General features: G+C 48.1%; 1 protein-coding gene across 1 annotated transcript; it reads left to right on the top strand.

Annotated features, from left to right (window-relative positions):
• Positions 1–22356: 22356 nt before the first annotated feature.
• On the top strand, positions 22357–67583 carry MAPKAPK2 (MAPK activated protein kinase 2). Its single transcript, XM_082664421.1, has 10 exons — positions 22357–22803; positions 62107–62246; positions 62433–62497; positions 62791–62870; positions 63381–63507; positions 64121–64196; positions 64563–64687; positions 65023–65108; positions 65208–65288; positions 65866–67583. The coding sequence occupies exons 1-10, from the start codon at positions 22483–22485 to the stop codon at positions 66007–66009; spliced, it is 1245 nt and encodes a 414-aa protein (XP_082520547.1). The 5' UTR covers positions 22357–22482; the 3' UTR covers positions 66010–67583.
• The last annotated feature ends 3312 nt before the right edge of the window (positions 67584–70895 follow it).

Raw genomic sequence — 70895 nt, 5'->3', positions numbered from 1 at the left:
CCTGCCCCGAGGGGGTTCATCTGCCCTCACCTGGCTCCTGTCTCGGTGGCTGTAGGCAGCCCACACTGAGAGCCTTGTGACAGTCAGGCGCGGTGCTGGAGTTTATTTCTGGAGCTCTTTAAGAGCGGGGGAAACAGCCAGCTGTCTGGGACCAGATGATCCCTGCAGTGCCTTCCTTATCTAAGAGTGAGGTTTGATAAGTAAATGCAGGCAGCTCTGGGGCAAGGGAGAGCTAAAATGACCCTTAGAGCCTTAGGGGGTCTCACCCTTAGCATGTACCTTCTCAGCACTGCAGAGACCATAGATGTGGAGCAACTGCCCCCTCTGGTGGTGAATACGGGGATAAAGTTACACTGCCCCCTCTGGTGGTGAGTGAAGGGATAAAGCCACTTCACCCTCTACCTTGGTACGCAGCAGGTTCTTCTAAGCTCAAAAAAAAAAAAAAAAAAAAAAGGATAACTGGAGAGTCCCTCTAGCTCCCTCTCTATTTCCTGATTGCAGTTATGGCCCCTAGCCAGGATCTTCTTCCAATTTTACAGATTGACATATTTAGTGGAAAAAACACTGGAGCTATGCTGTGAATAGCAGCCTGGTTCCAATGAGAACATAGAGTCACTTTTCCTTTTTGCTCCACGGAGGAAAAGAACTACCTGTTTGTAACTTTAGTCAAGCCTAGCACTTTCCATATTTGTAACGTGGAGGTGATGGAGACACTGCCTGCCCACCCTCCAGAGGGGCCACTGCCTCTCCTAGGGTTGCAGGTAGAAAGTGGGGAGTCATTGTATGTATGGGGAAGGGGGGCACTTCCTGATCCTGGGACCCAGTTAGTCCCATTGCTAGGGTGGTCTTCCCTGTTGGAAGCTGGCTGTCACTCCAGCCTGGACCAAGACACCCCACATGGCTCAGACCCTCGTGGCTGCCAGGCTCCTTGCATCCTGGTTAGGAAGTCACTTTTTCCAGCTGCCCAGGGCTGCCTGCCAGGGAAGGTCAGAGTGACCTGGTGATTGTGGTGCTCAGGCTGGAAAGACAAAGTCCTGGGTCTATTTTGTTGTTACTGTTGTCACTTAGTTTGTATGATTTACAATTATTTTTAGGAACCTTACTGGACATTTTAAAAATGTGCACTGTGACTCTATCTATCAGACACTGGATGCTACTGGTGGGAAACAAGCCAGAAGAATAAATTCTATGCTTCAACTATGGTTGTGACTCTTTCCATGTGTAAATTAATTGAGGTTTTGCTACTGTTTCTCCCCTTCCTTCCTCCCTCCCTCCCTCCCTTCCTTCCTTTTTGTACTGATAGCTCAAAACTAAAATGAATTGAGTGCATGAATGCTCTGAATGGTTAATTCTTTGGATAGGTGTATATTTAGGAGCAATGTTGCACAGTGTGTTTCAAGATTATTTTCAAGACCTTATTTTGCTAAGTGCACTTTAAATTTTTTTATTGTGATAAGATGTATATATCATGAAATTTACAATGTTAACCTTTTTTTTTTTTTTTGCGGTATGCGGGCCTCTCACTGCTGTGGCCTCTCCCGTTGCGGAGCACAGGCTCCGGATGCACAGGCTCCGGATGCGCAGGCTCAGCGGCCATGGCTCACGGGCCCAGCCACTCCGCAGCATGTGGGATCTTCCCGGACCGGGGCACGAACCCGCGTCCCCTGCATCGGCAGGCGGACTCTCAACCACTGCGCCACCAGGGAAGCCCTAACCATTTTTAAAGTGTACAATTCTGTGGCATTAAAGGACATTTATAATGTTGTGCAACTACCGCCACTATCCATAGCCACAACTTTTTCATGATCCCCAAAAGAAACTCTATACCGGGCCTCTTTTTAACACTGGACCCTGGAAGAGACTGCTAGAGTCCAGTTTGACCACTGAACTTCTTGGTGACTCTCCCTTCTACTGTTCTTCCTAGCCTGGGCAGAAAAGTAGTGTCCACCATGTTCTGGCCCCTTCCCCAGTGGCAATTCGTCAGATACGGACAACAGCAGAGAAAGAAGCTATGGCTGCCTTGGTTTCCTACAGTTGCAGAATTCTGTAGCCAGAAGAGACCCCTAGAGGTCTTTTGAACACCCCTCCCCAAAGCAGAACCACAGCTAATCTACAGCCTAGCTCTGTGTCTGACATATAATGGGCTCAAATAAAGATTTGTTTAATGAATGAATGAGCCTGTACAGATGGATCACTATCCCTGGAAAGGAGACTTCATGGCTGTTCATGGTCATAGGGAGATGACAAAGCATGTGCTTTAGGGTCAGAAAGATCTGGGTTCAAGTGCTGGCTCTGTCCCTTACAAAATATGCAGCTAGGTTTTTCTTTGTTAGGTCACAAATGGGAACAATTCTTACCTTATGGTGTGAGGCCTGAATGAGGCAATGTATATGACGTATTTTACCTTAGAGTAGGTAGAAGTTCAATTACGCTAATTCTCTTTCCCTTCCACCTACGAGAGGATCTCACAGATGCATTTCCAGAAACGACTTTCTCCTTTTTGATTCCATTTCTTATTGGCTCCTTTTTTGTCAGGTCCTCTGACAAAGAAGAAAGAGCATCTTCCCCATCTTCCCCATTGTCTGAGCTCTGACCTCAGCCTTTTAAAGTTGGAATTTTAATAATGAGAAACCATGAAAGGGGAATGTTGCTTTCCCCTTATCTGACATTGAGCCTCCCGATTTCTATTTTATTGGATATGGTGGTTGTGATTTATTTGTTCATGTTACGTGTTTTTTCTCTCCTTCCACCCACTCCCCATACACAATTACCCACACAGGCCACTCCTCTCATCCTTTAAACTAAACTTTCATATCTTTTACTATTTCCAAATCCAAAACCTTGGTTCCACTCCTCTGGGACAGAGGACATAGGGCTTATTATGGGCCCCAGGTTTTAATAGTAACAAGATCCTATCAATCATTCATTGGAGGCAATGCAGTTATATGGCTTCTGCAGTGAGTTTGCTGGGGAAGGGAAGAGGAGAAAAGGGGCAGGTGTCAGGGAGAGGCAGGCCTGAGGGCCAAGGATACTTAAATGTGTTACAGGATCAGGAGAAAGAGTCAGTTGAGTGGGAGTGGGGCAAATACTGTCAGCTACCTACTCAAAACCCATACCCCTTTTTCTTCCCTTGGGGAGCGCTCCTCCCTCCAGGCAGGGGAGGAGTTGGAGAAATTCCACTTCCTCTGTCCAGTGATTGGTTGAGGATGAGCATGTGACCCACTTCTGGCCAATGAGATATAAGGAGGAATCTGTGGAGGTTCTCTGGAAATATGTTTTCCCATGATAAATAAGACAGTCACCGGAGGAAAAAAAAAAGCATTTAAAATTTATTTGTATTCTCTTTTTCACTCCTGCCTCTTTCCTTGCTCAGTTGAACCATGTCCTCTGAGGATGAGAAACTTGGAGTTGCTGCAGCCTCCTTGGAAGAGTGAAGGGATGAGCTAGCTGGAGGGTGACATCCAGTCCGCTGAGGATAGCAATACAGGAGGATGGTAGGCCATGGATCCTTGATGGTACTTGACGAATTTGTTGAGCTGCTGAGAAACCTGAGATCACCTCTGTTAGGTCTTATTAAGAAACTCCTACCTGCTTTATGGGTTAAACCACTGCTGGTTACCTTTCCAGCTGAGTTCATCCTTACTGATATGGGGAGGTTGTTATATTCTGGGCCCAAGGTAATTTAGGTTGGTCTTAAAATGGGATCAGGGTACCAGTAAAACTTTTAAAGATGTCAAAGTAAAGCATCTCTGATTGGGACTTCCTCCCTAAAGTAGCAGTCAAGACCATCACTCTTTAAAACAATCCTGAGTTGCCGATTACTTTGTGATGGGTGGTGAAGATTATGGAAGTCAGATCTCTTTGCCTTTCTGCTTGAAGCCAGGCTAAACAAGCCCCTACAGCTACAGTTCTAAGCAAGGAATGTCAGTTAGCCCTCTCCATGCCTTCTAGTCCTTATCGGTCGTTCTTGATCCACTGGGAGGCAGATTTTCCTAACCCTTCCAATTGGCCACACTTTGATCCTGTAATAGGAGACAGAACTTTGGACGCCATGCTTTCCTCTGGAGTTTAGACAGAAGAGCAGTGCTCTCTTGATTGAGAGTTCAATAGGCTGGGTTCCAGTCCAGAACATGGGCCTGAAGGAAGAGGAGAGATGTGCAAAGGAGGCATTGCAGAAGTAGCCAGGAGGTACAGGCTGCTTTTCTCAGGGCTGCTGAGGAATGTATAGGTGACTGGGAGTAGAGTACCCACCCTGGAGAAATGTACAACCTAGGGGAGAGAAAGTTCTCAAAAGTAACTAATAAAAGCTTAAGCGTTTCTGTTTCATTTCTTTCTGCTCTGATCTTTATGATTTCTTTTCTTCTACTGACATTGGATTTTCTTTGTTCTTCTTTCTCTAGTTGTTTTAAGTGTAGGGTTAGATTGTTTATTTGAGATTTTTCTTGTTTCTTGAGGTGAGATTGTATTGCTATAAACTTCCCTCTTACAACTGCTTTTGCTGCATCCCATAGGTTTTGGGTCGTCATGTTTTCATAGCAAAGATTAATAAAACTAAAAGCTGGTTCTTTGAGAAGATAAAAAAAATTGATAAACCCTTAGCCAGACTCATCAAGAAAAAAAGGGAGAGGACGCAAATCAATAAAATTAGAAATGAAAAAGGAGAAATCGCAACTGACACTGCAGAAATACAAAGGATCAGAAGAGACTACTACAAACAACTATATGCCAATAAACTGGACAACCATGAAGAAATGGACAAATTCTTGGAAAGGTACAACTTTCCAAGACTGAACCAGGAAGAATTAGAAAATATAAACAGACCTATCACAAGTAATGGAATTGAAACCATAATTTAAAATCTTCCAACAAACAAAAGTCCAGGATCAGATGGCTTCACAGGAGAATTCTATCAAACATTTAGAGAAGAGCTAACTCCAATCCTTCTCAAACTCTTCCAAAAAATTGCAGAGGGAGAAACACCCCCAAATTCATTCTACGAAGCCACCATCACCCTGATACCAAAACCAGAAAAAGATAACACACACAAAAAGATTGTAGACCAATATCACTGATGAACATAGATGGAAAAATCCTGCACAGAATACTAACAAACAGAATCCAAAAGCACATTAAAAGGATCATACACCATGATCAAGTGGGATTTATCCCAGGGATGCAAGGATTCTTCAATATATGCAAATCAATCAATGTGATACACCACATTAGCAAATTAAGAAATAAAAACCACATGATCATCTCAATAGATGCAGAAAAAGCTTTTGACAAAATTCAACACCGATTCATGGTAAAAACTCTCCAGAAAATGGGCATAGAGAGAACCTACCTCAACATAATAAAGGCCGTATATGACAAACCCACAGTAAGAATCATACTCAGTGGTGAAAAACTGAAAGCATTTCCACTAAGATCAGGAACAAGACAAGGATGTCCACTCTCGCCACATTTATTCAACATAGTTTTAGAAGTCTGAGCCACAGCAATCAGAGAAGAAAAAGAAATACAAATTGGAAAAGAAAAGTAAAACTGTCACTGTTTGCTGATGACACGACATTATACGTAGAAAATCCTAAAGATGCCACCAGAAAACTACTAGAACTAATCAATGAATTTGGTAAGGTTGCAGGATACAAAATTAATGCACAAAAAACTCTGGCATTCCTATACACCAACAACGAAAAATCAGAAAGAGAAATTAAGGAAACACTCCCATTTACCATTGCAACAAAAAGAATAAAATACCTAGGAATGAACCTGCCTAAGGAGGTGAAAGACTTGTACTCAGAAAACTATAAAACACTGATGAAAGAAATTAAAGATGACCTAAACAGTTGGAGAAATATACCATGTTCTCGGATTGGAAGAATCAATATTGTGAAAATGACTCTACTACCCAAAGCAATATACAGATTCAATGCAATCCCTATCAAACTACCAATGGCATTCTTCACAGAATTAGAACAAAAAATTTTACAATTCATATGGAAACACAAAAGACCCTGAATAGCCAAAGCAATCTTGAGAAAGAAAAACGGAGTTGGAGGAATCAGGCTCCCCAACTTCAAACTATACCACAAAGCTACAGTAGGCAAGACAGTATGGTACTGGCACAAAAACAGAAATATAGATCAGTGATACAAGATAGAATGCCCAGAGATAAACTCACGTACATATGGGCACCTAACTTATGACAAAGGAGGCAAGAACATACAATGGAGAAAAGACAGCCTCTTCAATAAGTGGTGCTGGAAAAACTGGACAGCTACATGTAAAAGAATGAAATTAGAACACTCCCTAACACCGTACACAAAAATAAACTCCAAATGGATTAAAGACTTAAATGTAAGACCAGACACTATAAAACTCTTAGAGGAAAACGTAGGAAAAACACTCTTGGACATAAACCATAGAGAGATCTTTTTCCACCCACCTCCTAGAGTAAAACAAAAACAAATGGGACTTAATTAAAATTAAAAGCTTTTGTACAGCAAAGGAAACCATAAATAAGACAAAAAGACAACCCTCAGAATGGGAGAAAATATTTGCAAATGAAACATCAGACAAAGCATTAATCTCCAAAATACACAAAGAGCTCATGGAGCTCAATATCAAAAAAACAAACAATGCAGTTAAAAAATGGGCAGAGGACCTAAATAGACATTTCACCAAGGAAGACGTACAGGTGGCCAAGAGGCACATGAAAAGATGCTCAACATCACTAATTATTAGAGAAATGCAAATCAAAACTACTATGAGGTATCACCTCACACTGGTCAGAATGGCCATTATCAAAAAATCTACGAACAATAAATGCTGGAGAGGGTGTGGTGAAAAGGGAACCCTCCTGCACTGTTGGTGGGAATGTAAATTGATACAGCCACTATGGAGAACAGTATGGAGGTTCCTTAAAAAACTAAAAATAGAACTACCATATGACCCCACAATCCCACTACTGGGCATATACCCTGAGAAAACCATAATTCAAAAAGAGACATGTACCACAATGTTCAATGCAGCACTATTTACAATAGCCAGGACATGGAAGCAACCTAAGTGCCCATCGACAGATGAATGGATAAAGAAGATGTGGCACATATATACAATGGAATATTACTCAGCCATAAAAAGAGAAAGTTATTTGTAGAGGGGTGGATGGACTTAGAGTCTGTCATACAGAGTGAAGTAAGTCAGAAAAAGAGAAGCAAATACCATATGCTAACACATATATATGGAATCTAAAAAAGAAGAAAAAAAATGGTACTGATGAACCTAGTTGCAGGGCAGGAATAAAGAGATAGACATTGAAAATGGACTTGAGGACATGGGGTGAGAGGGCGAAGCTGGGGCGAAGTGAGAGTAGCATCAACATATATACACTGCCAAATGTAAAATAGTTGGGTGGTGGGAAGCAGCAGCATAGCACAGGGAGATCAGCTCAGCGCTTTGCGATGACCTAGAGGGGTGGGATAGGGAGGGTGGGAGGGAGGCTCAAGAGAGAGGGGATATGGGGACATGTGTATGCGTATGGCTGATTCACTTTGTTGTGCAACATCAACTAACACAGTACTGTGAAGCAATTATACTCCAATAAATATCTATTAAAAACAAAACAAAAAGCCTAAGCATAACAAGCAGAGAGAAAGATGGATTGGAAACAATGGGGACTGAAAGCAAGGAATCTAGTTAGCCAGTTACTGGAATATTCTAGGTGAAAGAAAACTAGGGCAGTGGCAGGGGAGATGGAAAGGAGAGGAGGATACAGGAGGCCTTGCTGAGACAGAAGCAGCAAGAACTGCCAACCAGTTGAATGTGGCATGTGAGGAAAAGGAAGAATAAAAGGACGGATCTCCTAATACAGCATTGGGAGAGACCTTAAAAATCAGCTAGATCAAGTCTGAAAACCAAACTTGGAATACCTTCTTCAGCAAAGCCGTACACACATGCCCAGTGTATGTGGGATACAATGTGTTTTTCTCTCTCCCTTTCCGTTTTCAGGAGTACGGCACACACCAGGGTCGGATAACAGAAGATTCCACAACTGTTCTGTGCAGGGATTCAGGGGTATTGCTGCAGGGCCAGCTTTATGGGTGTGTGACCCATGTGGTCCCACAGGGACCTGTGCCTAGGAGGCCCCATGTTTGGCTTAATGCTCTTCTGTTGCTCCCTTGGAATTCTTCCTAATTTCTGAACAAGGAGCCCTGCATTTTCATTTTGCACTGGGTCCTGCAGACTATGTGGCTGGTCCTGGGCCTGTGGCAGCTGCTGCTGGGAAGAGAGGCAGAGGTGAGGGTTCGATAACCCAGTCCGTCTACAGGCTCTGAAATGCGAGGGCAGCCAGGGTTGAGATGAGCGTGGATGAGAAGGGTGCGGATCATAAGAGTCGCAGCCTATCTCGCAGGCTTGCTGTGAATGTTAAATGAGCAGATATATGTAGAGGGCTCGGAACAGCGTCTGCACGTAGTGATTGCTATGTGCATGTCTAGTGTTAGTACAATTCCCTCCCTGCATGGATTCCTCCCTTGACAGCCCCAGGTTGATTATTCACAGGGTCACAGTTAACTTCTCATCTTTACGTTGTGAGCCTGGCATTCACCATCCAGCCCTAGGCTTATGACTGTCTTTTGGGGAAAAAAAATCCAACAATAATAAATATCACAATAAATAAACATGTGATCTCACATCCTCTCATCCTTAGTGTAGCTAAATAGTGCTTCAGGCTTCGTCTGTCCGTGTGAGATGTGTGTCTGTGTGTGTCTTTGTGTCTGAGAGGAAGCTTTTTTTTAAAAAAATCTTAACTCAATTAATTAGGGGTTCTCTCTGGTGGTTTAATTTTTTTCTTTACCTGTGTTTTTTGTTCATATAGAAAAGACCCTTGAACCACCTGCTTCCTCCCTCCCTCCACTTGTCCTCAAATCCCCAAGGGGAGGGCAGGATCTAAAGGAAGGACTATGTCACTATTGTCATCATGATAATGGCCCCCTCCCCCACTTCCCTCCACTCCCATCTGAGTCCCCAGAGCCTGTAAAGTGCTCAACCTTTGTCCTTAAAGTACAGCTCCTTTTACTGGCGGTAAAAAATTAAAATACTGGCCCGACACCTCTATTCTGTGAACAGTTGTCCTGATCAAAGTCTGGAAGCTCTTCCCCCTGCCCTCTCCTAATCTTAGATGGTCCCAACCCATTCCCAGGAAGACGGAGCTCTCTCTTAACTATCCTGGGTTTCAAGTCTATGGAGGACTGCATATTTTTTCCTTAGCAGAAATAGTTGTGGTTTTTCCTAACAGCTTTGCAAGTTCCCCATAGAGCTGGAAATTCCCTTCCTAGTTACAGCTTATAATGGATGCACAAGAAGCCTGGTCTGGTCCTATCTCTCCTGCTGTGTGACTCTAGGAAGTCAGCTTAAAGTCTCTGGGCCTCAGATTACAGGGATTTCCTAGATTAGGATGGATTGAAGGCTGAAAAGGAAAGGATTTATTTTTGGAGGGCCCTGGGAAAAGGGATTTACAAACATCTCTGTGGTGAGAATAGCCAGTTGGGGAAATACCAACACACTTAGATTCCTCTTCTTGAAAAAAAAATGAGTTTAATAATTTCCACTGCTAATTCCTATCCCTTACCCTCATCTCCATGCCTGCCTCCACCCTCAGCTGTTGACTGATAGAGTAGATAAGCTGTACTCTCCCCCCTCCCACTTATACACACGCTTCTGGGAGGCCTTAGATAAATAGGAGGCAGAGGCAAGCCTGAGGAACTATTATTATCATTATGATGATGATTATGCTTTCAGCATGAGAAACAGGAAGTGAAACTGACTAAAATGCCCAATGATAAATGTCTAGCCCCATCTTCTCAGCCAGACCTAAAGGCAAAGAAGCCGGCCGAAGAAAACTGGGGTCCCACCACAGGCTCTATCAACCTCCTGTGTGTGTGTGTGTGTGTGTGTGTGTGTGTGTGTGTGTGTGTGTGTGTGTGTGTGTGTGTGTGTGTGTGTGTGTGTGTGTGTGTGTGTTACAAGGAGTGTCTTTAAATAACTAGTTTCCAGGACCTGTGATCTTTCTACCTTATTCTAATGCCCATGCTTCCTCTTTCATGTGATACCCTCAGGGTCCTTCCTTACTACTTCCTTCCCCATTTCCTAGAGAGAGCTTCCAAAGTCTGTCAGATGTTAAAGGACACGTCCAGTGATTAATTGGCTCCTCTACACACACCTTATCTGCTGGGGCCAGGTCTGAGCCTGTTTTGTCCCCACCGCAGACACTCCCTGAGCCAGAGGCCTTTCTTCTCTCTCCCTTCAGGGGAGCTATGTTTTCTCTTCTGTCCTGGCCGCCCGACACTCTCCATCTGCCCGGCTGATTATCCACATCCTTTGTCTTTCTCAGGAATCGATTATGGATAAACGGTAGTCGGAAAACGGCATGGGGCCATGTAATTACCCCACGTTGACATTTCCATTTGCAGCACCAGGGCCCCTGGAAACGCTGAAAAACAGTAGAAATGACCTGATTTTCAGACTGCCTTGTTAGCTCAACTTCCCAGGGAGAAAAGAGCAGACAGCTGTGTGGGAAGTAAATGGAGCAAGCTGGTGTTTTGGAAATACCCCCGCATTTGGACAATGTTCTGAAAAATGCAGAGGGAACAGAAGAGAAAAGGCTTCAGGACAAGGAGCAGGGAGAGGAAGAGAGAGTAGGATGCTCAGCTCTTGTTCTCCTCCCAACACCTTTAGTGGCTTTTGGACCAAGATCTTGATCCAGAGGAACAGATGATTGGAATTTTGGTTTGGGAAAAAATAACCATCTTAGTTGCATTGCCATTTTTTCCAAGCCTAGAACAGGGTCCAGTGGAGCCCATCCAGGGTTGGCATGGGGGTGAGGTCACAGCAGGGTAACTGATGGGAGAAGAAACTCTAGGATAGAGCCTTATGCCCCAGGCTGTCTATCTTTGGTGGCCTCTGCTCCCTGCTCAGGAAAGCATGGTGCCTAAGAAGACAGGGTTGGGTCCCAGCTTCCTGCCTTCAAATCCCCACTCCAGTCCTTACTTTAAGTCACTTAAACACACTGGGCCTCAATTTCCTCATCTGGGTCCCTGAAAGGATATTAGTAACACCTGCCTTGTAGGGTTGTTCTGGGGATTGAGTAACACATGGTGAGCATTTAGACCCATGTCAGGAACATAGGAAGTGCTTGATCCATTGGTGTGATTATTATGACTTTTGTCTTTCCCTGAGTGCCAGCCACCATCTTCCATTCCATCTGCCCAGCAAAAATAAGCGTCCTATTCTGTGGCAGGCGCTGGACAGTCACTAGGGATGGATAAGAAGTTTGCAGGAGGCTTCACTGCCTGCCAGTTCACTGTTCTTTCTTAACACAGTGCGGAGCGCACAACAGGTAGTGTCATCTTGACTCCAGTCTTCCTGGTTCCTTGCCCCTGGTCCTTGACGGTTCACCTTCATTTGCTTCTTCTGCTGCCCTGCTCTTTCTTTTCCCAGCTCTGTAGAAGATGGTCCCAGGTGTCCCAGCCCAGGCCATGCTGGAGTCCCGCCAGGCCCTTCCCTGACTCATCCTGGTGAGGAAGCCCGCTAATTTTCCCACTCAGCACGTCTCCCTTTCCAGGCCCTGGGTTCCACACACTCCCTGAGGAAGCTGGAGGAGGGCCGCTTGGCTCTGTAATCACCACACTTCTTGGTGGTAAACAAGAACCAGATTCCTGGGGAGTGACGCAGGCAGGAGCTCAGTGGCCGGGGCAGCTGCGATCACACCGAGAGTTGAAGAAACACCTCTGCTTGGGCCCTGACCCAGGGGAAGGCTGCCCACACACCCCTCTTTGCTACCCTTCCTATTGACAGGGGCTTTTGCACCAGATGGCTCTGCAGACACAAGGGGGGCAGCCAGTGGGCCCAGATTCAGAGGCCTCCCCCAGAGAACTGGGGAGCATAGCCCCATCTCTCCTCTTCCAGCACTGGTCTCACCCTCTTCCCTGATCTATACCCAGCTACCACCCCAGGCCATTGTCGCTCACTTCCTATCCCTCCCCTCATCGATGCTGGGAGAAGCCTCAGACTCCGGAGGATGCCCTGATCCCAGGAAGCACAGAGTAAAGGCTACACTGCAGGCTGGCATGGCCATGAGCTATCCAAGCCTTTTGACTTTGGGTAACATGGATGATCTAGGGCTTCCCTCTTGACAGTGTGACTTTGGAGTTTAGGATCTGGTGTCCTGGGATTTAGGCCAAACACAGTCCATGCTAGTTCTTAAGCAAAAAGCTGGACTGGCTCAAATACCTCTGGAAGGATGCACGAGAAAATCGGGCAGAAAACTGGGTGGCTGGGAGAGAGCTGTTTACTATATGTCCTTTGGGGCTTTTGCATTGTGTACCATGTTCACGTACTAAAGCAGGGGTCCCCAACCCCCAGACCACGGACTGATACTGTTCCGTGGCCTGTTAGGAACCGGCTTGCACAGCAGGAAGTGAGCGGTGGCAAGCAAGCAAAGCTTCATCTGTATTTAGAGCTGCCCCCATCGCTCACGTTACTGCCTGAGCTCCACCTCCTGTCAGCATTATGGTGTGTTGTATAATTATTTCATTATATATTACAATGTAATAACAATAGAAATAAAGTGCACAATAAATGTAATGAGCTTGAATCCCCCGAAACCATCCCCCCTCCCACCGGTCTGTGGAAAAATTGGCTTCCACGAAACCGGTTCCTGGTACCAAAAAGTTTGGGGACTGCTGTATTAAAGGTTCAGAGAGAGAGAGAGAGAGAGAGAGAGATATGGAATATTCTGTAATTTTGTAAATCTTCTACCTGTTGAATATAGGGAAGAGTCCTTTGTCTCGCTCCTCCAAGGCAGAAGGGACAGTGAGGCAGCTGCATTGGGGAGGCCTCATCTGGGTCCAACTTCAGGCTTAGAAGGGGCTGTCAGAGGCAGGTGGCTGCTTGGGGAGATTTTCCAAGTGTCTGAATGAATTGGAATCTTGCACTAAAAGGTGACACGTTGCTGAGTGCAGTGATCCAGGAGGAAGGAGGGGGGACCTGTGACCCTCTAGGCCTGGAAGGCCACTCTCCCATCTCATGGACAGTTAAGCCCCTCCGTACCAGAGAGGTCGACATGGGCGGGTCGTTCGGCCACCTTTGCACTGGGACCCAACACCAGGGGGCTGCCCTGAACCAGCACCCCGGGGGCCCAGTGTCCTTTCTGGTAGATGCCAGAAACTGCCTCCAATTTCCAGGTAATGTGTATTAGTCTTAGTACATTTGTTTCTTTATTTTATTTTTAAAAATATTTATTTATTTATTTTTGGCTGTGTTGGGTCTTTGCTGCTGCGCGCAGGCTTTCTCTAGTTGTGGCGCGCAGGTTTTCTCTAGTTGCGGTGAGTGGGGGCTCTTCTTCGTTGCGGTGCACGGGCTTCTCATTGCAGTGGCTTCTCTTGTTGCGGAGCACGGGTTATAGGCGCTTGGGCTTCTGTAGTTGCAGCACGCAGGCTCAGTAGTTGTGGCGCACGGGCTTAGTTGCTCTGCAGCATGTGAGATCTTCCCGGACCAGGGCTCAAACCCATGTCCCCTGCATATTGGCAGGCGGATTCTTAACCACAGGGGAGTCCCCATTTTTTTCTTTAAAAACATTTCTTTCTTTTTTGTTCTAAGTTCTTGCATTTATATCATGTGTTGAAGTTTGCACAGCACTTTCACATAGTATTACCAATGGCTCCCTGTTGCCCAAAGTCCAAAGCCTTAGTGGAATGTCTAGCCCTTAAATCTGCTTTTCGCCCCACATCTTGACACTCTCCCCTGCACACCCTGCATTCCAGCCTGTGCTGACCACCTGCTGCTCCTAAACAGGCTGTGCAATTTCTCGTCTCCCTTTGCTCCATTGTTTAGTGTTACCCCTTTCTCCTCCTCTGCCTGGAGAATTCTTTTCTTTTCTTTTTTTTTTGCGGTACGCGGGCCTCTCACTGTTGTGGCCTCTCCCGTTGCGGAGCACAGCCTCCGGATGTGCGGGCTCAGCGGCCATGGCTCATGGGCCCAGCCTCTCCGCGGCATGTGGGATCTTCCCGGACCGGGGCACGAACCCATGTCCCCTGCATCGGCAGGCGGACTCTCAACCACTGCGCCACCAGGGAAGCCCTGCCTGGAGAATTCTTGCCCATTTAGATCCCTAGGTCAAATGTCATTTCTTTGGTGAGAACTTTCTAGATGACTCTCTCCTGTTTGTGAGCCCTGAAGACCCAAACTTAAACCCTCTCAAGGCCACACCCATTAGGACGGCTATTACCAAAAACAAACCCCAAAAAACCTAGAAAATAACAAGTGTTAGCTAAGTGGAGAAATTGGAACTCTTATGCATTGCTGATGGGAATGTAAAATGATGCAGCTGCTATGGAAATTAACATGGCAGTTCTTAAAGAATTTCACATAAAATTAGCATAGGATGCAGCAATTCAACTTCTGGGTATATACCTAAAAGAATTGTAAGCAGGGACTCAAACAGATATTTGTACATCCATGTTCATAGCATCATTATTCACAATAGCCAAAGGGTGAAAGCAAACCAAGTGTCCATCAAGAGGGATGAGTGAATAAATAAAAGGTGGTATATACATATATATATATATATATATATATATATACACACACACACAATGGTACAGCCTTAAAAAAAAGAAGGAAATTCTGACGCATGCTACAACGTGAATGAACCTTAAATACACTATGCTAAGTATAACAAGCCAGTCATAAAAAGACAAATACTGTATGATTTCACTTATATGAGTTTCCTAGAGTAGTCAAATCCATAGAGACAGGAAGTGGAATGGTGGTTGCCAGGGGCTGGGAGAAGGATGGGAGTGGGGAGTCATTATTTAATGAGTTCAGAGAACTAATTTAGGAAGATGAAAAGTTCTGGATACGGATGGTGGTGATGGCTGCACAACGTGAGTGTACTTAATGCCTCTGAACTAGTTAATAGTTAAAATGATACATTTTATGTTATGTATATACATAACTGTCACCATTTACATATATATGTAAATATATATATATGTAACTTCTCAAGGCACTCAAGGTCCATCAGGGTCCTCTGAGCATTCCTATGCCCAGTACAATACTTGACCTGAACTGGTGCTCAGTAAATGTTTGTGGATATGAAAGGGGGTGCAAAGTTGATGGTGGGGGTCAGGTGCAGGTACCAGGCTGGCCCACATGCCAACTTCTCTCTTCCAGCACATCCAATTTTCCCCTGCACCTACTGCTCCAGTGAAGGGAGGGTTCTAGACATCTATCCAAAGCTGTGGGGAGACCCCTGGCCAGCATCAATGAGCGAGCTTCCAGGAATGAGAGGGACTTGCCCGCAACATGTACTATATAGGTCACACAAAAGGAAGAACTTCCTTTCATGATATAGTGAGACACCGGAAGTTCTGAGAGCCTAAAGCTTTGAAGGTCACACACCTACTTGTCTACATGTAGGTGTGGTCTTTTGAGAAAGTTGACAGATCAGGTGGTCTTCATAGGTCCTTTTCATCTCTACAATATTACAGTTTTCATAACCTGAAGAGAAACATGGGGGAAAAAGTTAGCTCCTACCTCTGTCATTTAATGAGCAAAACCAAAACAAAATGTGGGTTATGCCACATGTACCTCATATATTTAAGTCATTTCTCAAAAGCTTATACATCCTAGGATCCTAAATTCATTACTGCTTAAATGGCTTTATTCATTGCCTTTAACTCTCTGTCTTGGAGGAAGAGTCTTTGGAATTTGAGTAAGATGCAGGTTGCAGACTGTTTCCTTCTCCTGAGCCAAATGCAACTTACAGGAGCATTTAGGAACATGGACTTTGACATGAGCGGAAACAGCATGAGTTTTGAATTCCAGCTCTTCTGCTCTAGTGTGATGACTTTGGCCGGGTATTTAACCTTTCTGAGCCACAGTGCTTTCAATGATTGGAATAGCAGAAATAATACTAAGTACAGCCTGTCGAAAGGATTGAAAGAGATGACTGGTATGAATGTACCTGCTGCATAATAACTGCTCCACAGAGGCCAATCAGTATGTGTCAGTAACAGCTCAAAACTTGGCACGGGAATATTAATCTAGGGAATATTATCTCCCCCTTCATTATACAAAAAGAATGCAGAGGTGCAGTTATTATAGTAGTAAGTGGTAGAGGTGGGATTTGAACCCAGGACTTGATTCCGCCATGTTCCGCTGCCTCAAAATTATGGTCTCACGGGAAGCTGTTTATTCTTATACACTTAGGAAATCGCTACCCAGTCCCCCCCCCCCCATCTCTTCCTACCTTTCCTACCTTCCCACTCCCATTTACTCATCTTAAGTGAGGGATGGAAAAAAATTCCAGGGGTCAGCAGGTTACCAGACAAAGACCAATGACCCTTTGGGTTGACACACCCTGGTTGTGTTCCTGGATGGCAAATCCCCTTTACCTTTCTCCCTTCCCCATTTCACTATCCAGGCTGAATGCTCATCTGAATTGCAATGGACATGCCAGATACAGGCTAGACTGGAGGGGCAAAGCTTTTAATATGGGACAACAGTCTTGGGCTATCTTGACTATGATGGAATATTTACCCCTTTCCTCTCCATTTCCCAGACTAAGGCACAGAATTTACAGTTAGGCAACCTGTAGTCTTAATTAGTCCCGTTTTCCGTCCCTTTGGACCAGGTCATGTCTGTCGATGTGCTGAGGCTAAGTTTCTGTTCCCCCTTAGGTACTTCCTTCTTTCTCTTTCCCTCTGCTCCGGCTGCTCCCTGCTGTGGCATTAAACAGTCAAAGGATGGGGTGCAGATAAGGGCATTGGGGTGGAGGAGCAGAGCATTTCTTCCCCTCTGAGATGTCCTCACATAGGGCATTGCCCACAATATTTACTTTGGGTAAAATTTCTTTCTGTGGATCAGTCCCTAGCACTTTCAGAGATTTCAGAAATTTTGTGATGAATAATTCTTATATATCTGTCATTTTTGCTTTGGAGAATTTCTCAATCTCTCAAAGAAAAACTAGCCTATAAGATGAAGACTATCTCTCCCTGGCCTCAAGTCATTTTCCTTTCCAAGAGTGAGCTTTCAGTGAAGAGAGCTTTTCCTGTGAATCGTGCTGCCTTCGGCAGTAGTTTGTGTGCCCCAGCAATAGATACAAAGCCCACTTTATCTGTGTGCATATATCTATCCAACAGCTTGCGGATGATCGTATTTCATCAAGAGCGTGTTATCTGAAAATTTGCAGGAAATTCACCTCCATAGATTTTCACCCTTTGTCATCCATTCATAATGCCATATAACAGCAAAATAGGAAATTTTTACTCTCTGATGGTGGAAGGCAGGACGGGGGAAGCCTTGAGAAGAGATATTGCCATGGATTCACAAGTAATCCTATCATATAACACAGTCATGCAAATTAACACAGACCTATACTCTGTAACAGATTAGGTCAAGATTGAAGGAAATTGAGGTGTGGGAGATTTAAAGTTTATCTAAAATGGAAAGTATAGGCCATACCTTTTTAGGTCATTCCTGCCCAGAAATGGCAAGATACCATATTTTGGACATCAAGAAGGATATGTGGGTGTATGTCTGCTTAGGATTTAGAGTGGGGGCCATGAAAATGGACTTTGGGTCAGAAAGACCTGGGTTCTGTGCTTTGCTAACTATGTACCCCTAGGAAAGTTATTCAATTTCTCTAGGACTAAGTTTCCTCATTTTTAAAATAGATAAATGAGGATAACAGTACGTATCTCATAGGGTTGTATAACAGTTAGAATGGGATTTGGATGTGAGTGATAGAAAACTTAGAACATCAGTTGCTGTAATAAGAAGGACATTTATTTCTATTTCATATAAAGGCTGGGTAAGTTGTTTAGGGCTGATACGTTGGATCCAGGCTCCATCTTCTATGCATACTCCATGGATAGAAGGACATAGACTCTTTCTATCCTTTTGCTGTGTCATCCTCAACCTGTGGTCTCCAAATGCATGATTCAAGATGGCTGCTCAAGCTCCAGGCATTACATAAAAAAAAAAAAATTATTTATTGACTGCATTGGGCCTTAGTTGCTGCACGTGGGCTCTTCGCTGCAGTGCTCGGGATTCTCTCTAGTTGTGGTGCGCGAGGGCTCCAGAACTCGGGCTCAGTAGTTGTGGCGCGTGGGCTTAGTAATGCCCTGCGGCATGTGGGATCTTAGTTCCCCAACCAGGGACTGAACTGGCGTCCCCTACATCGCAAGATGGATTCTTAACCACTGGACCACCAGGGAAGTTCCTCCAATGTAAAAAATTACATTTTTATTCCGGCCACCAGGAAGGAGAAAAGAGGACGAGAAGGAGGAGGACTTACCTCTTTTCTCAACAGCTTCCATTTACAAGTCATGAACACAGATAGCTGTAATGGAGGCTGGGAAATGTAGTTTTTATTCCGGGCAGTCATGTGCTTAGCTAAATACTGAAGATTATTTACTATCAAAGAGGGGGAAATGGATACTGGCGGAAACAGCCAGCAATCTCTACCACAGACCCTCATGAGATTTAAATGAGACAATGGCAGGCTGAGCACAGTGTTGGGTATAGAGTAAGCACTCAATAATTGCCATCATTATCATCATCGTCACCGTCATCATAAGGAGGTGGCGAATACTCTGAAACTATGACAAGACATTTCCTTATTTTAACCTCATCTTTCTGATAAAGTCACCCATATCCACCTCCCTTTTTTTTTTTTTTTTTTTTTTTTGCGGTACGCGGGCTTCTCACTGTTGTGGCCTCTCCCGTTGCGGAGCACAGGCTCCGGACGCGCGGGCTCAGCGGCCATGGCTCACGGGCCCAGCCGCTCCGCGGCACGTGGGATCCTCCCGGACCGGGGCACGAACCCGTGTCCCCTGCATCGGCAGGCGGACTCTCAACCACTGCGCCACCAGGGAACCCTATCCACCTCCCTTTTAAGACACTATGAGCTTCACCTTTTATGAAGGTCAGACACCTTTATGTGTCCTTATGAAATAAAACTACATAAAAGGAAAGGAAAGGAATAATGAACCTAGGATTCAAGATAATGTTTATCTTGGCCAGAGAAAACAGAGGTGGGTTGGGGATGAATGAAGGAACCACCTAGTTAGATGTATGCTACTGTCAAAGTGCTAGTTTTCATTTTGGGTAGTGGATTCACAGGTGCCTACTGCATTATTAAAAATAACGAAGGACTTTCCTGGTGGTCCAGTGGTTAGGACTTGGCACTTTCATTGCCATGGCCTGGGTTCTATCTCTGGTCAGGGAACTAACATCCCTGCAAGGCGCAGCCAAAAAACCTGCCCAAAAACAAAACAAAACAAAACAACCAAACTAATAGCTAATTAAATAAAAGCAGAGATGGACCAATGACTCAATGATGAGGAGGATTATAATTAACCAAATTCTATGTACCTGAGGTCTTTCAATTGTCTTTGTGTGTACAGTATTCATGGCATATGTGTTTGCATGTCAATAGTAGACAAAAATAGTACTTTCTATTTGCATAGACTTTTAACTTTTGAAGTGCTTCTACATATCCATAAAAATTGTTCAAGTAGTTCATTACAGATGGTTGAGAGCTTGGTATTATACAAATAGGACTTTGGACTTCCATGTCCTAAGGAAAAATATTTTATTTTATTCTTACAATAGCTCTACAAGGGAGGCAGGACAGATGTTAACATCACTGTTGGACAGATGAGAAAGAGGGAACTGAGAGGGCGCGGGACTTGCATGAGGTTACATAGTTAGTTAGGACTGGAATGGAACTTAAGACTCTGCATCTCTTGCCCATCTTAGGTTCTTCCTTTAGCCCATCTCACTCCCCAGTTATTATCCATCCATTAGACATTTATTTCATGTCTGTTACATGCCAGGCACATTGCACTTATGTCTTTGTGTTGATATATGTATATGTTTTCTGGGTGCTGTGTGTGCAGCTTCTGTAATCTCTATGTACTGAGTCCTTGTGTGCCCCCTGGGCCTAACTGGTCCTTGTAATTCCAGAAGGAAGCCCCAGCTGTGGTTTCAGTTGTCTAGTTATTCCTAGGTCACTGGGCTGCAGCATCGCCCCAGAGTCCCAGCTAGATAGGAAGGCAGCTTTGATATCAGGGGCAGATCCCCATGCAGTGGGCACAGAGCAGAGGAGCAAGCCAGCAATGCCTCAGTCATTATAAGATTTACTATTTCATGATCATTTCTAGCTTTTGGGGAGTTCTCATGAACACTACCTCATTTAATTCTCACTCAGCCCTGATACTCAATTTTATTATTTTTCTCCTTGTTTCAGATACAAAGAGGAGAGACTTGAACTCAGGTCATTTGTCTCTAAATTCTGTTCTCTTTCCACTGTGTCTTCTGTCTCTGAAAGGGCAAAAAGAGCTTATCCTCTTTCTAGCCGTGTGGAGGGAAGCAGGTGAAAACTCAGTACCAGGCAGTAGGAAGCCACTGGTGACCCTCTGCAGAGGAAAAAAGACCAACTCTCAGCCCTGCACAGCCCCAGCCCAGCTGAGATGAGAAGCAAGGAGCAGGTGCTTCCACCTCCCCATCCCTGCGTCCTTCTCTCAGTCCTTGGGCTTCTCCCTTGTGCGCCTAAGGGAAGTGATAGTAGTGCTGCAGAACGGGTGAGGTGTTTTCCAATCTCTGTGGCCGTAGGCTGTCTTTTTATCTTTGAGGAGTCAGAGGAATGGGGAACTGTCTAACTTATCCACCCTCTAGCATGAGAGGAGAGCTTCCACCACCTGCTATTGCAGAGGAGAATCCCTCTGCCCTCACCTCTCAGACTTGTGTCAGTGCCACTCTCTTGATGCTGTCTGCTTGTACCTCTCTTCTCCCCCACAGATCAACACCATCCACCACTGCAGGCCTGAGCACGGCACCTTGCACAAAGTCAAGGTGTACACTAAATTAACTGTGCTCAGAAAGAGCGAGTATTTGTGTTAGGGGAATCATATTTCTTCTTGGTCCATGGAGTGGGCCCTGGAGTGAATCCCAGGAAGGGACTCTGCTGGGAGGGTAACTTCTACCTTTCAGGCTACCCTTCACTCCATCCTTGCCTGGGCTCGGTCCCCAGGGCACCTCTCCTTAGGATGTTCCCTCCTCTGCTTCTCCCTGAGCTAGGTCTCCCTGTACAAGGGGGCTCTAGAGTGTTGGGGGGACGTGCTAGGGGCCACGTGTGGCCATAGGTAAAGTCACATTCTCTAATTCAGCCTTATCAGTAATTAAGCTGAGGTTTTGTCTTCACCTCAGGCTTCTTGTCTTATTTCTGAGCTGTTTTACTAGTCAGAGTGGGGAGGAGGTCAGCAGGAATTTATTTCATGATCATCTCCCAAACCCCATCAGAATATGTATCGACACCCTCTGGCAGCTTAAATTTAGGGCCTCCCCAATCTCCTCCCCTGATCTGGGCTATGCTTAGGTCCAGCTAGATCCTTAGTATCTTCCTCAGAGACAGGGGGCTAAATTGGACTAGAACTTGGCTTCTTCAAAAATACCCATTTCTTATGGCTGTAGGTTTAGGGCCTAACTTTTCCACATTGGAAATCAGGACCTATTCCCCAGACCTTCCCTTTTTGGTACATTGTCTCAGGGAATTCTCTCCACACCCTATTCTTCCCACTGGGAGAGGTGCACAGAATTTGTGAGAAAAGAAATGCAAAACTCAGAGGAAAGTGTTCAAGTTAAAATATTCCATATTTGCCTCACCCTATTCCGAGAATGAGTGGCCTCTGTAATTCCAGGTCACCCCGGAGGTCTCATCTGGCGCATACTTGCTAGTCATCCCCCGCCTTCGAAATACACCCTCAGCTGCTGCTCTCTAAAAGAGCCAGACAATTGGAGAAAAGTGGATTATCTATCTGATTATGCAGCTACTTTCATACGCCTCCCCTTTCCCTTTGCGTGGCCCTGATTATTTAAGAACTAAGATTTCTCGGTCCCCGCTCCTTGTCCCCAGCCCCAGTCCCCAGCTTTGGCCCTTCACGCTCCGGAAGCCTCGCGTCCTCCCCTTTAAGGCCAGCCCCTCCCCCACGCCCACGCCTCCCCAGCTCCGTCCCGCCTCCCCAAGCCCTGCCCCCTCCGACCCTCCCCTTTAAGGACCGGCCCCGGACGCAGACGAGGCTGTGACGCGGCCGCCGGCCCTCGGGCTGGGTACTTTGTCGCGCGGCCGCTTCCCCCCCGGCCGGGGCCCCTCCGTCCCGCGTTCCACCGAGCGCCTGGCCCCCGGGGGGAGGGTGGGAGGGAGGGAGCAGGGCCGGTGGGCGCCAGCGGCGCACAGCGGGACCCACGGAGCCCCGCGACCCGCCGAGCCTGGAGCCGGGCCGGGGCGGGGAAGCCGGCTCCAGCCCGGACCAAACTTCGCAGCCGGGCTCGGGGTGGCGGGGAACCCGTCCGGAGCCGGAGGAGGGGCCCGCCGCGGGCCCTCCCGCCGCTGCTCTCGCGCCTACGGGCACCATGCTGTCCAACTCCGGTGCTGTTCCCCAGCCCGCCGCCGCCGCCGCCGCCACCGCACCATGCTGTCCAACGCCGGCGATGTTCCCCAACCCGCCGCCGCCGCCGCAGCCCCCCGCCCCGGCCCAACCTCACCCCCCGGCCCAGCCGCCGCCGCAGCCCCCGCAGCAGTTCCCCCAGTTCTACGTCAAGTCGAGCCTGCAGATCAAGAAGAACGCCATCATCGACGACTACAAGGTCACCACCCAGGTCCTGGGACTGGGCATCAACGGGAAAGTTTTGCAGATCTTCAACAAGAGGACCCAGGAGAAATTCGCCCTAAAAGTAGGTTTGGGGCCCGAGGGAGGGGAGGACGGGCGGATGGGGTCTCCCGGGGACACCCCTGGCACTCCGCAGCGGCCTAAGCTCTCGGTGGCTCAGCGTGGTCGCGCCGACGCTTTCCTCGGTCTGGCGTCGGAGCCGCGGAGGAGTGGCCGCGGCGGGGCTGCCCGTCCCGCGCGCGTGAGGGGTGCCAAGTGCGCGGCAGGGGGCGGGGGGCAGCGGGAAGGTCAGGTCCCGGCGGACCACACAGCCGAGACCGAGTTTCCGGTCACCTCCGGGTGTGAGTGGCGGGGACTCGAGAGGACTCGTGAGGACCCTGCCATTTTGGGTTTGAGCGGCATGCAGCCGAGTCGCAACGGTTGGCTTCGGGACCACTTCTGCTAATATTCCCCCTAGTCTCATGGAAGTGATTTTCGGGGATTGTGGTTCCCTATCCTCTCCTCCCTTCTTTCTTTCTGTGGGCACAAAAGGCCCATTACTCATTGAGCTGGTTGGTCGGTTGGTTTGGAGAAGTCGTATCTCAGAGGTTTATTTAGCCTCGCTCCTTATTTGGGAGCCGGAATGTGTGATTTCACTTCCCTGGGCCTTGCGAGTGCGGCTGTGCTGCCTTGGGGCGCGCCGGCCGGGGAGGTGCAAGGCTGGAGATTCCGCTGGGACACCGACCCCCCCCCCCATCCCCGCCGCGACCGCCCCGGGCGCGGGGGAGGGTTTGTTTTGATCCGAGAGCGTGCCCCCTCCTACCTTCAGTGCCTGTGAGGCTCCAGATGGGAGGCCAGCAGGCTCCTTCGCGGTGTCTGCTGTTCCCATAGCTCCATTGATCATTGTAAACCGGGTCCGTAAACCACGGCTTGGCCCAGTGCTGATTCCGCAAATCGGAGATGGCCACTTGAGTCCTGGACAAGGGCGATTGGTGGACAGAGGAGGGAGCGTTTTCCTAGAGCTGGGGAAAACCAACCTCTTTCTTTCTTTCTTTTTCTTTTCTTTTTTAAGGGGATCTGGTAGGGGGGAGAATGGGGATTTCAGTGAGAGTATCTACTTCGGAAGTTAAACAGAATGGACTTGGAGGTCTGATGAGTCGCCAGTGCAGTGTGAGCCAATGTTCAGGGTCATGAAAAAGGTTTTCCCCAAAGAGGGGTTTCAGATCAAACCACATCTCTAAAGGTGACCAAAAACGCCTTTTTCCCCTGGGGTGTCTTAATGATTGGAGGAGGAGAAAAATACTTCCTGTGTTATATTTTCTTTTCCCCCTCAATCCCTGTGGCTAGCTGTGTTTCAGCTATTCATACAAAACTCAGATATGTGTTATGGGTGGAAATGTTGGAATATATAATTAGATAGAATAAGACCCTGGTACTTGGGGGTTGTAGAAGACAAACATGTTCAACTTAACAGATTTTAAGGCCTCTGAAATTATTTTCTTGCTGCTTTCATCCTCCCTTTTGGGGGAGAACTTCAGCTAGCCTCAACACTGTCAGATTTGTTTGGTTTTTACTATAAGCTGTTGCTGAGGGCTTTTGGTTGTTTGATGTCGACTTTTGGAGAAGGAATATATCAGTATCCTGAACCCTTTAATACTTGTGCCTTAGACCGTTCTTTCCCTACTCATAACTGGGGGCAGGGAAGGAGAGTGGTTGTTTGACCCCGTGGCTCTGACCTCGGGGAGTGGAGTTGAGTGAATACTGTTTGACCACAGTTAACCTGTACTGTTGAGGAAGTGACAGACATTCTTTCCAGGAGAGTTTTCTATCCCCTCTGAGACGCCATCTGCCTTCACCCATCAGCAGTTTGGGGACACTGGCTGCTCATCTTCTTGGATAGCTGGAATATGGTATAAAGACTTCAAAACAAAAGCTCTCAACTTCTGCTTCTTATTCTATTTAATAGACACAGAAAACCACCCTCTAAAATGCTTTTGGGTGGCAATTCAGATTTCTATTGTAATTAATAGGAGAGAGATTTGGATTTTTTCTCCCTTTGAATGGTTTTGAAAGGAAAGATCCAGCAGTATTTTATTTTGTTTTATTTTATTTTTTTAACGTCTTTATTGGAGTATAATTGCTTTACAATGGTGTGTTAGTTTCTGCTTTATAACAAAGTGAATCAGCTATACATATACATATGTTCCCATATCTCCTCCCTCTTGCATCTCCCTCCCTCCCACCCTCCCTATCCCACCCCTCTAGGTGGTCACAAAGCACCGAGCTGATCTCCCTGTGCTAAAGATCCAGGAGTATTTTAAATAACACTCATAGTTTGTCCTTCTCAGGTTAGAAGTGGATGAAGATTGAAGTCAGAGTGTGTTTTGACAGGCAGCCTGCTCCCAGATCTTACAAGTTGACTCAACTGTTAAACTGTAGATTTCCCACATATCTTTGTGTAAAAACTTAATAATAGAGGAAGAAAGAAGGGATGAGGCATTCAGAGACTGATAACAGTGTCAACAGCGCTTCCAATATCCAAATACTGGCTGAGACATAATTATAGCTGTGCGGGGAATCTGGTTCAAAGAATTCTGTTCCAGAGACACACACCAAAGAGATTTCTAGATCTTGAATCTTGATTAACTTAACCATAGGTGCTGAGTACTGAAATGATTTTCAAAACCAGGAGTGTTTTGATTATTAAGCAAGGGAGGAAGATGTGGTGGGGCAGGAGGGATTGCCTCATCGGAAAGGTGCCTGAAGAAAAAGGGAGGAGACCTCTGCTCTACCCGGGGTGTTAGGCCATTCCTGGGGAGTTAGGTCAAAGAGCTGTAGAGCAGCAGCAGGGCCTGTCATGGGGGTTCTGATATCTGCTATCTCACAGCCCTGAGAGTTGGTGAGAGGTGGCGGCTGCCTTGATGCCCTGCTCCCTGTCTGTGGTCTGGTGACCTCTTAGTCCTATTAAATGTAATCAGTGCTTTAAAAAATAGTCCCGTTCCGCCCTGCTATTTCTCTACCTCCACCTGAGAGAGGTAACATTTACATGCTTTTTGGTGGATGCTATGACCTTGCCTCACCATCTCTCCTGGCTGCTTTTGCGAAGATCTGAGTCATACTTATACTTCTCTCAGAGTTGGAAGGGACTTTAGAGGTCATCTCATCCAACCCCCTCATTTTGCAGATGAGAAAACCAAGGCCCAGAGCAAAGGCTTGCTTGAGGTAATACAGCCATGCACTGGGCAGAACCAGGATTAGCACCCAGGACGCCTGACCGCTTCCCACTTGGGTACTGCACTGACATCAGCAGGCTTGGCCCTGGGACGGGCTGCTGCTCCAGAGCCTCTCAAGCCCGAGGAGCTACTGTCACCGCAGGCCCTCCTTGACTGTCGACCAGGGGGTGCTGGGTAGGGACTTCGGCTTCCCAGCAGAGGTTGCCAGAGTTGGAGAGGCAGCTTATAAACCAACTCAGCAGCTCCATGAGTTTTGAATCTTCAGTAACAAACTTTTTTTTTTTACCACACCCTCCCCTTTTTAGGAAGTGTTTGCTAGAAACCTTATTTACTAGTATTATTTTTTGTGCAAGAACATGAGAATTCTATTCACTATTTCTTTGGTAGGGACGCCTGGTCTCAGCTCACTTGTGCAGTAATTGGTCCTATTCCCTGTGGGGTTCCTCAGTTGCTTACTGCTTCATTGTGTCATGGTGACTCCTAGGTATTAGCTGAACAAATTTAATTAAAGCCAGCACCGTTGTCCCTCTCTGCCGTGTGACTCTGATTCGGTGAAGCATATTATTGCTTTACAAAATATAGAATGTTGTCATAACTTATCTCTGTTCGTCTTTCCGTTGTGTGGATTAGAGGAAACAAAGTACTGTTCCTTCTCCTTGCCTTTCTCCAGCAGTCCTCCCTCTCCAGGTGACTTTGTGTCACCGCCATGTGGCTTCCTTGGTGTTCTGAAGGGGAGCTGATCAGAACCTCTCATGGTTGAGAGGGAGAGCCGGGGCTCCCACATCCCCACAGTGCAGGCTGCACCCTCTCCAGCACGCCTCGTGCTGTGTACCGGTCAGGGAGCAAGAGAGTTTGTGGCTGGGTGAGGAGCAGTTTGCTGGATGGAATCACAAGGTGAGGAAAGTTTCATTAATCAACCAATCTCTTTTATCTCCACTGTTGTTACAGTAGTTAACAATTCTCTGAGCATCCTACCATATGCTTTGTTGTATGGAGGATACAGACATTGAAAGTGGCCTTAAAATTTTGGAGGTCAGGAAGCTTATTTGGAGAAGGTGAAATTAACAAATGTAGTCTAGGGCTGTACTGTCTAGTATGGTAGCCAATGCCCATGTATAGCTATTTAAAATTAGCTAAAATTGATTAATTAAATTAAGCTAAGCTAAATTTAAAAATCAGTTGTTAGCCACATGTCAGGTGTTCAGTAGCTACATGTGGCTAATGGCTACTGAATTGGACAGTGGAGAAGAACATTTTTGACCTTGTAGAAAGTTCTATTGTACTTTACTGGTCTAGGGGTTAAATTGTGTGGTTGGGAATAGAAGAACTTTGAAGAGGCAATCTGTGAGGACCGAAGGAGCTGAGGACAGTCTCTGAGGAATGAGCACATCTGCAGGAGGTGATGGTGGCGTTGCCCTCGGGGCAGCTGAGGGGAGAGTGGATCAGTTGGTAAGGAGCAAGTGGGGCTGGTGACTCAGAATTGAGCCTAACCGATCTTTGTGTTAAAAGCAGGTTTTAAAGTGTTTGAGGAGCATGAAGTAAACTAACAGGATGTTATAAAGAAAGGTTACAAATCTCTAAGGTTGGGGCTTGTGGTTTTTTGAGGGAAGGTGTAGCTTCTGGGTTCAGAGACCCTGTTCTTTGCTTTGGGCCCTACCCTGGTTGCTGTCTACTGCAGCAGGGCTCTTGACATCCACTGAGGCAGGATCAAAGCCGGGGCGGCTCATGGTTCTTTTTCACTTATGAATTCTGGGCTTTGATAGAGCTTGAAAATAATCTCCAGCTAAGATGTGGGATCAGTGGCTGACAAAAGGGGGAGAAAAGCAGCCCCAGGCCTCAGGACCAAATATTGATGGGTGCCTGGGAAATGAAGGGGTCCTTTTTAGAGGATGAAGGTATTGGTATTCATAATTAAGATGTTTTGACTGCTTGGAATCTGAGGAGTTGGGCCATCATCAGTTGACGATTTTATTTAAGAAGCAGGTGCAGGGGATTCTGGGAGAAGCCTGGAGGAGCCAAGCTTCACGACTGCTGGAGGCAAACTTAACCCTTGGCCACATCCTGGGGATGACGGAGGCCCCCTCCCTACCTGCAGAGCCCAGGGATGTGTGGAGTCTGTGCCAAGAGGAATGCCAGCCATGGCGGGGAAGACAGGGCATCAGTATCTGCATCTGAGTCCTCTCACGATTCCCAAGTGGCCCTCCCGTGCTCTGATGCAGGACTCTCCCTGGTAGTTTGACATCTGTGGCACAGGATTCATACTTTCCTACTCCCTCTCCTCTGCATGAGGCCTTCCCAAGGATCCTGTGGGGTCTCTTTTTTCCCCTCCTCCCTGTGCTGCACCTTTCCAGTTGCTGCAGTGTCCTGGACAGAAGTGGGTGGGCAGGGCAGAGCTGTTCTTCGTGTATGAAGGGGCTGCAGCTGCTCTTGGTAATGAAATAAGGCTCAGTGGCAAAGAGACCCACAACTCATAGTTCCTTAGAGCTCACAACACTCCCTGCTTATCTTTCTTGACCCTTTCCACCTCACCGAGGAAGAGGCTGGGCCAGTCCAGAAAGATTCAGTGGTATATCCAAGGTCTTACCTGGTATCAGCATCAGAGCCGTGTCTTGGGACCTGGTTCACTGGGACCTCCTCTTGGTCTGGGTTCCTTTGGTGTTTTGGTTGCTAGAGGTAAGAGTATGGGGATTGTGGAGCTGGCAGTGCAAAACTCATCTCCACTAACTGGTCACTAGGATCTTTCTACATTAGTCATCTTAGAAACGGGGACATTGGTATTGAGATGGGACCATGCCACTGAGCAGCTCGATGTACACCAGATATGTAACCAAAATCAGATTTTATACCTTTTCTAGTCCTTAGGGGAATAGTGATATTTTGTGTTTTAAGATATGTATGGATATAAATATCTAGGGATGAACCCGATACCATGGGTTATGTGCTAGATTCGAAAGAGAGAGAGAGAGAGAGAGAGAGAGAGAGAGAGGGAGAAAGGAAGAAAGATAGAGCTAGTCTTGGTGCCCTGCTAACTAGCTGTGTGACTTTGAACAGGTCAGTTAAACTTTCTAGGCCTCAGTGTACACATCAGAAGGTCAGGCTGCCAGTGGCTCCTGGGACACGGCAGTGTGGATAGTGGAGGGCTGTGCTGGAGGCAGGAGGCAGGAGAGCTTGCTGACTTGCTGCACGTCTGACCGTCGGCAGCGTCTGGGCCAGCCTGGATGCCCTTTTGATAGGCTCGCTGCTGCGTTGCAGGGCAGCTCCCGTCCACTTAATTAATAGCCATCCCTGACCAGCTGCGCCTTCCCTTGTGTGAAGACTTGGTGAGTGTTCCAGCAAGTGCCTCAGCAGAGAGGATGGACTGTGTAACTCAGTGGGGTGTGAATCCTCTCCTTCCTTGAAATCAGAAGAATCTTAGTGTTCTGGTGGCTCAGGGTAGAGATGGAAACTCTTCATTTTTTTTCGCCATCTGAAACTCCTTCCCGTTTGAAGTTATGGGGCCAAACATGGCTGCTGTGGTTGGCTGTGCAGGCTGTGCCCGGCACAGGGCACCTGGCTGAGGGAGGAGGAGGGCTCTAATCCAACTCACTGTCCATTTGTCAGGCTTTGCCTCGGTGTGTGACTGGGTCCATACAGATGGGTGCCTTCTAATTCACTTGGAGTTATAGTATGGGTTTGGGGCTGTTCTGAGGTGAGAGCTGGGGACTGATTCCCAGAGTTTATGGGGAAGTTAGGATGTACATCCAGGTACCACTTCTTACCCGTAGGACTGGGTACTAAGGGATGTAAGGAGAATGAGGAAGCAAGAGGAGTGGGAGATGCCTAGCGAGGTCTGTTTTCGTTTCTCTTCTTCCTGCCATTCAGGGCTAAAGCAGTGCTTTTAGCCCTGGAGCTTTGGACTGAGGTCCTGAGTGCCAGGCCACAAGACTTTGTTGGAGGAAGAGGAGACTGAGTGGAAGCGGGGATAGGGTTGTGCTCCCCTCTGGCAGTGCAGAGTTCTTGGGGGTCTTTATTCTCTGATCCGGTAAACACCTTAATGTGCCGTCTGCCAGGTTGTATAGGCTGGGACGTGGCTCCAAGGTCAACTTTATCTGTAATTGATGTTCCCTTCTAAGACCAGCCAAGCTGTGTGTTCATTCCGCCAGGAACCTGAGCTGTCCAGAAGGATCGTATGAAAGGGCATCTTACTCTTGAGGGACGTTTCCAGGCATCTCCATGGCCAGTGTCCATCCAGGGCTCTTCCAGGGAGGTGAGGAGTGAAGGTGAAGCCTTTTCTGTCTCCGGGAAGATGTGGCGAACATCTCTGTTTGGCTTATGTCCGGGATGGTTCTTTTGAACCTGAAGCAAAGGCGAAATCTCTCTAGTCACAGGTAGAGGGGCGTGGGAGGAGAGCCCTTGACGGCCCCGCCAGCTTCTCCACCTTCATGCTCCTGTGGGGCTCCTTACCCTCCCGGGCCCTCCCAGGAGGTGATTGAGTTGATCACTTTGCTGCCATTTTGATTATTCATATTGTTATGAGGCTCCCAGCCCACACTGGACATGTGTAACCGGGCCTCCCGCCCAGGGCCCAGGACTGTCACTCAGCCCCTCTGTCTACCAACGGCTAAAAATAAACCTGCCACTGCTGCAGTCTCCCCCCACAGCCAGGCCCTGACGCCTGTCCCAGGTCTTCCTGCCACACTGCTGAGCTGTGTCTCACACTCACTTGCACACCCTCCCCACCGGCCCCCTTCTCTTCCAGCCTGAGCTTGGTGGGTGGTTTGGGGCCAACTGGCTTTTCTGAGTGCTGCGAGTGAGCCGTGGCTGCTGCTTCTCCAGGTGTCGAGATTTATGTGTGGAGGCTCCGTGGAGCTCGGGGAAGGCTGAATTAGCCAGGGAGGAGGTGAGCGGGCTTGGCACCGTTAGACTGTGTGTGTGCTTGCATCCAGATCTGGCTTCCTCCAGACTCCACCCGCAAGCTAGCCTCCCTGGCAGAAGGAGTGTGGGGATGAGCAGAGGAGTCCAGCACGGCTGTTCCAGGCTCTCACCCAGCCACACGCCCTGTGGCTGAGGTGCTACCTGCCCCAGGACTCCTGCCCTGCTGCTAAGCTATACTCTCCACCTCCGAAGCATGGGGCTTCAGGTTACCAGATTCAAAAGTGTGACCTCATCTCTTTGGCTTCCAAGAATAACTGGGCCCTGGCTCTCAGGGCCTGTTTCATGAGTCAGGCCATGGCCCCTCTGGCCCTCCCAGCTCAGCCACCTGCAGGATGTCACAGAGAGCATGGGTGTCTTCTACCTCCTGACTGTGGGGGGCAGGGCTGTTGGTGATCTGTGTCCCTTGAGGTCCATCGAGGTGGCCTCTTCCCCTACTGCCCGGGGATCCTGGGGCACTATAGAACGAGGAGAGGAAACGGGCTCGGGTAGCTGAGATACCTATTTAACTGATAGATACTGGGCAGAGTATTTCCTTTAGTTGACTTTGACATTCTCTTCTTTCTGATTTTTCTAATCCTTGGGCAGGTGTTGGTACTAATCCTGTTGGATAGGAGGATTCTGTGTTTTCTGGTATTAGGGTTTATCTGGGAGAAGGAGTGCATGGGAGAGAGCCGAGGTAGGACTTGGGGGACCCTCTGCTTTCAGCTAGAGTTACATACCCAGACCACGTCTCCATGACTGCCTACTCCTGTCTTTCCCCCTGGGGCCTCATTTCCTCTGCAGGGAGAGATTTATCTGCCAAGGCCCATTGGCCTCTGGAGGGGAGGAGTTGGGTGTAAATTGCTAAGAGTTTATTTTTAACTCTGACAGAAGGAGTCCCTGTCCTTCGAGTAGCCATGCCCTCCCTCTTCTCTCCCTCTCCTGGGCCTCCTTGCCTGGCTTCTGTAATTCTTAGAGGAAGGGATTTTTAAAGGAAGGATTTTAAAGGCAGTCTTCACAGGAGCCTTAGGTGAGGGAAGCGTTTCTAAGTGAAGAATCTGCAGATTGCTCGTCATGCCTGATTTCTGCAGAGTTCAAAGAGTTGGGGGGTGGGGCAGGAGAAAGAGGGGGAGCCCTGGGCGCTTGGAGCCACGTGTGTGGAACTTAGAGCATCCTAGGAATGCAGGTGGCCTGGTGGAGGGCCCGGTGTGCCCTGGAGCTTGCTGCAGTCAGGCTGCTGCCTGGGGGAGCAAGGTCTTCTTGTACCTTTCGTTGTGCTTCTCTCCTCACTGGCCCCCGGATCTGCCACGGGGCAAAATGAGTGCGTAGAGTAACCTGCTTTGCAAACTCTCACGCTTACGGAAATGTCGTTTTGCTATTCCCTTTGACTGCCAGGCTCCCCAGCACCATATCCCTTCCACTGGAGCCCTTGTGGGATTCCCAGGGACTTCCTCGCTTCTGTGTCCCCTCCCCCTGGCCGCACTCCAGTCACCTGTGCTCTTAGGGAGGAGGAAGGGGCTGTGAGTTCCCCTTCCTCTGTGCCTCATCTCCCCTGCTATCATGGTCTCTTTTGGTTACCTTGCTTTAGATTTTTTAAAAGAAAATAAAATTGAGTTGGAGGTGTAATTAGAGAAGGAAGGGCTAGAGAGTAGAGGTGGGGGTGGGCTGGGCCTTCGAACATGTGGCCGACCCTGAGGACCCCGGCCTGGAATGAGGTCTTGCCCCCTCAGTTCCTTGGAGAGCATGGGGATTAGTTTACCTAAAGCCCAGCTCTCATCATGTAGCTTCCCAGCATAAACCCTTCCATGGGTTCCCTTTGGACGCAGAGTTCAGGAGATTTCCAAATCCTTCTCAGATCTCACCCCAATCTGGTTTTTTCTGAGTGTGTGCTGTGCCTCAGCTTAAGTGGTTTATATATGCTGTTTCCTTATGGGGCTCTGCTTTCCAGCCCCACACCCTCACCCGTGGCCTGTACCCCATTCGTCCTATGTCGCCCTTACCACCCCCACCCCATGCTTGCCGTCCCCAGCCCGTCTGTATCTGCCTCTTCTACCCGGTACACATGCTGCTCCTTCCTTCGTGAAGCCTTTCATGCCAGAAGCAGGTCTCCGCCATCCCTCCCTGTCACACTTGCCAAGACACTCTTACATTTTCTTTCACATTTTAAATGTATTTCTCCATGTGTGAAGTGGAGATATTGGATTGTAAGTTCCTTGAAGACCCACATCTCCATTATTTTTGTATCCTCTTAGTTCTATGTAGTGACTATATGCCACCATTAAAAAAAAAAATTCAGAGAGTATTTTGGCATTGTGCATTATACCTAGCTGCCTCACAAAGGTGTGAAAACTGAGTAATAGTGCATGCTGCCTACATAAGTATAAGGTACTAGCAGTGATCCTCAGGGTGGAGGGGGGTGGCCCTGGGTCAGGGGCAGTATTTGCCTGGGCTCTCTGAGAATGAGCCAGGGCTATAGTGAGGGTCCCCCTAAGTGTCTCTCCCTGCTCTTCCTCCTGTCTGCTAAAAAGCCATTCTCAGGACAGCCTTCTGGGCGTTCTTCCCTTTACCCACTCGGATCTGCTGACTCAAGCTGTCACCTTATGTTTCTGCTAACGGAGTTCTCGTTCTTGTAAGGGCCCTGACCACAGTTTCCCATTGATGCCTCTCCTCCTCCTCCCAGTTCCAGAGCCCCTCCTTTTCCTGTTGTGCTGTGGAGATGACCCTTCTGCCCCTTGGAGAACTTTAACTGAGGGAGGGACAGATGTGGAGCTTGCCAGCTCTCCTACAGTTCTTGGCATCTTCGCGTCAGCTCCAGACACAGCAGAGACACACAGATGCAGTCCAAGGTGATCTATCTGTCTGCTGGCCTTGTTCCTGTGTGTTGCAAGAGGACCAGTATTGAGCCTCATGTTGCTGGGACTGAGGTCAAAGGTTTGAACCTCGTGGGACCAGTTAATTCCATGCAGGGGAAACAGAACTGGACTGGCATGTGAGAGACCTACCTGGCTGTGTGGTTCTCAGCAGTCCTTGAACCTTTCTGGGCCTCACTTATTTTCTTCATTCGTAAATCTAAGGGCTCTCCTGTATTGAAGGGCTTTTTTCATTACTGCTGCTGCAACCCCACTGCTGGGAAAACAACCCGATGCTGGGAAAGAACCCGATGCTGGGAGAGAGGTGGTCAGCCCAACTTCCAGGGATCCCGGGATTGGGTGCCATCCTCTCTGTCCTCACTTTCTGCAGGCCAGTGTTCTTTCACCCTTCTCCGGGCTGTAGTATTTTTATTCATTCAGGCATTCAACCGATGTTTATAGACATGGATTCTTCTCTGTGCCTACCTCCTGTCTTCCCTGCTGACTGGCCATCAGGAGGCCCAGATGTCAAGATTAACCTAGAAGGTCGACTAGTCAGGGTCATCCCCTTGGGTTTAGACCCCTTTAATACCTCTGCTATATGAGATGAGAGGGATTTAGAACAATGAGGGTTGATTCTTTCTTGCAGTTTAGACTAGACCCCTGCCTTTCTAAGTGGGATTTGCCTTAGGGTGCCTTCTAGCCCTCTGAGATCCAAAACAACCCACTACCCAAGAAAATTAATTAGAAATGCCAAGAATGACTTTTGCCGCCTCCCTAAGGATAGTTCAGAACAGCAGAATGACTTTGATACCTACAACAATCTTCTGTCTTCTGTCTCCTTCAGATCACTGTTGAAAGCTTAGCAACACTGTGAAAGTTTCCCAGATTGGTAACAAGTCTTTATTGAGCAGATATTATATGTATCAGGCATTGTACTAGGTGTTTCACGTACACCCTTGTTAATCCTTAAAATAATACTGCAAAGTAAAAGTCCCCGTTTTACAGAAGAGGAAACATGTTTAGAATCATTCACTCGTTAGCAATTATTTATTGAGCACTTACTAAGTGTTATTTCAGGCTCTGGGGATACATCAGTGTACCAAGCAGACCAAAAAAAATCATTCACTCGTTAGCAATTATTTATTGAGCACTTACTAAGTGTTATTTCAGGCTCTGGGGATACATCAGTGTACCAAGCAGACCAAAAAAAAAAAAAAAAAAAAGATCCTGCCTGCATGGAGCTTGCATTCTAGCAGGGGGAGACAGACAGAATATAATCAGATAAATGTCCGATGGTGACAGGTACAAAGGAGAAAGTAAAGGAGGGGAGGAGACCCTGGAAGGCAAGGAACTCGTGTGTGGTGTTGAAATTTCAAATAGGGGCTCAGGGAAGGCTTCATTGTGAAGGCGACATTTGAGTGAGCCCTGGAAGTGATTGGGGTGGGGGCAAGCGGAAGGAATAAAAGTGCAGAGCCCTGAGGCTATTAATGATGGACGTGCCTAGCTCTAAAACCTGGCTCCCTATAGCTTGCAGAACTGCCTCTCTTAATAGTTCTTCCCTGACTCTGCTATAATTCAGTACTTAGTTGATTCACCTCTTTATTTTATCATCAAATATGTATGGAATGCTTATTTTGTGCAAATTGCTGCAATGATAAGATGGAAGTGCTGCCTTTGGGAACTTAAAATTTAGAGGAGGAGTGAGCACCTTTGTGTATAAAAGGAGTAAATCTAGACTGACCCCCCCAAATCTGGACTGTGTGCCTTCACATGTCTTCCCTCTTGACCCTCTCTGACAGAGGCAGTACCTCTGACAGAGGTAGTCCAGGTGGTCTGATTCCAAGTTTTATACATAAAGAGGTTCAGGGAGCCAGTGGTGGGAAAGTGGTGGAATCAGGGCCACAAAGGATACAGAGACTCAGGGTGAGCTCCTTGAGGCCGGAGGGGTCAGGGGTGCGGTCACTTTTGCCTGGTATGGACTCATACCTGTGACAGGGCCCGGGGCCAGTGCAGACAGAAGTTTGGCCAGTGGGAGGAGTAGTTTGAGGGACTCCACTGGGGCTCCCATCTTCTGTTTGCTGAGGGGGGAAGACCCAAGGTCTCCCTAGGGATGTTTCTGGTAATGGGAAATGCTTGGGATTACGTTGACTGGCTATCGCCTGGAGCCGGCGAGGAAGGGGGTGATGAGAAAGGGCTGGCCAGGCTGCAGCTGTGGCTGAGGCTCTTGTCCTCTTCTGGGCCCTCCCAGGGTTTCTCTTTTGCTCTGAGGAGTTGCATCCTTCCTGTGTTGAGCCTCCCAGGTAGACCAGTGGGCAGGTACACTCAGGGTGCTCTCTGAGCCCCAGCTCTGGCCATCTTTGCCTCCAGTCTCTCAGGAGCTGGGTGAGCGGAAGTCAGGGCTCGGGATGGAGCTGACCGTTAGTGAAGATGGGAAAGTGAAGCAATGGGTCAGGTCTGTTTTTTCCTGAGCATGTGCTGTGACAAAGGAAGTTGCAACATTTTTTTCTCTCTCTTTCTTTTTATAGAGCAAGAAGGGGGGAAAATAAGTCTTCCAGTAAACTTCAGAAAAAAGATCTGGTCTTTGAAGGATGGCTGTTCTCCCCCTCCCCCGCAGGGATTTTTTAGTTTGTAGTCTTTCTCCCATCCTTCCTCACCCGCCATCCCTGCCACCGTCCCTCTTCTCTGAGGGCCTGTGTCTCTGCAGCAGGCTGAGCACCTCTCCCGAGCGGAGGCAGTCAGTAACTTGGTCTGAGGGAGCCTTGAGAAAGCATCTTGTCCACTGTGAGTGTGTGTCCAGGCAGATGCTGGCAAAAGGGTCCCGAAACATGGCAGCAGGAATCAAGGCTGAAGGACCACACATGTGAAGCTGGAGTCCTTGGTCAGGTTTGAATTTGGCCTTTGTGCTGTACCTGGGCAGGAATCCAGTTGTGTTTTTTAGTGTGCAGATGATATATTTTCCTGATGAAAACTTTCGAGGTCTGGAAAAGTAGTGGAACTTTTTTTTTTTTTTTTTGGCGAGATTTATTTCTTCTCCCTTGGATTTCTGTACCCCAGAACAGCCAAAATGTTCCATTACAAACCAGCTTTGAGACTCCACCTTTAGTCAGCTAAGGGATGTTTTAGGTCATCCTTGAGAATGAGGTCTGCTTGCTCTGGGGAAACTGGGTGGTTTCACCAGGCAACAGGCCCCACTGTCCGGGATGGGGTGACGGCTGCTGGCACTGTTGGTGTTAATTGCTTTCTTGGGCAGAGAAGGGCAAAGCCCTGAGGGGTGAAGATTTTTGTTCAGGCTCTTTGTTCTCTGTACCTGTTGTCTCTGGTGCAGCTGTCACAGAGCTCCTCCTTTCCTGCTGTTTTCTTTGAATTTAATCTCCCTGTCATCAGGCCGGTCTCTTCAGGCTGGGGATGAGCTCCAAGAGGTGGTAGTGGAAGGAGCAGAGTCACAAGTTTCTTGCTTGTGTAAATCTCAGAGTGAATACATAAACCCTCTTTCGTAGCTAGCCGCACTGGCTGGTCCAGTAGCCACTAGCCACATGTGAGTATTTAAATTTAAATAATTAAATAAAGTTAAAAATTAGTTCCTCCGTAGCACTAGCTACATTGCAAGTGCTCAAGGGTCACATAGAGCTAGTGACTATCGTGTTGGGCAGCGCAGATAAGAGAACATTCTATCATTGCAGAATGTTCTCTCAGACAGTACCAGGCTCTGAGGTCATCATTCTACACCCTGGTAAAGATTTAGCGGAGCTGGAAGGGGATTTGTGTAAGAGCATGAGGAGAGGTTTTGGGGCCCAGTCGAGAGGGTAAAAAGAAGGTGATCATTTAGAAAGGGACTTTAAATAGTATTTTGTTTGTCTTGTTTAGGGCTGCATTCCAGCAGATGGTCATCTAGCCCAGTTGCTCCCAGCCAAGTCGACTGTCAGAATCACCTGTGGGTAACATTTGAAAATACAGATTCCTGAACTCCACTCTTTGTATCTTATTGTACAAGACTACAGAGGTGGTGTTCAGGAATGTGTGTTTTTGTCTGTGATAATTATCTGTGTTTGGCAACCTTTTGAATCTATTCTTAAATTCCTCCAGTGTTAGGGGAGCTTATCCCTTTTCAAGAAAACCTTACTCTTAAAATATTTTTTTTTCTGGTTTTAAAGTTTTATGTTTGGAGGTTCCTTAAAAAACTAAAAGTAGAATTATCATATGACCCAGCAATCCCACTACTGGGCATATACCCTGAGAAATCCATCATTCAAAAAGATACATGCACCCCAATCAATGTTCATTGCAGCACTATTTACAATACCAGGTCATGGAAGCAACCTAAATGCCCACTGACAGATGAATGGATGAAGAAGATGTGATACATATATACAGTGGAATATTAGCCATGAAAAGGAACGAAATTGGGTCATTTGTAGAGACATGGTTGGACCTAGAGACTGTCATACAGAGTGAAGTAAGTCAGAAAGAGAAAAACAAATACCGTATATTAACGCATATATGTGTAATCTAGAAAAATGGTACAGATGAACCGGTTTGCAGGGCAGAAATAGAGACACAGATGTAGAGAACAAACGTATAGACACCAAGGGGGGAAAGCGTGGGGGGTGGTGGTGGTGGGATGAATTGGGAGATTGGAATTGACATGTATACACTGATGTGTATAAAATAGATAACTAATAAGAACCTGCTGTATTAAAAAATATATAAAATGCAAAAAAAAAAGTTTTATGATCATCAAGTCAAAATTTAGTTCCCTGAAGTTGTATCATCCCTTGGTGCTAGTGGTGTTTTCTGGAGCCTCACAGAACGCATCAGTCACATCTTCCTCACTCGGCCTTCTGCAGATAATTGCGCAGGGCTGTGTGTGCTCCTCTGCTGCCCCAGCGTCATGGCAGGGTTTCAGACTACTTGACCTGCCAGGGGCCCTAGAGAGATGCAGGGATGTGACATCATTCCCAGGATTCTTCTGATCATCAGGCCTTGCTGAGAGATTGAGGAAAGGTCCACATCTCAGTGGACCCTGACAGTGGAGAGTCCTAAGGGTCATCCAGCTGGTACAGGCCGTGCGTACCTTCCCCCTCTTTACATCCTGCTTCATAGGAAGGAGTCGCTGTTTCTCTGCATGGTTAATGCTTGCTTTTTGAGGCCACTGATCTGATTTTCTTCAGAGGCATTGAGAGACTCAGCCATCTGTACCCAGGCAGATGTGACCACAAACATTACTTCTATTTAGAGACCTTCAGTGGCCTCCCCTTGCCTCCAGTGTGTCCCTCGAACTCCTAAACATGGTGTTCAGGCAAGCTGGCTTTGACCTTTCTTTCTTCCCCCACCCCAACACGCACACACACACACGCATGTATGCGCACGTCTCTCTTTCTCTCTCTTTTTCTCTCTCTCCTTCCAGGAGAGGAGAGGGCTCCATCCCACTCTGCAGTGCGTTCTTCTGCTTCCAGATCTTCTTTTGCACCATTCACTTCTTCATCCTTTTATTCCTGGTGGAATTGTGTTTCTCCTTCGAGGCTTAGATTTTACCTGTCCCCCCACCCCCAATTCCAGGCAGAATACCTTTCTGCCCTATACTGGTGGTAGCTCACACGAGCTCTGCGACTGCTCTGAATTTAAATTATGGTCACTCCCATATCTCGGCCTGCTGGATTCTGAGCCCCTTGAGGACAAGAGTGTGTCTCGTTCGTTTGGTGTCCGCGAGTGCAAGCACAGTGCCAGGCTCTTAGCTTAGCTGCACCGTACCCACAGAAGTGGGTTAGCTTCTTGCCTGTTTGTCTTCTTCTGGATTCTGACGAGACTGCCACAGAGGAGCTGAAGCCTCTTTTCCAGCACCAGCATTTTTACCACCCCCAGAGGCCTTGGGCCTTATCAGCTTGGATAAAAAAAGTACTGTTTAGCAGCTGATAATTAACGAGCAGAGCAGAGCCTTGGCTGCCTCAGAGGCAAAACTGGTATTTAAACAATAAAGTTTTTAAAATCAAGAATTAAAGTGTCAGCTTCAGAAGCCACTACATCCAAACACAAGCCCTCCCAGTTAGAGAAGGTAAGTGGAATAATGGAGCCAAAGAATTCTTTGTAGCCTGAGGAGTCCAGGGGGAAGAGGCCGGGGCGGGGGTGGGGGGATCGGGGGGGGGCATGGGGGTGGTGGTGGCAGGAGCGGGAAAGGGGCTTTTCTGTTTCTGCTCTTGGAGGTGGGGTCTGGGATTGCTTGGGGAGATGGGGGGATGCTTCACTAGAAAGAGCTCTCAGTGTTCCCTTTCACTCCCAGTTTCTATAGATTGAACTAATTTTGCTAGGTGGGCAAAAAGAGAAATTTGGAAAGGTAGGGTAGGAATAAACTCTGGACTTTTTCCTAAGGTGATGAAACATGCACTTTTGTATTCGGTGATAGACGGAGACTGTTCAGTATTACCTCGTGGGATCTCACCTTGTTTCCTTCTGATGCTACTAGGGTTGGGAGGGAAGAGCTGACGTAGGGCTTCCTCCCTTCTTGGGTCAGAACCAGAGCCTGAGGAGTTCCCCAACCTCTTGGTGCTGCCCAGATACTAACCACGATCTGCATCTCCACTGAAGGTGTTCTAAGAAATATGCATGCCAGGAGCAGTCCGTGGCTTCAGAACAAGGGCAGAGGTTTTAAGAGGCTTCCTGTGTGAGGGGTGGCGGGCTGGAGAGTGCCTTCAACTTGTCATCAGGGGGCACCTGCCTCTATGCTCAGCTGCAGAGGTCAGTGGGTGATGCCCTTTCAGAGTCTGCTTTATTGTGAACGAAACAGAAAGCCCACACCAAGAAACCAGAGAGGCTCCTGAAGGGGCTTTTCGACAAGTTCACCCCAGCGTACACAGCCTCTATTTTTCCAACGCAAAGGAAGGATCTGTCGGACAAACCATTTTTTTTCGGGGGGCACTACTTCCAGGTCCAAGAGATGGTCTGAGATATATAGTTTGAATATAAAAATACTGTACTTTCTGGGAGATGTTGACAGTTAATGTCATGTCTGAGTGTCTTGTCACTCTCATGATGAGGGGAAGGTTGGATGAGAACCCTTGCTAGTTGAGCTTGGTTAGCCTGCTATTCTTTTAAGGTTTCTCTTTGGGAATTGGTGGTATTAGTGGCTGAGCTCACCCAGACCATGTGTGAGACTTATGGTGGTGGCCTCTCCCTGACCACAGGTGTGTACGTTGAATGCAGTCACCCAGTTACCATTATGGACAAATGCAAAACAGTTGGGGGAGTGTAGGGGGAGACTTGGTAAGGGAATAAAACCAGCTGGCTTATCTGGCGTTGAACCCTTGTCCTTGGTGACATAAGCACATATGATTCACAGCCAATGTTGGCTTGAGTGTGTGCAGAGGTTCAGTCTTTTGGATGAAGTTCTAATGGTCCTTGTGGAAGCTTTGTCACCGGTTGAACTGAATTGTGAAGATACCACAGCGCATGCGCGCTCGTGAATCTGTTCATTCATCTGTTCACTGGAAGCTTATTGAGGGGGGAACACGTAAGCAAAATATTTCTTATATATTCCAAACGGTAGAAGAGCTGCATACTGGGGACTGGGTGAGCATGGAAGAAAGAGCCACCCATTTCTCCAAACACCAGACAGGCTTGGAATGTGTTGGTGCATCACCAACCCTGAGACACTCTGTGATCAGATGAATCTGGGAAACATTCTGCAGTGCACATTAACATTCTAAAGGCTCTGAGACGTTCTGTAGTAAAAGAATCTATTTGACTGCATATAACCTGGTGCTTCTGACACATTTAGGGCCCCCTTTTTACCTATCACTTATTAACATCCTACAGAATACTATTTGAGAAATGGCAGTACGGTCTCCCTGCTCTGGGAAAACTGTCCAGTGATTCAGAGAAAAATTCACCTGACTATATGTTAACACAGGTTTGAGAGGCTTAAAAAACTGTGTGTGTGCATGCTGGGGGTGTGGCAGAGAAGGGCCCCTGGCAGGTGGCTTCCATTGAAGTTGGCCTGTCTGCATTCCTGCTGGCTTTGTGCTTCTGGAGAAGGCTTTTGTCCTGGCTTGAACATACTGAATAGCAGTTACATCTGTCATGCCTGGGAAGTGGCAGTGTGCAGTTTGGGGGGGGGGGAAGCGGGGAGGGTGGTGACGACAAGCAGTGAGCAGACACCCCTGCTTGAGGCCCAGGCTGCTGAGAGCTCCTCACCATCGGAGAAGGGAGGGCCTGCTGATCTGGAGGCAGCTGCTTGCTAGGACTGGAAGTGTAAGGGCGCAGGAGTTAGCTCCCTTAGCTCTGTGCGTCCTCCTTGTCTGATGGGGCAGGACTTTGAACCTTGAGGTGGCAGTGTGGGAGAAACAGGTGGGCTGGATATTTCCTTCCCTCCCCACCATCCAAGGGCATCTGGAGGGCAGACCAGGGTGGAAAGGCACTTGGCTTTTCATCACCCGGGGGAACTGAGGTGAAGGCATTTTGGTTTAAATTTAAGGAAGAATTCAGAATTGGGAAGTGGATTTACTAAATAAAGTTTGTGGAGTTTTAAAATTCAAGAGTCTCGGCTAGAATTCTTTTCAGACCGTTGGTGACTTGTCGGTGGTCCCCCTGATGGCCGGCTCCCGAGGAAGGCCTCACTGGCTTCTTCACTTGGAACAAACCCAGGCCCAGGGAGTTCCCAAGCCCACTGTGGGCCTCTGCGGCCTCCTGGTGCAGCTTTGCACGGAGGTCATGGTTGCTTACAAGGAAATTAACCACTGAGGGAAAAAGGGAATGTTAGTGGGAATCAGTCCCTCTTCCTGGAGATTATGCACTTCCAATGTAGGTAGAGCTCAGTGTCATGAAAGCAGGCCCAGGATTTCCTGTTTGTAAGTGTGTATGTATTTATATTTTTATGTTCTGTTTCCTCTTTTGACCTCCCCAAAGGGAAGGGAGGTAGTCTGTCCTCAGGAACTACGGTGAGCTGTCCCTCATCTCCCAGCTTCTCTGGCCATCTCCCTGTCTTACCTCAGCCATAGCCACAGCAGCGGCCTGGCGTTGCTCAGATGGGGGGAGGAGCAAACCCAGGCCCTCTGGTTGTTGCCTGTGGGAGTAGAGAAAGGGCAGATGCTGCCCTCAGTGCCCCCTGATCAGGAAGTCTGGGTGGGCCGGGCTTTGGTTTGGGAAGCAGGAGTATTAGCTGCTGCCGGCAACTGGGGTTGTGTTTGCAGACTCCCAGGCTCTGGCGTCCCCAGAGGGACCAGTAGCTCTGAGCCCTGAGGACTGGCGGCCCCCAGGGAGGGAACCCTTGCCAGGAACCTCTGGTGGGTCTTGGGTAAGGGTGGAGGGGGGCTGGGCAGTAGGAGAGGAGAAGGGGTGGCTCCTCCCTCTCACATCAGCTGGGATGCAGCACCACTGCTGGGAATGCATTCCCGCCACTTCTAGGCAAATTGGTCACTGTGGAAATTCTTTCTTACTCCAGGGTGGAGCTTTCCTTGTTTAGAAGAACCTTCAGATGTGTTCTTTCCAGGTCCTGGCAGTGAGGCACTAAGCTGTTGACCTGCTGCCCCCTCAAGGCTAGAAGGCAGGGCAGTGTCTGAGCCCCATTTCTGTCATCTCTCCTTCTTGTTCTCCCTTCACCGGTCCTTCTGTCTTCACCTGATTCTAGCCTGGTGCGTAGTAGGCATGGATTGGGGGAGGGGTGGCACAGCACGCCTGGTGTTCCTCTTTATCACAGGTCCTAGCCTTGTTGGGTCTCCATTTCCTGTCATGGCCCTCCTTGCATCTGGGACGCATTTGGACCTAGACAGGGTGTCCTGTTGTCCTGCATGATGAGGATTCCAGATTTCCCCTAGGTGATTGGCCACAGTTATTCCAGGGGAGGAGTGGGATTTCCCCCACCCTCAGGCACTCCAGGCTCCTATAAGAGTCTTGACCTCCAAGCAGCCTGCCCCCCACCCCCTCCCCACAAGGAGAATGGTAGGAAGGAAGTCGTGCTGGAAGTTGTTTTTTGGTTTGTGAGGTAACTGTCTTTGGTTTGAGAAGCACATAACATATCCTTCTTCCCTTTAAGGTCTGAGGCCAAAAGTACTAGATTCTCTGGTTTCCAGGGAAACCAGAATGGATAAGGCAGAGAAAGAAGGGACTGGTTGTAGGTACTGAAATCTAAGAGGGGTTCCTGGGGTCTCCTATACTTTTCCAGGGAATGTATGTGGTCTTCTCAGGGCCCTGGGTTGTACCCTTCACTCCATCAGCAGCCAGTGTGGAACCTTGGCAAACGTCCTAAACTCTCTGCACCCTAGTTTCCACGTGCCTGAGTGAGGATCTTGTCGGCCGCAACCGGATTGTGACTTTAAAGGGCTATGGAATATGTGAAAATTGAACACATTTTCAGGTTATATTACCTACCTAGAAGGAGAGAATCATATCAAAGAATTTAGCGTCAGAAGAAACCTTTGCCCTCAGGTAGGCTAGGCTTATCTAAGATTCCACAGAGGAGGGGACAGAGTGCAGGTTCTCAGCAAGGTAACTAACTGTAGAGCTGGGACTAGAACTAGGCCACTCAGCTTTCCGGCGTCTCCTTCTTTCACTTGGCCAACTCCAGAACATGCGTCCTCCGGGTGGAGAGCCAGAGTAGGCAAATCATACCACAGAAAATCTGACAGTCTTGTATGCAGTCAGGTTTACATGGTCTATGCTATTGTGGGCAGGGGAGCAGGGATAGTCAAGTAGATAATCTTCAAATTATTGAAATTGGACTTTTCAAAATATCAGTGACTTCTTTTGTTTTTCTCCAGCAAATACATCTGCTTAATTCTCTTGGGTTTCCGTAATGTTCTGTGTCCCAGAAACCTGCTGGGTCTTGGGGGGCAGGGTGCTTCTGCTCATTGGTTCAGTGTTTGCGGTGGATAATCCACAAAGTGGAGTATTCTCGTTCAGACAGAGCTATTTGTACCCAGTCCCTTCTTTTGAGTACATACTGATACGATAGCAGTCTTCTTGTTGTGGGAAACTTGCCTGTAGGAAAGTGGCTGGAGCTTGCTGCAGCTCTAATTGCATCTCTGCATCCTTTGGTTCCTGTCTAGAAACATGGTTCGCAAAGATGTGGTGAATAGTTGACTGTCAGAGCTGGTCCCTTCACTGTCCAGGGGTGAATACCAAGGCCAGAGAGGGGCAGGGCTAGAGTCCGATAGTGATGGAGCTTGTCCCATGGGAACAAGAACTTACGACAGCAAAGGTCTGAGCACTAACCTCACATATCCTCTATCTTGGCTAAGATTGCCTGTCCCCAGGTCAGCTGCGCCTTTTGCAGTTCTGCCCTTGAGAGGCCCCTGTGCTGTCTGAAGGCCCTCTTCTCCCCCTTGCTGCTGTCCTCCCATGACCTCCCGGCCACCTCTTCTTTCCCTAGTGCTCCCTATTGGCTGTTACTTCCTTCACTGCCCCCCCCACCTTTATTATGAAATACTTTAAAAGGCAGTGAACTTGAAAGAACTGTGCAGTGAACACCCATATACACAACGACCTAGATTCTACCATTAACATTTTACTCGCTTTCTCATGTCTTTCTCCATGTTTCCATCTCCCTATGCATTTATCAGCCTATCTTATTTTGGGAATGCATTTTATAGTAAGTGGCAGACATCAGTACCGTTTGCCCTTAAACATAGCATACGTAGGCATTAATTAGAGTTCAATGTTTGTTCATGCGTTTAAGTAATTTTTTTTTGGTGGTAAAATTTATATAGCAGTGAAATGCTCAGATTTTAAGTGTATCATTTGACGAGTTCTGATAAATGCTTCCATCTGTGCAACCTGAACCTGTGTCAAGGTAGAGAACAAAAAATTTTATTACCCTGGTAAGTTCCCTCATGCTCCTTCCCAGGCAATCACAATTCTGGTGCTTGTTTCACTAGAGATTAGTTTTGCCTGTTCTGGAATGTCCTATAAATAGAATAATCACAATGAACTCTTTTATGTAAAGTTCGTCCACCTGGTTACCTGCATTGGTAGCCCGTTCCTTTCTATGTGGAGTAGTTTTCCGTCGTATGGTTATGATACAGTTTGCTTATCCATTCTTCTTCGGAGCATTTCCAATTTTTGGCTGTGATGAATAAAGCTCCTATGAATGTTCCTGCACAGGTCGTTTTGTGGACATAATGTTTTCATTTCTCTTGGGTCAATACCTAGGAGTGGGATTGCTGGGTCAAAGGAGGCTGTTAATTTCTTGTTCCTGAAATTACACCCTGTATTCTGCACCCAAGATCGTGAGTGTTAGAAAGTGCCTTATTGCTCATCTAGATTATTCTTTCACTCAATGTAGGAATCCCCTGAGAGCCCACCTGAGAGCCTCTGCTTGAGTGTTTCCAGGGATAGGGAGCTTACTACCTTACAGGCCCCCGCTATTGGGGGATAGCTCCTTTTAATTTCTGCCTTGGGGAGCCACATAGGGCAAGTCTAATAATTTAGCCTTCTTTGTGACAGCCCTATAGAATTTTGGGACTGTTAATCACATTCAGTTCCTCAGCTGCTCCTTCGGGGTTTCTCTTCTTCAGGATAATTGTCCCAGTTTATTGACCCGTTTCTCCTGTGACTTGCTTCTCAGACCTTTTATGCACTGCTCATCATTCTTTGGAAGTTTAATACTTTTTTTTTGCTTAGCAGGTGACACTGGATTCTAGATGTGGTCTGAGAGGTACAGAGTGTGGTTGGATCTGGACTCCTGTCTTGATCTAGGTACTTGATCTGCTAGTGAACTGAAGGTGATGCTGACTCTTTGGCAGCCACATCATGGTGTTGGATCAGATGAGTTAATGTTCGTAAAAAAATACCGCAAATCTAAGGTGATATTAAGGTACTCATGCAGCTCAAAGTCGTTTAGACAGAGCCTCTGATATTAATAGCATCTACTGTGTACCTTCTGCTTGCCATCATCCTGTTTAATCTTTGCCACCACTTTATGAGAAAGATGCTATTAAAAAGAACTTAATAAAAACTATTTGGTTTAACACAGGGCTTGTCAGCTTTGGCACTATTGACCTTTTGGATCAGATAATTCTTTGTTGTGGGGATTGTCCTATGCTTCTTAGGAATTAGCATCCTTGGCCTCTACCCACCAGATCCCAGATGCAGCCCTCTCTGTGCCCTGCCAAGTTGCGACAATCAAAAATGTCTCCAGACATTTTCGGATGTCTCCTGTGGGGGAAAATCATCTCAGGTTGAGAACCATTGCCACGGTGTAGAACTTAGTCATTGAAATAATTTAAATAATGTAGCTCTTCCTGAAGGGTAACCACTGCTACACCTTAGCATATATACTTCCCTATTATGTTCTTTGTAAGGGCAGTCCTTGCTTTTCACAGTTACAATATACATGAATTTCATTTATCACAGTTTAGTTAAATAACACCGGTCTCCCAACAGCATGGTTCCAATTCCAGTTGCCATGGTATATGAACTCTGAGTGATTGCATAGAGTACAAACTTTGCTACTAGCTCTTCAGTCCACAAGTCACTAAGTACCTAACAGATGTTTGTTATGATCAGTGACCAGTCACAGCCCTTCTTTCAGAGTCTGTTGGTCGTGGTCACCGCCCATCTGTTGTTGAGTTCACACATACACAGGACAGTGTGCAGTTGTGTTGCCTCCTTGTCCCCTAGCGATAAACTCGTGTGACATTTTACAAAAATGGATAATCAAAAGAGGAAATTGCCCACCGTTGATGAAATTTCAGCAAAGAAATGAAAAGTGAAATTCCATAACTGAACATAAGTGAAATTATAGAATAAAGAGCTGATTGTAGGAATGTTGACATTGCCGCTGTTTGAGACTCTGCGTATGCAGCCAGAGGAACTCGGTGAAGGCAAACTCGTTGACACAGTGGTTGTGATGCAAAGGATGAAGAAGTTCTAGAGGAAGTGACACTGGGGAAAAAAAACTTCACGTTGAAGGCACTCTTGGAGATATTTTGCAACATTGAAAGCACAAAGGATAAAATGTTGGAAACTGATCCAAACTTAGGAAGGAGCGTGGCAGTTTGCAAAGGCGATGCTTGCTCGGTATTGTGTGTTAAATAACAAAAAGGCAAGCCCTGTTCAGAGGGCTCTGGATGAGTCTTTACAAAGCAACAAAACACTCATTCTCAATGTCTGATATTTTTTAGTTACAGTGTGCTAAATAAATATTAGTTTTATACTAAATATTTTTTTTTCATTTCTCTATTCATTTATAGCTGACAGTAAAAGAGTTTTTAATGTTTTGACAAAAATTTCTAAAGGTCATGGAACAATCTTAATTTTCCCCATTGATGATTAAGATTGCTTTGTGTGGTCATTTGTATGGTTTCATGTCACTAAGTAAAGCAAAGGCTGTCTATAGTTACAAAAGTTTGGGTAAATACACGTGCGCGCATGCGTGCGTGCACACACACGTACGTCTGCTTTTTCTTTTTCAAAACATTTTACAAAAATGGGACCAGACTACATGTATCAATCTGCTGCGTGCCTTTTTCATGGAAGGATATCTTTTTTGGAGAAGTTTTGATCTCATTTGTCTGGATCTACTTCCTTCTGTTCTATAATTGCCTATTGTTTAATGCACCATTATGGGTATACCATATTTATTTGACCAGTATCTATTAATGGGCATTTAGTTTATCTCATTTTTTTTTACCCATTTGAAATGCACTTGACCCTTGAACAATGTGAGAGTTAGGGGTGCTGACCCCCATGCAGTCAAAAATCCACGTATAACTTTGCAGTCGGCCCTCTACATCTGCAGTTCTGCATCCGTGGAATCAACCAACTGGGGATGCTGTAGTACTGTAGTACGTATTTATTGGAAAAAATCCGCATGTAAGTAGACCTGTGTAGTTTAAACCCATGTTGATCAAGGATCAACCGTAATGCTAAAGCGAGTATCTCTGACAGATACTATCATTAGCCCCATTTAATGGATGAAACAATGGAGATTAGAAAGTGAAGGGAGTTCCCGGTGGTCCAGTGGTTAGGACTCTGTGCTTCCACTGCAGGGGGCCCGAGTTCCATCCCTGGTCAGGGAAATTATTTAAAAAAAAAAAAGGAAGAAAGAAAGCGAAATAACTGCCTAAGGTCAGGCAGCTACTAAGCTTAGAGCTGGCTTGAATTTAGGATAGTCTAATCGCAGGGCCCTTGCTTTTAACAGTGCTCTATAGCTTCTCTTCTCTTAGAAGTAGCTTTTAACAACAGAAACAACAATATCACCAACAAACAGTAGTAGAGTTTATTGAATTAAGTACAATTCTAAGTGCAAGTACATTATTGTTATTTTTACTAAACAACAACCCTATACAGTAGGTACTATTATTATCCCTGTATTACAATGAAGGGAACTGGAGGTATAAGTTAGGAAACTTCCAGGATCTCATGGTTAGTTAATGGAAGAACTGAGACTCACCCAGGCAGCCTGGCTTCAGAGCCTTTGCTCTCGCTCATCGTGTGGTATGGATCTGACTTGAGAAAGGTCTCTCTCATCACAGGCCGTTATAGATGATTTTTTGAGCCCCAACATGTGGCTTTTTTAGGGGGTCACTTTGGCCCGTATTTTCATCTACTGTGATCTGTAAAAAATCTGTTACCCGGCACACTCCAATTTTGGGGTCACTTGCAAGTCTGATGAGCTTGCTGTCTACTATGTCTTCAGCCAGCTTATTGGTAAAATTCTAGGCAAAGCCAAAGATTGCATGCCTTGGTTTGTCGCTGGAGGTGTTCTCTGGGTTTAGTCAACAAGCAAATATTGAGTACGTCCATAATGCCATGTATTAGACCCAGGATTAGGAATCAAAAGGTGAACAAGACGTGGTCCTAGTCTCCAAAAGGCACACGGTCTATTCAGCAGGAGGAGGACCAGTCTTGTAAATAACACTAGTGAGTGCTGCAGTAAGAGTTTAACAAGAGCCTTGTGGGAGCAGAGAGGAAAGAGGGCTGACTGTGCCTGGAAGTCACCAGGGAGGATTCACAGAAGAGGTGACATTGCGCTGGCGCTCAAAGGATGCAAAGATGTGGAGTCGTGACAAGGCATGGCATGTTTGAGGACAGTGAAGTTCAGTGTAGCTTAAATAGAATGTGTTAGGAGGTGGGGGCAGAGATATTATGGCTAGGAGTTAGGAAAGACCAAGCTAAGGAATTTGGGTTTTATCCTCTTAGCCAATGGACATCTTTAAGGAAGAAAATGTCCTGCTCAGATGTGCCTTTCAGGGATTGATGTGGGATGTATTGGAGAGCAGATTAAGTCTACTGTCTAGAAACCAGTTAGAAAGCGCATAAAATAAAAGGGAACCAGGCAAGCGGCAGCAAGACTGGAAAAGGGAAGATTAGATTTGGGAGATATTTCCATAGACAAAATTGGATTGGTTCTGTGGGTGAGGGAGGGAGAGAAGCTGCAGATGACTACTTCAGGATTTATATGTGGGAACCTGGCTACATGGTGATGTCATTGTCATTTACTGAGACTGGGCAACAAGTCAGAGGGAGCAGTGAGTTCAGTTTGGTGCATGTTCAGCCTGTCCTAGGTCCATTAAATAACACTTTTATTATTGGTCATTTATAACAATTACAAATATCAAAATGCTTTGTCATCTCACCCCCTCTTTCTTTGTCATCCCAAAGGTCTGGCAGGAGACTTTGTCCATGTACTTTGTAGAAGTCAAGGACCCTGGTATCTGTTATTTGTTTGGTCTATAATTTAGTAACCCTGCTAGAAAAGGTAACAAGACAAGTGTGCCATGGCTTCTTAGGGAAGCAGGCTGCGTTGTGAAGGTCCAATTCATGATCTGCTCCAGAGCTCTGCCAGAGACAGATGTGAAGTTAAGCAGTTCTTCTTCTTAACAGTTCTGTGTACATATTGTTTCTTTTGCCTTGACTCTGTTTCCTTCACTAGACTGAACTCCTTGAACCCCCTGGTGCCTGGAGCAGAGTGGGTACTGAGGGAATGCTAGCTGCCCAAAAGCAGGGCGTTGCCTGTTTTCCCCATGGCCCCTCAGTGATTACCAGTGGTGGTTCGGGAATCATACCTGCAGGTTCCTACTGTATCCCGGGATGTGATTCTTCTAAGACCGGCGTCTTTTAACTCAGTCATCTTTGGGTGATTATAAGTTGGTTGGTTCTTGGGCCATCTTGGATTTGAGGTTTCCCTTAAGTATGTCCCAATTTGAAGTGCTTTCTCCTTGCTAGAAAAAAAGGAACACTTTGGAGATGAACATTCCCCCCTTCTCTGTCATTTTGGTAGATTAGAGCCTCTGTCCCCATGAGGGGCCCACTTCCTCCCTGCTGCTTCTTACAGCTTTGCATGTAGCCTTTAGCCACATTTCTCATAGTTCTTGCATTTTCACAAGCTCTGCTTATGCTGTTTTATGAGCCCACACCACTGTCTTTGGGTCTGTCCTGGATTATGGGCAGGTGCTCGTGTCTTTGGACACATCCTTAGAGCCCCCTGTGCATGGCCTTGCCATTGGCAGCTGCTTCCTCCTGGTTCCTTTTTCCGGGATTATCATGCTTTAGATGATCAGAATCCACTTGTTGGAGGCCAGGCCTTGTCCTTCAAAATGCCTCCCTTTTGGGATCTCTGATCATGCTATTCCTTTGTCTCAACTTCTAAATACTGTTTTTCTGGAAGTCTAGGCTAAACAATTGTTTTTGTCCTAAGGCTTTTTCTTCCCTCCTTTGAACTCTGAATTGACAAGTTTACTTCCTCCCAATGTGGGATTCTTGTTGTTATTGTTTTGCTAATTAAGGTTTTGTTTTGTTTTTTTAAACATAATTTACTAGATTTTGCTTTCTGGTCAGAATCAAGTTCTGGGTAGCAATTCCCTTCTTCCATCTTCAGCTGTGTGAGAGGCAAACTCTTTAGTAAGGCAAGACAGGAATGTATCAGGCGCCCTGCTCTTGGCAGAAAAAGACTTAGTCTCTCTCGCAGATGTCCTCGTGCTCATGGTGGGTGATTTGAGTTCTGTCTTGCATTTGGGCCATTTTGTAAACTGTGTAGGAAAGAGTGGTTCATATCTTCTACCACGTTACCACAATAGCTACTTATTGTTCTTTTTCCTTCTCTCTTCACGCAGCTGTCCTCCAGTCTTAGGTGTGTGTAATTGTTGTCAGGGGCGGGGTGTGTGTGTGTGTGTGTGTGTGTGTGTGTGTGTGTGTGTGTGTGATTTGTAAGACCCTTCTCCTCTACTTTCTCTCTCAACTCCCTCCACCTCCCGTTAGATCTGTTGATTAAGGTATACATGCCTTGAGTCTCATTCCGCTAAACTGGGGGGGTGATGAAGATGAGTGGCATTTATCACTTCCAATTGAAAATTTATATTTGCTTTGTCAGTTGTATAGGGTCAAATGGATGGGAGCTATGTGTGGACCAGAAGCTGTGTTTGTGACCTCCTGCTGTCTTATTTTCTCTTAATAGTCCATCTCTGTGGGTTTCGTAAAGTCATACCTACATACTACAAAGAGCAGAGCATTTTTTCTCCCTGCTCAGATTTTAGCTTACAGCCAACTTGGAGAGCCTAGTGTGTTTCCTTCCTCCTGTCATCTACCCTGTGTCCTGGGGAAAGATGCCTTGTATCCTGCTGTAAGCCATGGCCTATAGAATTGTTCTGATACACAGTCTGCCCATTTAATCAGTAAGTGTGTGTTGCAGCTCCTCTGCACTAAGCTCTGTGCTGGGCCTGACGGATGCAGAGATAAATGGGGCTGACCAGCAAACAGAGCAGGGAAAGGAGGCCTTTAGGAGGAAGGAGACAGGGTAACAGTACACTAATATCAGCAGCTCAGGGTTTGTTTGTCAAACCCTCGTTTGTAGTGAAAAAAGGAACCTGGAGGTTAGAGTCTGAATTGGGTTGAATCCTGGCTCTGTCAGTCACTAGCTGTGTGACCTTGGGCAAGTTACCTCGCCAGCCCTGGTTGCCACACCTGTAAATGGAGTCAGGCATTGGCTCTATTCCAGAGGCCTGTTAGGAGGCTTAAATATAGCATATTTTCTATATATAAAGTGCACCTGACGCATGGTTGGTGCGGTATACACGAATATTCTTCTTTCTCTTTCGAAGTTGGCTGGAAGAAACAGAAATATCTGTGTCCTGTAGCCTTTCACTTTCCTTTCCAAGACTCCACCGTGGTTGACATCCCTGCTGTGCGCAGGATTCATTTCCAAATAAGTCAGAAGTGGTCAGCAGTAGCGGATTGGGGCCTCAGCCTGCTCTTTCTCATATTTGGGCTATACTCTCCAGGAAGATGCCAGGTCTTTCTGTCACCTGGGTTCCCCTCATACTCTGAGTTCCAGCAGGTCCTCTTTCCCCCTCCGAGGTCAGCATGGTATCCCCATCTCCACCCACCTCCTGCTCTAACAAGCAGGTCAGCTTGCTTCTGGGGCACTCAGGCTGGGGGTCAAATATAGGACCAAAGCATACTGCCCCTGAGAATCCCTAGACTTAATTTTTAAGAAGAAATACACGCAGATGGTAGAAATCCATACAATACAGAAAGATATAAAATGAAAAGGGGAAAAAATGGAAAATGGTACTAGCTTCTCTCTAGTGCCTACTCCCCTGGGGTCAACTCTGTCGATGTTTTAGGGGGTAAATACCTCCAGAAAAATGTTAAGCATCCACGTGTCTGTATATCTTCTCCCTCTGCCTTAAAAAAAAAAAAACAAAACAACAAAACCACCCAAGTGGTATATTTTACATTCTGTTTAGTACATTTTTATTTTTGGAAATTTAAGAAACACAAAAAAGAAAATGCTACCTATATTACCACCATTTATGAATAACCACTAATGAACCTTTTGGTGTGTTTGCTTCTTGTCTATGTGAACATACTTTAGAAGTTACTTAAGTAAAAAAAAAAAAAAAAGTTACTTAAGTAATGTGAATGCAGCTCCATTAAAAAAAAAATTAGAACAGAAACAAAAAAGCCAAAGTATCATCATGTTCTTCGTCTGCTTTTCCATTTATTAACACCCAGTTCCCCTCACAGTGGCAGATGCAGCCCTGCCGCGCTCTTTCAGCAGGCTGTGCCACACTCTGTTATGTGGAGATGCTGCCATTTATCTGACCATCTCCTCAGTGGTAGACATTCAGGTTCTGACCAATTTTTTTGCCATTAAGATACTTTAGGAACGTATTTGTAGGATGATTTCCTAGCTAAGTAATTATTGGGCCTAAGGTTTGAACATTTACAATTTTGATAGATATAGCCAAAAATATACTAGTTTATATCCCTGTTGAGTGTATGAGAGAGTGCCTTTTCCTCAGCAATCTTTGCATAAACTCAGGAGTTTGTTTGTTTGTTTGTTTTTTGGCCTCACGGCTTGCAGGATCTTAGTTCCCCGACCAGGGATCGAACCCGTGTCCCCTGCAGTGGAAGCTCGGAGTCCTAACCACTGGACAGCCAGGGAAGTTCCTCTTTTGTTTCGTTTTTGGTCAAACATTAAAAAAAAATTCGCCATTCTGGTGAAGTTATTGTTACTGTTTTTTATAAACATTTCTCTTTTAATGAGTTGCATCGAGCATCTTTGGTTTGTGTTTCTTTTGCTTTGAACTGCCTGTTCTTATTCTTTGGCCATTTTTATATTGGATTGTTAATCTTTTACCATTGATTTGCCAGAGTTAAGTTAACCTTTTATCTGTCATGTGTTGCAAGTATTTAAAAAACTTTGTCATTTACAGTGTAACTTCCAAGCCTCTTGTCTTTTGGTTGAAGGTTGGTCCTTTGTGGCTCCCCAGGGAAGGTCCTGGAGAGTAAGAGCGAGGGCGAGGGTGGGGACCACAGGGAAGGTCACGCTCATCTTCTGGGCAGTGTGGCTCAGTGCTTTTAAAGGCTTTTTGTACTGGGTTCCTTCCCCATTTTAAGTTTTAGCTTTGTTTTAGGTCGGGATTTCCCCCCATCACATTAATGAAAATCAGTTAGCAAAATAGAAAACCGCTTTTACCTCCCAACCTAATGTTTGGGAATGTGTGTGCTAACATGAAGGACCCGGTGATGTACTTCTGTGTGTCTTTTTTTTCAGTGACCTTCTAAGATCAAAAAAAAATCTGCTGTTAGATTTGTTTGTTTAGATCACTTCCTAGGGGAGGCCCATCAGTTGCTCCTCTCTGAGCTGTGCAGAGGTTCTAGAAGAGGGACATACTCTTTCTGCCCCTATAGATTAGAGGAAAACCATCATTTCAACCAAGACTTATCTGTTTGTCATGTCTTATGCTCCCGAGTTGGGCTAGATGAAAAGAGATGTGTGACACCTCTCTCCAGCCTTTCGTCTCTCTGAAATTTGGGAGATATTGTGGCAGCACACAATTTATGTCCTTTATAGCACACATCATGATATGTAATTAAAAATTTTTTTTAAAAATCTTGTTTGTTGTGTACTTCCTGCACTAAAATGTAAGCTCCATGGGGGTGTAGGCCTTATTTGTTGTGTTCTCTGTTGTTTCCCAGCACCTTCCAAACCAGCGTGTGGCACGTGCCAGGCACTCCGGGTTTGCCGAGTGATGGCAATCTGGGTAGGTGAGGTCAAGTGCTGTGAGTGCCACATGTCTCCCCATCCCCTTGATGGCTGCAGAGCCAGGGATGGGGGCTTTGGAGGGACCTGGCTCTTTAGAGAGATAACACATGATGCCAGGACAGCATGTCCTGGTCCCGCAGCCTTGTGACTCCTCATAACCTCCTTGTTCACTGTTCAGGGCTCTGGGGGCCCAGTGTTGTAGGTTTCAGGTTGAAAGGAGAGGTCGAGGGATTTTTGAGCCAGACATGGATGCCCCACTCCTAGCTGGAGAGCTGGGGAGGCTAGGTCAAGGGCCAGGTGGAGCTGGAGCAGGACAGAGAGTGACTGTGTAGGTTGCACTACAGTTCTGCTCTTCTCCTCTCCTTAGAGGAGGGCTGTGCAGCATCCAGCGCCCACTGGGCATGAGCTGCTTTCTTGCTCAAGACTCGACTGGGCAGCCCCTGGTCTGTGGCTAAGCCACCTGGCAGAACTGCCTGGAAGCCCATAGCTGCTGTTCCCTGGCCACAGGGCCTGGGGGTATGGGTGACAGCCTCCAAGTAAAATTGGGAGAGAAGCTGCTTTGCCTCTTTAAAAGTATATGTGCTAATTGTAAGTCACTTAGAAAATTAAGTTATAATAAAGAAAATTAAGGCACCTGTAATCCTATCTTTCAGATATATAATTACCAATATTAACATTGTACTGTGAATGCGCTTCCATATATATGTATATATATACACACATACACATACTATATACATCTGTGTACATACACGTACACACACGAATATAGACAGATATACATATAGAACTGTACTGTACGTAAAGCTTTGTAGGTTGCTTTTTCACATACTGTCAGATAAATTTAAGGAAATTTCAGACTGGGAATTGTGCTGCAAAAGAAAAAAAATAAAGTGCTACTGCTGATAGCGACAAGGTGACTGAGACACTTAGGAATCCGTTTCGCATTAAATATTCTTCCGAAACATCATTTTAATGATTGAAGAGTGTATAGATAAACTCCTTTTGAAAAAGCAACCTCTATTGCTTGTTGCTGGGCATTCGGTTTGCTAGCCATTTCTAGTTAAGGTAAACAACTCTTAGAATATACATAGCCTTAAAGCTCCACCTATGATTAGTGCCATAGGGTAAATTCTAAAATTCTACAGTTCTTGAATTCTGGAATTTCAAAGTTAAAGGTTGGTTTGTACTTTAAGGCCTATGTACATTTTCAGCCCCCATTTTGGCTGTTGGTGTCATGGACAGTCTTGGGCAGATGTTGTACCCTTTGCCTTACCACGGGGTGGTGGGAAAGAGGCTTTGGGAGCGGTGAGAATGGGGTTCAGATTCCAGCCCTGCTGGGGACAGCCAGCTCAGACCTTGAAGTGATCGCGTAGCTCCTCTGAGCCTATGTTTTCTCATTTATAAAATAGGATGCGTCCTCCTGGGGCGGGTCTGAGGGTTCCCCGTTGGAAGTGCTTAGCACACGTTTTAACTCAGAGCCCTCCCTGGAAGCAGGGGCTCCCTTCTCCCTGCGCCTTTTCGGCTGCTCCTTGCTTGCTGCCAGCTCTGTGCTAAGGAGCTTGCTAGGACTCAGCCCACAGCAGCACCTCTCCTTCCCAAGTCCTCCTCGTTTCTTCTGGCCTGCAGAGTGCCCAGGTCAGCCCCCTCCTCGTGGTAGGGAGGGGAGTGGGTGAGCCTGGCCCACAGCAGGGTTGGTGCCCTCCTGCTGGGAGTGCAGAGGAGGTCTTATTTACCAAGGTGCACCACACGCCCGGCACCATGCTCTGCCTGATTCAGACTTTTGCATCACTCTTGGCACCAAATCAGTCTTGGGAAGGGATGGATGGCTTCATTCTCTCAGGACATGTGCGCCCCACCCCCGGCTATCTAGCTAGGTGGTGTGGGAGGGAGAGGGAGACTCAGGGCTAGGATGCCTAAGCCCGCTTCTCTCCCAGTGTTCTGGGTCCCCCTCCACCCAGCGCCTGGAGCTATTAATAGCACCTTAAATGAGATGGGTGTGAGTGAGATCCCAGCTGCCCACCCCAGTGGGACTCTGGCACACTGTGGGGGGTGGTTTGGGGGGCAGAACAATATATTAGCAAACACTGATGCAGTGCTTACTATGTGCCAAGCACCGTTCTTAGTAATTTACATAATGCATATGTATTAATTCATTTAATATAGATAGGTACTATTATGATCCTATTTAAGAGATAGGGAAACTATGGCGGCACAAAGGGATTAAAAACTTCCCCAAGTTCACACACTTGGTAAGCGGTGGAGCTTGTGAAGGGCATGATGCCTTGGGACCTGGGGTTTGTTCCTTCCTGTCTTGTCCTCAGATCTCCTTGCTGGTGAGCTGCGCTTCAGGCCCCAGCCTCTGTTTCTCTCCTTTTCTCCGGCTCACCTAGGCTTAGGATGCTGATTACTCCTGAGTCTTTTCATGTGGCCCCATGATGGAAGATTTGGTGGGGGATATAAGGGGCACCATCCTCTTCCCTCCACGTCCCGGCAAAGACAGGCATGGAACAGTATTTTTTTTTTTAATTTTATTGGTGTATTGTTGATTTACAATGTTGTGTTAGTTTCAGGTGTACAGCAAAGGGATTCAATTATACATCTACATGTATTCATTCTTTTTTAGATTCTTTTCTCATTTAGGTAATCACAGAATATTGAATAGAGTTCCCTGTGCTGTCCTTGTTGTTTATCCATTCTGTGTATACTAGTTTGCATCCCAAATTCCCACTCCATCCCTCCCCCACCCCGTTCCCTCTTGACAACCACAAGTCTCTTCTCTGTGAGTCTGTTTCTGTTTCATAGATAAGTTCATCTGTATCATTTTTTTAAGATTCCATGTATAGATGATATCATATGATATTTGTCTTTCTCTTTCTGACTTACTTCACTTAATATGACATTCTCTGGGTCCATCCATGTTGCTGCAAGTGGCATTATTTCATTCTTTTTAATGGATGAGTAGTATTCCATTGCATATATATACCACGTCTTCTTTATCCATTCATCTGTTGGCAGGCATTTAGGTTGCTTACATATCTTGGCTATTGTAAATAGCGCTGCTGTGAACATTGGGGTGCATGTGTCTTTTGAATTAGAATTTTCCTCTTTTCTGGATATATGCCCAGGATTGGGATTGCTGGATTGCATGGTAATGGAACAGTATTTTGGGAGAGCTCCCACAGCTCCCTCATTGCCACCATTACCCTAGAGGTTCCTCCCCAGGCAATGGGCTCTGTGGCCTGGTCCCTGGCCCCCCGCCACACTTGGTAGGTAGGTGACCTTGCCTATTGCATTGCAATCTAGCACATGCAACAGTTGACCTTCTCTACAGAGCAAGGGAATTTCAGATGCAAACTAAAAGGGGGCCGAGGCAAGTTGCAGTATCCATTCCAGGCTTAGCATGGACTTAAAATATTTTATAATCCCTTTCAGGCATTCCTTGTCTCAGGGCCTGTGGCTTTTTGGTGGGAAGACCCTTCTTTCCTTCAGACGTGAGCCCTCAAGGCTGTGGTTCTGGGCCCTTTCGCCTCCACTGTCCTTGTCCAGGCCAAAGAGGTAGGAGCCTTTCCCACGTGACTCTTGGCTTCTGGTTGAACCTGCTGTGTTCCTCTGCTGGTGGCCCCTGGCAGCACCCGGGGAATCCTGTTTTCTTTCCCTGACTCTTCTCTGGCTCAGAGCTCAGCAGCCCCCTTGCTGATCTTTACTTAGCCCGGTACTCCAGATTAGCACATTCTTCCTTTCCTCTCTCCAGGCTTCTGTACCCCACAGCTGTCTACAAAGTCTCTTTGGCTCTTAATGGCTTTGCCCCTGTGACGTCAGCCAGCCTGTCCTCCTGACTGGATTGAAGGTCTAGCCTTCATTGCGTGGACTGGTTTTTATATCCATTCAAGGATTTCTGATAAATACATACCTGGCTGTCAATTACCAGTCTTCATGGGAAATTCTTACTATGTTTCTCTTAGAATTTAAAAATACTTGCTCTTTCCAATTTTCTTATTTTGCCACATTGAATCCAGTTTTACAGATGAGGAAACCCATTTCAGAAAGGTAGATTGGCTTGCCTGACACAAGCTGGGAAGTGCAGAACTGGGATGCAAATTGTGTGCGATTCCCAAGACCAGGTTTGTTGTGCTAGGCCAATCAGCTCCTCTGCCCGGTAGGGAATTGTGTGTAAACCTGGAGGTGGAATGTGAACCCAGGCGTTCTGGCTGTAGATTCTCTTTTACCTAATGCCACACACGCCAACGTGTCTATAGCAAAGAGAGCAAGCAGAACCTGAGGTGCGTGCTCTGAGTTTAGGAGGGGCCGAGGGGCATGCACTTGGGTTTGGGCCTTGGTGTGTCCTCATTTAGCACAGCTGTGGTTGGTTACAGCACAGAGCTGGTTTCCAGGCGGTGGTCACAGGGCTGCAGACTGAAACCCAGCCTATAGTCTTGCTGGTGACTTGTATATATCAGGGTTTCTTGGTTGTATCAGGATGTTCCAGCCTCAACTCAGAGGTGATGGAGAGGGCCCCTGTGCAGTTGCAGTTATGCTGATGGTTTACAGTGGTGAGTGCCTTCCTGATAACAAGCACACTTAGAGGTATTCTTTCATTAGATGCTTGCAATGGCTCTGTGAGGGAGGGGGCCAGGCAGGTATTTTAACCCCCAACTTACAAATGTGGAACAGGCTCAGAAAGGTAATAGCCTCTCCAAGGCTATGCAACCAGAAATTGACAAATTCCAGACCAAGCCCAAGTCTCTCATGATTGTAAATCCAATGACCTCATGTTGCCTCTGAGTAAATTTGACAACTTCAATTCTTCCTCTCTGGGCTTCAGTTCCTATGTGCCTGTAGGGGGCGATAGAGGTCTTTCTATTTTGGGTGCTCTGAGAACTTTTTCTCTTGAACCCTTTGAACTTATCAGTCTTACAGCACATTATCTCAGGATTAGAAGCATTTTCTGTGTGTCTACCTCCCCTCATGCCCTCACCCCCCAGTTTGAGTTCTTTCAGATTGGGACTCTTCTATTTGATCTTGACATCTAGCACAGTGTGTGGCCTAGTAGGAGCTCAATAAATGCTTGTTGAATTGAAACACATGCAAATGAAATTGGCCAGCGTCTCCTCCTCCTTCTCATAGTGCATGGGAAAGGAAAATAACCTTTTTCCTTGGTCCATCCAAATAAATGAAGTTGAAGGTGGCAAAACTCAGGACCTGTGCAGTGTCCTTAGATGGCCACCAGGTGGCAGTGTGACCCCATGGCGACCTTGTCTTCTGCCCGCTCCCTAGGAGACTGAATTATCTTGGCCCCTGTTGGGGGATTGCCTCTGCAAAGCCAGTTTGCATTTGGTGATCTGAGACTGACAAGTCTCGGTCTCTGCCCCTCCTCTGAAAGTTGCGTGTTATCGTGGAAAAGGTTTACGCTTTGGAATCCACCAGGCCTGGTTTCCAACCCCGGGCTCTGCCTTTCCCCAGGAACTGAGCCTGGGACACACTACTTCTCTGAGCCTCAGTTTCCACATCCTGTAAAATGGGCAGCCGTTGTACAATTAGAAAAGGACCAGCGTATCATAGACCATAGCATAACTGAATGTTAGTTTTATTTTTGGAAATTCCTGTGTTTGCTTTTCCCTGCCCTCTGTAATCTGGCTCCGTCCTGGCCATCTGATCTTACTCACCAAGCTTCGTGCCCTTTCCAGAAGGTCTCTTAGTGCTCCTGATGCATCACCCACCACCCCAGGGTACCTCTCGGTACCAAGATGACTGCCGTGGCACCAGGTGTCATATGCAGGAGAGATGGTGTGCATTCCTTGTGCTCCTTTTAAGAGGCCTCTCAGCAGACTTCCTATAAAGTTCTTCTTGACCAGTGTCAGGTCTTAGTAAAGGGCCTGGCTTAGACTAGTCAAGATTCAGCCCTTCAGGACAGGAATAAAGACGCAGACGTAGAGAATGGACTTGAGGACACGGGGAGGGGGAAGGGTGGGCTGGGACGAAGTGAGAGAGTGACATGGACATATATATACACTCCCAAATGTAAAATAGATACTAGTGGGAAGCAGCCGCATAGCACAGGGAGATCAGCTAGGTGCTTTGTGACCACCTAGAGGGATGGGATAGGGTGGGAGGGAGGGAGACGCAAGAGGGAGGAGATATGGGAACATATGTATATGTATGGCTGATTCACTTTGTTATAAAGCAGAAACTAACACACCATTGTAAAGCAGTTGTACACCAATAAAGATGTTAAAAAAAAAAAAGATTCAGCCCTTGAGGCAGGTGAGGGCGCCAGGCTGCTTTAATACCCCTGGCCACCTGGTCCATGGAAGAAGAGGGGACAAGGACGAGGCCCGTGAGTTAAGTAACTTGCTCAAGATTGCAGATCTAGTAAGAACCAGGATTCAAACCACACCGGGCTGACTCCTGCGGCTATCTGTTGGTTGAAAGGACATTGCTCGGGATTTGATACGCTGGCTTTAGGGATCTTGGAGGTACCTTTTCTAACTGATCTGGAGTCTCCCCTGTCTCTAGGCCCCTTTCCATTGTTGTTTGGGTTTTTCTCGGTCTGTCTTTCTGCCCAGGTGTCCTTTACCCTCTGTCTCCCAATGCTCAACTCTGCTCACCTTCTGGAATAGACTTCATGCCCACAGCTGGGCCTTTCCCCTGAATGGTCAAGGGTGGTCTCAGAGTAGCTGTCGAGACCCCACGAGGGGTCATCTTGAGGTTCCTTTTAGAGCAGATGAGGGAGCTGCAGAGCTCTGAGTCGGGGCTTAGGAGAAGGAAGTGCAGGGAAAGTGCTAAGGGCTGGTGTTGGACCTGGGTAGGGAGAGTCGGTGGTGTGTCGGTGGGGATGCGGGCGAGTGCGTGGGCCAGGCCTTGTGGTAGGTGCAGGTGGTGCAGCAGCCGGCTGCCCCGCTGAGGTTACTCAGGAGGCACTTGGCTTGCAGATGCTGCAGGACTGCCCCAAGGCCCGCCGGGAGGTGGAGCTGCACTGGCGGGCCTCCCAGTGCCCACACATTGTGCGGATCGTGGACGTCTATGAGAACCTGTACGCGGGGAGGAAGTGCCTGCTGATTGTCATGGAGTGGTGAGCAGCCCTCCCGCTTTACTCCTGGCCCAGCCTCATCCCACTCCCCACCCAGGCCCCACCTTCTGAGGACTGCCGGGTGGGGACTCTGAAGCTTAAAATGTAGACGCCTGATTTTTGGAGGGGCGGTGGGGAGAGTGCTAGTGGGATGCTATGTTCTCAGATCTGACTGTGGCTTTGTTTCAGTTTGGATGGTGGAGAACTCTTCAGCCGAATCCAGGACCGAGGAGACCAGGCATTCACAGAAAGAGGTAGAAAGGGTCTGTTGTGGGGCCTGGGCTCGGGCAGGCAGGGGCACGGGGTGTCTGAAGGGGCTCTTGTGAGAGGTGCGGAGGCCTGCTGCCTTCTCCGGCTCGCCGCTGGGGCCTTCTTCCTCAGCTGAGCCAGGGCTGCTCCTCATTCCCTGGTTTCTGGGGGGCGGGGGTGGACGTAGGGAGCCTTAGGCTGTGTGGGGGGGATTGGTGTATTGGGTGTTCAAACCTAATGACACATCTTGTGACTCCCGCTTGTGACTTCCCGCTCCCCCATTCCCTCTTCTCTGCAGAGGCATCAGAGATCATGAAGAGCATCGGCGAGGCGATCCAGTACTTACACTCAATCAACATTGCGCATCGGGATGTCAAGGTACCGGCTGTTCTTTTTGCCCCCCCCCAGTCCCCCCAACTCAGGTGCCATGGAGGCCATAGGGGTCAGGGTCGTGGTGACCCTAGGGAGGGTCCCCAGAGTCATCCTGCATCCCCGCTGCCTGGTTCCTGAGCGAGAGTGGGGCGGAGTGCCACTCTCTACCCCGCAGGCCCTGCCCTCGCTGGGCAAACCCCCACCCCAGTCATGAAGCCTTGTGAGGCCACCCTCACCCTGCGGTGCTCCTCAGCCACACCTCACCACCGCACCTTCGGTCTCTGTGTCACTGCAGTGTTCACTGCGGTTCTCTGCATCAGGGTCCGACTCCCATGCACGCTGTAAGCTCTTGGGAGGCAGGGAGCTGAGGGTCCTCACCGTCAGCTGTGCAGATCACAGGGGCTGGACAAATGTTGTTGAATGGAGGCAGAAAGGAAGGAAGGGAGGAAGGGAGGGAGGGAGTGATAGCCCCTCACAGGTTCAGCAGAGGTTCTATTTATTTCTCTCTCTCTCTAGCCTGAGAATCTCTTATACACCTCCAAAAGGCCCAACGCCATTCTCAAACTCACTGATTTTGGCTTTGCCAAGGAAACCACCAGCCACAACTCTCTGACCACTCCTTGTTACACGCCATACTATGTGGGTAAGTCCAGAGGAGGCCTGGGGAGCTTGTCTTCCCCAGAGCTTTTCTCAAGCCCTCCTCTTGCCGGTCTCAGGGCCACAGGTCCTAGGAGAGTTGAATCCTCAGGCCCTTTCTAGCACTGGTTCTGATGTGACCTGACCCAAAGTAGGGCTCGTCAGAACTCAGCTGGGACTGAAGCATTACAGGAAATTATCTGCCTGAGATTATGGGTGGGATTTTGCACACACGCACGCTTTTCCTGAGTAGAGCTGTCATTCCCATCAGATTCCCAGTGGAGTCTGGGATGCAGATTTGGTTCAGGAGCCCCAGCTGACTGGCACAGAATAAACTCTCAAAACGTGTTTGTCAAATTAAGTGGCAGTCTGAAATGCTCTTGCAGTTTAAGACTTGTTTTATCTTGAGATTCTAGCCCTAGGGCTCTCTTGGAGAAGGGTCTTCTGGTCTCCTTTGTCCAGCCCTGGGTCTGGGCTATGACTGTTCCCCTTCCCAGCCCAGCTAAGGTCCCATCAAGATGGGCTGAAGGGTTGGATGGGGAGCACCAGCCACCGAGGAACTGCGGTGGATCCCAGTGTTCTGAGGGCCAGGCCCACCCACGCTGACCTTTGGTTTGCAGCTCCAGAAGTGCTGGGCCCAGAGAAGTATGACAAGTCCTGTGACATGTGGTCCTTGGGTGTCATCATGTACATCCTGTGAGTGCGTGGGGAGGGGCCTGGGGGAAGTGGGGCAGGGCTGGGATGAGAAGAAGAGGCAAAGATTAGCGTTCCCCTTCTGGATGGGAGATGGCCTGAGAATCCCCTGCATGTCCCCGTCTCTCTGTGTTTAGTGGATTCTGACAGCTAAATGTTATAAATTAGCCTATGGGCAGGAAAATGTGTGGTTTAGATACTGTTGCATTCCCGGGCCCTGTCCTTGACTTTGTATATTGTACCTGAGTCAGTGAGTCCCAATTTCTCTGTGACCTTTGCAAGAAGAAGCCTGTGTCGCGCTCTAGTCCTGGTGCAGGACCCTAAATAACATCAGCTCTGTCCCTCTCTTCCCACTTCCTCTCGGCTCAGGCTGTGTGGGTATCCCCCCTTCTATTCCAACCATGGCCTTGCCATCTCTCCGGGCATGAAGAGTCGCATCCGAATGGGCCAGTATGAATTCCCCAACCCAGAATGGTCAGAAGTATCAGAGGAAGGTAGAGAACCCACGTGTACATGTGCGTGTGTGCAGGTGTGCGTGCGTGTGCAGGGGCGGTCTCACGTGGGTGGCGTGGCTGTGGATCTGCACCTGGCCCACAGCTGCTGTGTACGTCCTGTCTGTGTGAAGGGCCTGTGGCAGAGCTGGGGTATGGGGCGCGTGGGGCTGTCAGGGCTGGTGCCGTAATGGTCTTCAAGGCTAGCTCCTTGGGTGGACTGTGTCCATGCCCCTTTGAATCTGTTTTTTCCCTGAAAACTGTGGGAAGGAGAAGCAGAAGGGGGGTGGCCCCTTAGCCATCTCTGTCCCCTCCCTGCACCTCGCTTTCCCCCACAGTGAAGATGCTCATCCGGAACCTGCTGAAGACAGAGCCCACCCAGAGGATGACCATCACCGAGTTCATGAACCACCCCTGGATCATGGTAAGCCTGGCAGGCTGGAGGGGCCTGGGTTCACGTGGACTGTCCCTTGGGGCTCCACCCCACCCAGGCTTTCACCCTGACCCTTTTCTTTGTCCCCAGCAATCAACAAAGGTCCCTCAGACCCCACTGCACACCAGCCGGGTCCTGAAGGAGGACAAGGAGAGGTGGGAGGACGTCAAGGTGAGGGCACCACGGGCCAAGAGGGGCTCAGAGGGTGCGTGCCGAGGTGCTTGGGTGTGAGAGGCGCTGGCCCAGAGGGGTTGCTTCTGTACTCGCTCACCCCAGGGGGGCTCTGTTACAACAGGAACAGCGGCTCTGAGCCACTTCCCTGCTGGGTTGTGGGCAGAGGTTGTGTGTTTGGTCTAAAGTTGGCCGTGGCTGTTTTCTACAAGCCCTCTACTGTCTGGGTCTCTAAAGGGACCTGAAAGGTCATCTGGTACCATCTCCTCACTTTGCAGATGAGGAAATTGACGCCCAGAGTGGGGGTGACCTGGTCAAGGTCACGCAGCTAGTGATTGGCTGGGGCAGACATGAACCCAGGTCTCCTGACTCCTGGTCGGCGCTCTTTCTGCCTTCCCGTGGGGCCGCTGGAGGGCTCTAGGAGAGCGCTGGCAGCACGGTGGCCAGGCTCTGTTGACCCAGCCCTGGGCCCATCACCCAGCCTGCCCTCTGTCTCCTCTGCTCCCACCCGTCACCCGCATCCTGCCCTTGCTTTGCCTGTCGCCTCTCACGGCTCTCTCGGTCACTGCCCCCCCAGGAGGAGATGACCAGTGCCTTGGCCACGATGCGGGTCGACTATGAGCAGATCAAGATAAAAAAGATTGAAGACGCATCCAACCCTCTGCTTCTGAAGAGGCGGAAGAAAGCTCGGGCCCTGGAGGCCGCGGCCCTCGCTCACTGAGCCGCTGGGCCCGTCCTGCTCCACTGGAGGACAAGCAATAACTCGTGACCTGAATCTATTTTTTAAATGAAGAGACACAGAACTGTTCACTCCCACCTCCCCTCCTCCTCAGCCTCATGGAGCCCGGACCTCGTCATAGGCTGAATTCTGCCTTTGGTTCTGGCCACCCCTGAGAGGGAGAGCCTGGAAGGCTGGGAGGGTGTGGAGAGAAGGAGCAAGGTGCTCTTGAACCTGTGCTCATTTTGCAGTTTTATCAATAATTTGACTTAGAATTTTTATGAAACTTCTTTTATTGTTCTTGCCCTCATTCCTGCTCCTTCCCCCCAGACCCTTTCCTGTCTGGATACTACAAGGGTTTGGGGTTTGTTAAAGGGTATTTGTGGAAACTCTTATAGGGGGCGTCCCTGTGTCGTGCCACCAGCCCTCTAATTTCCCCACTACAGCCCCAGGTCCCCGCTGGCTGAGGCCTTCCGGGAGCTGCAGGCCGTGGAGGGCTGGGGCCAGGAGGCCACCCACCTCCTCTGCTGAGCCCTCAGACGTCACCGGTGTGCCAGACGGATAGGAGTGAGTGTGGTTGTGTGTGCGCGTGTGTGCCCGTGCCCGTGTGCCTGGATCAGTGCCTGGGCCTGTGCATTTGAGGGGCCAGGGGCAGGCAGGGCTGCAGAGGGAGGGCCTCCGTTGGGGCTCAGGAACTGTCTCCCTCCTCAGGCCTGCCCTGCCCGCGCTGGCTTTGCCAAAGTGCCTGGGAAGCGTGTCCAGATTCTGAGCCAGGCCGTCCGTGCCTGCCTCTGTGAGCGGGTCCTGGGAGGTGGAGAGGAGTGACTTAGCACTGGCACAGCGACCAGGAAGGCTGGAGCCCCGCCCAGGACCCCACTCCGCGCTGAGTGCTGGTCCTGGTCCTCCAAGGCGCTCATCTGCCACGTCATCTCTCTGCTTCCCCTTCCTGCCACTATTAACCCGTTCGTGTTTATTTTCTTACATTTTTGCTGTTTCTCAACAGGCCCACTCTCAGCCCGCGTGGGTGAGCCTGGGCAGTCGATGAGTGACACAGAGCTGCTGCGTTTCCTGTGCCTCCCGGGCTCTGGGGCATCGGCAGCACCCCCTGGTGGGCAAAGACAGCACCACTCTTGCGGCCCTCCTGCAGATCGCCATCGTGCGGCCTAGCGGGTGGGCGGGGGAGGCTTCACACCAAAGATGTCCCGATCCTGCCCCCTCCCCATCAGCCCCTTCCCCCCGACCCCAAACAACTCAGCGTCATATGTCCAGGCCAGTGGGGGGGAGGGGGGAGGGGGGTAGGGCCCTCCCTCCCCAGTATTAATTTGCAGCAGTGTGGGGAGAGGTCCTCTGTGCCATGGTCCCTTGGGGCAGGGGTGACAGTAATGCTTCAGCTTTCATCTCCCTCAGGGGCAGGGTTGGGGGGCGCACCCAGGGTCTTCTCTGGGTGTGAGGGAAGGGCTCCGAGTGCCCGCGGCACCTCCCGTCTCTGATGGCGTGTCCAGCACTCAGATTGTTGTAAACTCTTGTTGTTTTGTATGAGCAAAATTGTCTTTACTAAACAGATTTAATAGTTGAAAGGTTTTCTTTCTCTTCCTTCGTGGGGCTCAGCCCCTTGACCCCCCGCCTGTCCTCTTTCCGCACGTGGAGAGCGGTTCTGTGAGTTGGGAGGGCAGAGTCCGTGTGTCCTGGGAGAGGAGGGGAGGGCTCCCGGGCGAGAGGCTGAGGGCCTGGCCGGGACCTGGTATGGGGACACGGAGAGCAGGGCCGGTGCCCACCACGGTGTGGGGAGCCCACGCTCTTTTGCCAAGCATTGAATCAGGAGCCAAGCTGCTTCTCAGCCCAGTTCCTCGACTTGTTTAGCCACAGTCAGGCGCTGACACCCTCAGCCTGGGGGGCTGGCTGGTGTGAGGATTGTGAAGAAGTTGCTGGTGGTGAACTGGTTCAGATCCTGGGAAAGAGTCCGGAGGAGCAGGTTGGTGTAGTTCCTGAAAGTTCCAGGAGGAGGTGATAGGGGTCAGGCAGAAGCCAGAATACCTCAGACCTGGAAGAGGCCTCAGGGCTCCTATGACCCACTCCCCTCGATTCACAGATGAGAAGGCTGAGGCTCAGAGGTGGGGTATCTGAGACACACAGTGAATTGGTTCGCGGTGGGGCCCAAGGTAGAAATCGGTCTATTGACCCCACTGCTCTCCCTCCCAGGCAGATGGAAAAATGGTCGTCGATAAGTTCAACTGCATTTTCTCACTGGATCCTCAGAGCCGTCAGGGAGAAAGGCAAGGCAGGATGGTTATCCCTGTTTTATGAGCGAGGAAACCGACCAAGGGAGTGAAGGGATGTGCTGGGGATCCCAGAGCTAATGGGTTTGGACTAGAACTCAGGATCCCAAGGCCTGGGGTGGTCTCATCCTCAGACCTGGTCTCCTGCCTGGAGGAGAGCCTGCTCATCCCCCCCGTCATCAGTGGGATCGCATCCCCCCTGCTCGGGTTTGTGGCAGAGGCAGGGCATGCCTGGGGCCCCGTGGCCTCCCCCTCACAACTCCTGAATGTGGCTGGCTCCTACCTTGAAACTCTGCCCATCACTCTAGAAACCACCATTCGAACGAACCAGCATGAGGTTTTGCTTTCAGAGAAATCCAGTCATGTTGTCTGTGCTTATGTGGGTATCAGAGGTGATTGATAAGAACTCGGGGGAAGAGGGGATAAGGGGTGGTAGGGCGGGAATTGGGGTACAGGGGAAGGGCGTTATCAGTGCTCTGCTGTCTTTGGAGGCCATGTTAGTTTTCTGTTGCTGTTGTAATACGTTTCGTGGCTTAAAACACAAATGTAATATGTTAGATTTATGAGGTCAGAAGTCTGATATAGTCTCCCTGGTCTAAAATCTAAGGTCTCAGCAGAGCTGTGTTCTGGAGGCTCTAGCAGATTCTCTTGCCTTGCGTTTCCAGCTTCCAGAGTTTTCCCCATTCCTTGGCTCACTGCCCTCTTCATCCATCTTCAAGGGCAGCAACATCGCATCTCTCTGACCTTCTGTTGTCGCATCTCTCTAACCTAGGCAGGAAGGAGCCTCCACTTTTAAGAACCTGTGTGATTAGACTGGGCCTACCCAGATAATGCAGGAGGTCCTTCACCTCAGTCCCACCCGTAGAGTCCCTTTGCCATGTAAGGCCACATGTTCCCCGGTCCAGGGATTGGGATGTGAACATCTGTAGGGCCGCTGCTCTGCCACAGAGGCCCATCTCACAGCCCTCTCATCCTCTTGCCCCACACGTTAACACTTGTGTTTTCCTTCCTCCTCCATCTAGGTCAGCCCAGTTCACAAAACTGGATCTGACATTCAGGGAAGGTGGCTGGGATGAAGGGCAGGAGGGGCCTGGCTTGATGAGTGGGGTCTTGCCATGACTTTCTACTCTCTCCACGCCCCTGACCTTCCACACTGGTGTGGCCCTGTGATTCTTTGTCTCTAGGAAGAACTTAAGCTCCTTCTGCTAAACTCCCAGGTGGGATGGCAGTGGAACTTTTGTGCCTAAAGGCAGATGCTGGCTTGCATGGTTCCAGGGGGCAACAGGAGATGGTTCTTGAACACCCTTCAGCGGTGTGAGATGTAAGGAGGGCTTATGGACACTTGCAGGTACCTAGGAAGCACTGGTGCTGTGCTGGGCTCTTTCCCTTGATCTCATCACCATCATAAAAGCCCTCTGACAGAGTCAGTCTAGCCTCCAGTTTACCTGTAAGAAAACTCAGCATCAGAGAAGTAAAGTGGCTCTCCCAAGGCCTCATGACTAAGCAGAGGTCAATCTGACTTGGGTCTCCTGCTTCCAAGTTTAGAGTTTCTTAAAAAACACCACCACCACCAAAGTCCTCTTGATGAGGGAGCGGGGAAGGGAGGCCAAGCAGGGAGACAGCTGGATTCTTCTCCACTGAGTAGAGGTGAATTTCCTTTTCTAGGGAATGGGGGTGGCACTCCTAGGCCCTGTGACTGTTGAGGAATGCAGCAAGATGATGGATTTAAATGTTTGGTCAGGGGCCAGGTGGCCTTTATCACTATTGGTGTCCTACCCTCTGGTGGGCTGCCCTGCCCAGAGGACACAGGGAAGCCCAGGTTTGGAGCAGGGTTGGTGGTCTAGGCTGAGTCCATGTTCCTGTCAGCTTGAGGGCATCACCTGTGCCTTGGGGTGAGGAGGCAGTTGGGTTGGTAAACAATAACAGAAAATTTGGGGGGTTTTCCTTTTTTTTTTTTTGCGGTACGCGGGCCTCTCACTGTTGTGGCCTCTCCCTCTGCGGAGCACAGGCTCCGGACGCGCAGGCCCAGCGGCCATGGCTCACGGGCCCAGCCGCTCTGCGGCATGTGGGATCTTCCCAGACCGGGGCACGAACCCGCGTCCCCTGCATCGGCAGGCGGACTCTCAACCACTGCGCCACCAGGGAAGCCCTGGGGTTTTCCTTTGACTGGGTTGGAGACAGGAAACACGGAGGGCTGGGAATGACAGTGGGTAGAGTGGGTAGGTTGGCCTACTCAGGGTGCGAAGGAAATTCAGTTATTCAAGGGAGGAGGATGGAGTTGGAGAGGCTGGGGAAAGTGGCTGTCTCACCCACCCCTGGTGAATGTAAAACTGCTGGGTGCTCTCCAGGGGGCCAGAGGGGGCTGGAGGAGGCTTTGGGAGCCAGCCTCTGATCAGCCCCAGGGATACAGCCTCTCTCTGGCTCTGTCTCTTGAAGCCCATGTTTAGGGGCCACCCCAGGGAGAGGCTGGCTGAGTTGGGGAGTAGCCATTCTTTGGAAGGGACACCAGGCTCTGGTGGGGCCTTTTGGTGGACTCATTTTCCTTTCCCTGCACTCAGTCGGACCCAACATACTAAATCACCAAATAAATACCCAGGCACTTACTATATGTGC

This window comes from Grampus griseus, assembly GCF_964374135.1.
Source record: "Grampus griseus genome assembly, chromosome: 1".
Classification (NCBI taxonomy): Eukaryota; Metazoa; Chordata; class Mammalia; order Artiodactyla; family Delphinidae; genus Grampus; species Grampus griseus.
This window is presented reverse-complemented; position numbering and strand designations above follow the sequence as displayed.

Excerpts from the sequence above, each read along its gene's own strand:
- MAPKAPK2 (XM_082664421.1), top strand. The coding sequence starts at position 22,483 with ATGCTGTCCAACTCCGGTGCTGTTCCCCAGCCCGCCGCCGCCGCCGCC. Across the intron at positions 62,871-63,380 it reads TTGCGCATCGGGATGTCAAG|CCTGAGAATCTCTTATACAC; the intron begins GTACCGGCTGTT and ends CTCTCTCTCTAG. Across the intron at positions 65,289-65,865 it reads AGAGGTGGGAGGACGTCAAG|GAGGAGATGACCAGTGCCTT; the intron begins GTGAGGGCACCA and ends CTGCCCCCCCAG.